The sequence below is a fragment of the Phoca vitulina genome, unplaced genomic scaffold (assembly GCF_004348235.1).
Source record: "Phoca vitulina isolate PV1807 unplaced genomic scaffold, GSC_HSeal_1.0 scaffold53, whole genome shotgun sequence".
Classification (NCBI taxonomy): domain Eukaryota; kingdom Metazoa; phylum Chordata; class Mammalia; order Carnivora; family Phocidae; genus Phoca; species Phoca vitulina.
The window spans coordinates 357,618-415,721 of NW_022589756.1; the positions used below are offsets into that span (position 1 = coordinate 357,618).

At 39.4% G+C, this 58,104-nt stretch overlaps 1 protein-coding gene across 2 annotated transcripts; it reads right to left on the minus strand.

Annotated features, from left to right (window-relative positions):
- Window positions 1-2,235: 2,235 nt before the first annotated feature.
- Window positions 2,236-31,908, minus strand: SLC18A1 (solute carrier family 18 member A1). 2 transcript variants are annotated; one of them, XM_032389227.1, is made up of 15 exons: window positions 31,785-31,908; window positions 30,753-31,116; window positions 30,076-30,134; window positions 27,173-27,256; window positions 26,164-26,256; window positions 23,580-23,669; window positions 23,295-23,338; window positions 21,252-21,312; window positions 21,074-21,169; window positions 6,534-6,612; window positions 5,538-5,589; window positions 3,958-4,021; window positions 3,575-3,694; window positions 3,232-3,365; window positions 2,236-2,403 (listed from the first exon to the last, which is right to left on the minus strand). In XM_032389227.1, the coding sequence occupies exons 1-15, from the start codon at window positions 31,906-31,908 to the stop codon at window positions 2,290-2,292; spliced, it is 1,578 nt and encodes a 525-aa protein (XP_032245118.1). In that variant the 3' UTR covers window positions 2,236-2,289. The 2 variants fall into 2 exon arrangements, with proteins under 2 accessions (XP_032245118.1, XP_032245119.1); XM_032389228.1 differs by lacking the exon at window positions 21,074-21,169.
- Window positions 31,909-58,104: the final 26,196 nt, after the last annotated feature.

The window sequence follows — 58,104 nt, forward strand, 5'->3', positions numbered from 1 at the left end:
AATGCATTTCTTTATCCTTTCCACAGGGGAGGTCATCTGACATTTTATGTTATTTAAAAAAAAAAAACTTATTGTGACTCATTTTTGCTGGACTGATATTTTCATGTTTAGAAGAACTTAGTGTCACCTGTGAATGTGGGAAGTTTATAATGTATTATTTTCTTCATATCATTTATTAAGCCACTGATAAAGACCAATCCCGGGGTGCCTGGGTGGCTCAGTCGGTTAAGCGGCTGCCTTCAGCTCAGGTCATGATCCTAGGGTCCTGGGATCGAGCCCTGTGTCGGGCTCCCTGCTCAGTGGAGAGTCTGCTTCTCCCTCTCCCTCTGCCTGCATCTCTGCCTGCTTGTGCTCTTTCTCTATCTCTCTGTCAAATAAATAAAAAATAAAATCTTTAAAAAAAAAAAAAGACCAATCCCATTGTCTACTTTTATGGGATTCTCCTTTTTATACTCTTCCATACATAGACTGTGTTTATGATCTATTTGTGATCTAAAATTAAAAAAAAATGTTCCTTGACTTACTTTGTAGTATGTGGTGTTGACTTTTCTACAATAAATTATAATTATAATTTATACCCATTGTTTTCCCCAAAATATATGTTTTATATTGCTTAAACAATGTTAACTGGCAGGTCAGGGATGAGTTCCCCTTTTAAAAATTCTTCCTATTTCATAAATGTGTTAACAGTTTTTGTAACAAGCCCAGTCTTTATTATAAATCCTCCTCCCCATGTAGGAGTAAGGAGTGTACCATTGTCAGTGCCCCTGACTCCTCCGCATCCTAACTTACCTCACTCCCTCTTTGTACAGGGGTCCAGTGGCCATTCACTCAGTCTACATTTAGTTACAGCTTACATATTTTGACAAAGGACTTTCTAATTTTACCTCGGGATTCTTCAAATTCTGAGACAAATAATGTCTTGACTAAATGACAACATAAGCACATATGGTTTTGAAAATCAGGTAAGTCTAGTTAATGCTAACCCTCTAAAAACATATCCATAAATCAGATATCCATTGTCCAAATGATAAGGATTCATTGAGGTTCAGCTTGAAAGTGTTCTGGTGATTTGAGGCTTGCACTGAGCCCACCAAACTCCTGCAAAGGAGTGCGATGATCAGAGCCAGATATCATTCCAGAGTAAAGTTTGAACATCTCAATCTGATATCCAGGTCTCCCCACAGCCTGCACTTGTGGGTCTTTCCATTCCTACCTCTGCCTCCATCTCCAACATTATTCCCCACCCAGACTATGAGCATCCCTACCTCTTTGTACTTGAACACAGAGTGTATACTAACTTGCAGTATCGATCAATTCTATACTGTGTATATCCTGTTTGCTCAAATAGATGGAAAGCTACTTAAAAGTGGGTGCCATGTCTCCCATCTCTTTGAAACCCCACATTTAATAAATGTTTAAAAAGGTAAAAAATGTCAAAATATTTATAGTATCTATGTATTTGCCCACACATTCTCTTTTGCTATAAGAGCATTTAGTCTACCATGTCTGAATTAGGTAATAACTTATTCATTAACAAGTGAGAAAAATTCCTCATTATAATCCTTGTATTAGGAAATCCACTGTGGGAAGGGATTTCAGGGTGGTTGCTTTTCACTTCCTCCAATAAAATCTTGGAGTTAATAATTTTTTTTTCTGTCCTTTCCTAGGAAAGGTGTAAACCCAGCCTTCTATTCGCTGAGGGCAAAATCACTTCAGCAGCTATAGGTTTAGCCACAGAAAAACTGCTCAGCTTCTAAAAACCAGGCAAACAATTTCTCAAATTGGCAATCTGGCAGCAGTATAACATTGAGGACACTTTCTCAACTCAGCTGAGAAAACTCAGGAAGGACCACATGGAGGAACAGAGGACAAAAGTTTTATGGTCTGTTGGGAATGTGCCAAAGAAAATCAGATAGCAAATGAAATGAGGTTTGTCAGTCACCCCACTGGTTTCAGGGGCACACTGTGCTCACTGCTATTCCCGTGGAATAAGTCACTCCTTGCAGCACCCACCAGCTCAAGTTTAATCAGCCTCACAGCAGCCTAGGAGAAAGCATCACTACGTCCTCTCATACAAGATGGGCACCTGAGGCAACAAAGCTTAGAGGAAGAACTACGGTTACACAGGTAAGGAGAGAACCAAGAAATGGCACTCGTGGGAGGGGAGGAAAGGAGATACCCAGGGGAAAGGGAAGTGAAGCCTATTGAGCAGCCCATGGTGATCTGGTGATCAGTCCAAAGCTGATGAATCCACATGTGACAAGGTTCAGAGACCACCTTCTCCTACTACTCTTCACTGCCAGGCTCCTCATCGCTGTCCTCCCCCAGAGGGAATTCCCTTGTGGGCTTCTGAGTTGCACACATCCGAGTCTCCATGGCGCAGTCCTGGCTCAAAATTGCCTGAAGCAAGACACAGGAAGAGAAATTACTGCATATCTTTTACCAGTCTCCTTGTTCCCTTCCCTCACTAGCTCATCCAAGTCTAGTGTTGCTCAGGAAAGATTCAAGAAACAAGCATAAGATTCTTTTTCTGCTTCATTTGCAGGCACAGACCTCCCAAGGCACCTAGGTGTACCAACCCTGGTCAAGACAAATATCTGGTATGTTTTTAATTGAATCATAACAGTAGTAGTGTAAGCTACAGCAGAGAGCCAGCTGAAACTGGTACTATCCCCTATCAGACCTCCCTGTCTTTTTTCGTCCCTGTGATCAGCCCCTACATCCACCATTAAGCCACCCAGACCCTTAGGGTCCTCATGCTGCAATAAAGTATCTTATTAACTAAAATCACAAGTTATGGTTCTCTTCCCTGGGGTTTTGTACTTTAAAGGATGACCTGCTAAGGATAATGGCAGACATGAATGAGCCCAGTGGAATTTTGCCCACCTTGAGGAGATAATGTGTTAACTCACATTTTGCTGGTAACTGAAGTATAGGATGCCTTTGATGGCCCCTGCCCCCAACTCTTTATAAGCTTCTCATTTTTGTTCTTTACTTAGGGCCCTTCTTAACCACCCAGTATAAGAGGAGAAGTGCTTAGTAAAGAAGGGAAAATAAGGAAGAGCACAAAGGAAAAATAAAGGTGAAAATGGGATCAGAAAATATGGCAAAGCAAAAAAGACTTCCAAAGAGGGAGGAAATAGCATACGATGAAAAGCAATGAGAGATGAAAAACAAACAAATAAACAGAAGATTATTATTCTTTTAGCAACAGTCAGAGCCCCTTACAAGATTTTCCTCCTTGGCTGGGGGGCTTCTCAGGTAGTAGCAGAGAGGAGCATAGATGATGTTGATGACCCCAATGATGACCATAAGCCAGGGGAAGCCAATGGCATGCACAATGGCACCCCCAGTGGATGGGCCTGTGAGGAATAAACCAAATTCACAAGTGTTTATTGACACTTGATCACAAAGAAAACATTATGCAAGGGGCAATGTGTGGCCCAGAAGATGTCCCAAAATCAAATATCTCCAGAACCCTAGGAGAATCAGCCTCTTGGGTTTACTTTCAGCTAGTAAACAGTAGATAAGCACCAAGTCCTGGGTGGTCCCCTCTCCCCTGCCAACATACCTATAGCAAAGCCCATACAAAAAGCCACATCAGCTATGGCATAGACACTCCCATACACTGATGTGTGACGCAGGTCCACCAAGTGTCCCATGATGGGCATCATAGAGGAATCAACCATGCCTGTGGCCAAAGGAAACAGGACACTGTCAGCTCTACCCACAGACCCTTCTCTTTTTTGTGGCACCCTTCCTTCTCCTTCCTTTAGTCTATTCCCTTTGCCTGCTATCCTCCCACTCAGCACTAACACCTATTCCTGGTAAGAGTTAGGAGCCCACACCTTTGCCAGCCACCCTCCTGCTCCTTCTGCCTTTCCATATACCTCCTCTGATCTGACCCAAAGCCAAAATTCAGGGGCTTTTTGTCTCCTTTAGAAGTACTCTTACCTATGGAAAAGCCAAGCCCTGCATTGGGGCCAATGAGACCAAAAATATTGTGAGCCAGAGGAACCTGCAGCAGGGAAGAAGGAAGAGTTTATCAGGAGTCCAATTAGTTACCACAAAACAAAGGGTTTTGACATGATAAGCATTTATTAACTATGTGCTATGTACCACATATATTATCTATCTGGATTATCACTTATCCTTATGAAGAAGAATCTTTACCTTTATTTTAAAATATGAAAGCTAGATTGGTGCCATTTGGGTTAAATGCCCTATCCAAAGTTAAAAAGCTAGTAAGTGGCAAGATTAAGTCTAAATCTCAGATTTGACTCCATTATACATAATAATGGACCTCTTCTATTGCATGAATTCTTCCTCCACTTCCTTTAACCCCCCTCCCAGACACACTTCTGTCCTCACTCTTCACTGAATGGAGTTTCCTCTCTTTTCTATTAGCAACATTCAAAGGTTTTAATTAAATCCTAATTTGGTAGCTACTGGGGCAAGAAGACAAAGAAAAGACACCAACAACCAATTACCTATAATCTAGAGGGGCAGGTGGCACGGTTTGGGGTGCTGCTTCAGCAAGCTTGTGAAACTCATTCTTTTGCCTTCCCAATCCTCCAATGAAAGACTTCCTTTCCTCTTTCACTGCTTCCTTAGGTCCCTCCCTGAGCACCTGTTACCTAAACCTGCTACCCCAACACATTTACCCCTCAGAGGTTTAACATACCATCTAGATGTTTGTGGCTAATAAAATTTTAGGGATTATTCCTCAAAAGATAATTATAGTTTATCAGTAGTTTGGGTTAAGGTTTACTGTGGGCCCACTGTGTGCTGTAGTTTATACGGACAGTCCTATGAGAGGCTATCAGAACCCTCTCTACACTGATGAGGATACTAAACAAAAAGAGGTGACATATCTAACTCAAAATCCCACAATCAGCAAGTGGCAAAGCTGGGAATGAATGTGGAACTCATGCTCCTGATCAAGACTTCCAGCCTTTCTTGAACACGGTACTCAGTGCTTTACAGCTCTAGTCTCATCTCCTTTAAGCCTAGGAGGCAAGTGTGCTTATGATCCCCATTATGGGGAGGAGAAAATAAAGGCTTAGAGAGCTTGAAGGGAACTCTTGAAAATAGGAAAGCTCTTCTTTTTTTCTTTTTCTACCAAACATTCTGGCACCAGAGACTTACACAAGCATTTTATGACTTAATTTACTTATCCCACCCTAACAGGACCTCATAAGGTGAATTAAGTCATTAAATGAACCACTTTGATGGCCCCATAAATAGATGACAACATGAATTGTTTCATGTGGCCATACATAGTGCCTCAGACCTCTGGCTACAGCTGCTCCATTGCCCTTCTTCTCTCCTTCCCCACCTCCTTTAATGGGATGCTTGGTGGCATCTCTCCCAGAGCTAAATTCTTACCCATGCAGAAAGAGTCTTTCCAACAGTCATTGCTAAGTTAAGCTCCTGTTCATTTTAAAGGAAAATGGTCTTTAAATGTCTGGGTCTCTCCCTCTCTCTCTCTCTCTCTCTCTCTCTCCCTCTCTCCTAGACCTTATTATACTTACACAAAGCAAGCTGGTGCCTACTACAATCATCCCAATCAGGGAGCACAGCCACCTGGAAGGAAAGAGCCATCAGCAAACTGTGCTAAAGGGAGAAATCCCTTCTACCTGCCACCCTATCTCCACAACACTAGCCAGTCCTACACCCCGAATTCCAGGAACCCCTTAGGATGTGAGAAGATGAAGACATCTCTACATGATCTGTTTATAACCAGGTGAGCCCTTTCCCTGCCCTCCTCCTTGCCTGGCTCCATATCTCTTTCCATAGTAGAAGCAGAGGAGGTGCAATGGGACATATTCTTTCTTCTCCTAGCAGAGGAATCAGCTTACTCAGAAGGTACTTGCCCCTTGGAAGTAAACTTCAAACTTAATTCATGCTGTTTCCCAATTCAGACTATCTCTCACCTATTCATAGTTTATCTGGTCTTCAAGGTCCATCTCAAAACCCACAAAAAATACCAAACTTCTTTCCTTTTCTGATTTCCTATAGTAGGGGTTTTTAAGCTTATCCTAAAAATCTGTATGCTGAGCTTCAAAGATATAATTGAAAATTGAAGCTGTTCTCACTGTAGTAGAACAAGATCCAGACTCATACTTTTTAGCTCTCAAACCCTTTCCACTTGGTGGCTTCTGACGTACCTCTTTAAAACTCTCTAGGGCTCCAGGGAACATAGCTTCACAACCACTGCCCCCAAAGTACTGAGCTTTTTCATAGTTGTTCTGTGGGGTTATTTTAGCTCTTCAACTAGACAACAAACATCTGGAAAGTAAAGGTTATGCCTCATATATTCACAACCAACTCAGGGTCTTCCTTTATCCATAGCCCCCTCACCACCTACCCATTCCTATCCTCCCTGTAGGCAACTTTTATCCATGTGTACTTGTCCTAAACTTTCAACCTCAGAGAAGCTGTTCCTTATACTAGGTGCAGGGACAACCTCAAAAAGGCTCTCCCATCTTACATTCCTATTACTCTCCACAGATTCCAAGACTACATACCGACCCATCTTGTTGGCCAACACACCAAAGAGGTTGATGCCAATAAGGTAGGACACACTGGCAGGCAAGAAAGCTAGACCTGTAGAAAGACACAGTTCTAAGATTAGCACATGCCCAGTTTACTATAAAATACTTTATTTACTATAAGACAGTGAAGTCTCTCTGTTACCTTCAAGGATTCCAAACCACATTGTTTTGTGTGTTGGAGATCCTTGTGCAAACCCAGAACAGTTAACATGAGGCTCTACACTTCCATTTTCCTCAGGATCTGGGCTTTGTTTAACTTTAATACAATGTACTCCCAGCTCCCCACTTAGATTTCCTAAAGGATCGCCCTAATGAGCCATTCTCCTGTGTAAAATCCTTCTGATTATCAGCATAAGAACATCATCAGCCTTACAGAAAGAAATACGTATTTCCTGGGAAATGAAATTCCTGCCTTGCTATTCACCTTTCTTTCCATTGCTCTGGTAGTGATCTTGGATAAGTTACTAAACCTTTCTGAGCTTTAACATCCACATCTGGCAAAAACAAAGCTATGATTCTATCATACCAATTTACACTGAGGAGCAAATTGGATAGCATATTTTAAAGTATTTTGTAAACTGAAGCACTGGTCACATTGCTTTCTCTGACAGTAGAGTCAAGTCTCTAGAGCATTCAAAGCTTTGAATACACACAGTTCTGGGTTGAAACTGTGGCTTGGCTACTTTTTAGCTCTGTGACTTTGGGCACCTTACCCTCCCTGAGTCTGATTCATTCATTCAGTACTTTTAATGAGCTTTTACTATGTGTCAGGTGTTCTAAGATTAGAGGGGTAAATAAGCTAGACAAAATCTTAGCTTTTAGGGAGTTTACATTCCAAGGGAGAGAGCCAGACAATAAACAAGTAAACAAATGAAGGAGAAAGATAATTTAGAAAAATATTAAGTTGTGTGAAAAACATTTAATGTTGTGGCATGGAAGTGTGATCAGGAATAGAGCTAACTTCAATTTGGTGTCTGGTAAGGCTTTTTTGAAGAGATGTCATTTAAACTGAGATCTGAATAACCAAAACAGAGCATTCCAAGCAGAAACAAACAAATAAACAAAGAAAAATATCTAATGCAAATACAAAGACATTAAAGAAGAAACTATTTGTCTGTTATAGGAATAGAAAAGAGGTCTGTGTGGCTGAAGCACAATGAGCAAAGTGAAGAGTAATAGAAAATGTAGGCCTAGAATTTGGAATTTATTCCAAGTGCAATGGGAAACTTTGGAGGGGAATGACATATTTTAATTTACATTTTTTCAAGCCCTCTGGTTGTGTTTAGAAGAATGGGTTCACAGGACAAGACTGACTATTTGAAGAACCCAGGAAGAAAGAGATAATGCCTCAGCTTAGATGTCATGATGGAAAGAAGTGACTAAAACAAGAGGTATTATTATGGTGGTAGAGTCAGTGGATTTTTCTGTTGGATTGAGTATGGGCATAGTGGGAGTGAGAGAAAGAGAAATCAAGGATCACTCATGTTGTCTTACTCAGTTGGGTAACTGGAGATGGAGGAAGAACTTAGGGAAACATGAAAGGTTTGAAATGCATATTAGAAATCCAACTGGAGATGTCAGGCAGTGGGTGTACAGGTCTAGACTTCCAAGAACAGATCCTAAGCACAGACATAAATGTTTGACTGATTGGTTTATCCATGGTTCTTAAAGCCATAGGAAGGGGGGGTGCAAGATGGTGGAGGAGTAGGAGACCTAAATTTCATCTGGTCCCAGGAATTCAGCTAGATAGGTATCAAACCATTCTGAACACCTACAAACTCAACAGAAGATTGAAGAAAAGAATAGCAGCAACTCTCTGAACAGAAAAGCAACCACTTTCTGGAAGGTAGGACGTGTGGAGAAGGGAATCCGAGGCGGTATTTGGGAAGAATGACCGAGGGGGAAGGTAACCGGCTACCGGCAAGTGATAGAGCAGCGGAGCGCAAAATCAGAACTTTTAGAAGTCTGCTCCGCTGAGGGACTCGCTCCAGTGACTAGCAGGGGGTGGAACCCTCCCTGGGACAGTGTGGTCTCAGGACCCTCAGGGTCACAGAAAGACCGGGGATGCCTGAGTGTGGCAGAGCTCCCAAGTATCAGAGCAGGGAAACCGGCTGCACAGATGGAGCCGAGGAGTGGGCTGTCAGCTCGGGGTTGCCATAAACCGTGATCCGTGGCACAGTCAGGACACTGCTCTTCCAGCAGGGACCCAACAAGCAGCAGATCCAGGGAGACTCCCCTTCCTCCCCCAGGAGGAGTGGCACAGGAGTGCACTGCAGGAATCTGCTGGGTTTGGAGACTCCAAACAAGGTCCTGTGCCAGAGATAGAAATGCTCAGTCACAGGCCAGGTGAGCACGGAGTGCGGCCGGAGACCGGGAAGACAAGAGTGATTGACGGCTTTTCTCTGGGGTGCACTGAGGAGTGGGGCCTTGAGCTCTTGGCTCCTCCAGGGCCAGAGATTGGGAGGCCGCCATTTTCATTCTCGTCCTCCAAAGCCGTATGGAAAGCTTGCAGGAAATAAAAGCTATGAAAGCAAACCCAAGCAGATTACTTAGCCCAGCCCCTGGCAAGGGTGGGGCAATTCTGCCTCAGGCAAAGACATTTGAGAATCAAGGCAACAAGCCCCTCCCCCAGAAGATCAGCAAAAACAGCCAGCCAAGACGAAGTTTACCGATCAATGAGAACGACAAAACCCCAGTGCTAGGGGAATACAGCACATAGAATTCATGGCTTTTTTCCTCCTGATTCTTTAGTCTTTCAAAGTTAATTTTTTAAATTTTCTTTATTTTTTTATTTTTCTATTTTTTTTATTTTTCTTTTTCCCTTTTGCAACCAACATCTTATCAATGCTTTTTTTAAAAATCTTTTTATTTTTCATTTCTATTTTTTTTTAAGATTTTATTTATTTATTTGACAGTGAGAGACACAGCGAGAGAGGGAACACAAGCAGGGGGAGTGGGAGAGGGAGAAGCAGGCTTCCCACCGAGCAGGGAGCCTGATGCAGGGCTTGATTCCAAGACCCTGGGATCATGACCTGAGCCGAGGGCAGATGCTCAACAACTGAGCCACCCAGGTGCCCGTTATTTTTCATTTTTAGAGTCATATTCTATCCCTTCATTGTAGTTAACCTTTTTTTTGTATATATATGTTATCTCTTTAAAATTTTGGGATACAGTTTCTTATAACAGACCAAAATATACCCTAAATCTCTAGTGTATGGCTTTGTTCTAGTCTCCTGCCTGATCACATTCTCTCCGTTTAGTTTTTTTTAATTGTTCTTTCTTTTTTCAACCAACTTCTTATCTTATCAATTCCTTTTATAAAATCTTTTTATAATTTTCACCTTTACAGTCATATTCCATCCCTTCATCGTATTTACCCTTATTTTTATACATATATAAGTTTTTCTTTCTTTAAAATTTTGGGAGGCACTTACTTCTAACAGACCAATATATGGCCAAAATCTAGTGTGCGGCACTAATCTATTCACCAGCCTGATCATATTTGATCATATTCTTTTTTTTTTTCTTTCTTTCCCTTTCTTTCCCCCCCAGTTTCGGGTCTCTTCTGATTTGTTTAGTGTATATTTTTCTGGGTTCGTTTGTACCCCATTAGCATTTTGTTCTCTTATTCATCTATTCCCCTCTGGACAAAATGACAAGATTTTCCATCTCACCTCAAAAAAAAGAACAAGAGGCAGTACCGACTGTCAAGGACCTAATCAATATGGACATTAGTAAGATGTTGGAATTAGAGTTCTGAATGACAATTATAAAAATACTAGCTGGGCTTGAAAAAAGCATGGAAGATACTGGAGAATCCCTTTCTGGAGAAATAAAAGAACTAAAATCTAACCAAGACAAAATAAAAAAGGTTATTAATGAGGTGCAATCAAAATTGGAGGCTCTAACTGCTAGGATAAATGAGGCAGAAGAAAGAATTAGTGACATAGAAGACCAAATGATGGAAAATCAAGAAGCTGAGAAAAAGAGAGATAAACAACTACTGGATCACGAGGGCAGAATTTGAAAGATAAGTGATACCATAAGACAAAACAATATTAGAATAATTGGGATCCCAGAAGAAGAACAAAGAGAGAGAGGGGCAGAAGGTATATTGGAGCAAATTATAGCAGAGAACTTCCCTAATTTGGGGAAGGAAACAGGAATCAAAATCCAGGAGGCACAGAGAACCCCTCTCAAAATCAATAAAAGTAGGTCAACACCACAACATCTAATAGTAAAACTTACAAGTCTCAGAGACAAAGAGAAAATCCTGAAAGCAGCTCGGGAGAAGAGATCTGTAACCTACAATGGTAGAAACATTAGATTGGCAACAGACCTATCCACAGAGACCTGGCAGGCCAGAAAGGACTGGCATGATATATTCAGAGCACTAAATGAGAAAAATATGCAGCCAAGAATACTATATCCAGCTAGGCTGTCATTGAAAATAGAAGGAGAGATAAAAACTTCCAGGACAAACAAAACCTAAAAGAATTTGCAGACACCAAACCAGCCCTACAAGAAATATTGAAAGGGGTCCTCTGAGCAAAGAGAGAGCCTAAAAGTAACATAGGCCAGAAAGGAATAGAGACAATATACAGTAACAGTCACCATACAGGCAATACAATGGCACTAAATTCCTATCTTTCAATAGTTACCCTGAATGTAAATGGGCTAAATGCCCCAATCAAAAGACACAGGCTATCAGATTGGATAAAAAAACAAGACCCATCGATATGCTGCCTGCAAGAGACTCATTTTAGAAGCAAAGACATCCCCAGATTGAAAGTGAGGGGGTGGAAAACCATTTACCATGCTAATGGACACCAAAAGAAAGCTGGGGTGGCAATCCTTATAGCAGACAAATTAGATTTTAAACCAAAGACTGTAGTAAGAGATGAGGAAGGACACTATATCATACTTAAAGGGTCTATGCAACAAGAAGATCTAACAATTGTAAATATCTATGCCCCTAATATGGGAGCAGCCAATTATATAAGCCAATTAATAACAAAAGCAAAGAAACACATTGAAAACAATACAATAATTGTGGGGGACTTTAACATCCCCCTCACTGAAATGGACAGATCGTCTAAGCAAAAGATCAACAAGGAAATAAAGACTTTAAATGACACACTGGACCAAATGGACTTCACAGACATATTCAGAACATTCCATCCCAAAGCCACAGAATACACATTCTTCTCCAGTGCCCATGGAACATTCTCCAGAACAGATCACATCCTAGGTCACAAATCAGGTCTCAGCTGGTACCAAAAGATTGGGATCATTCCCTGCATATTTTCAGACCACAATGCTTTGAAACTAGAACTCAATCACAAGAGGAAAGTCAGAAAGAACTCAAATACATGGAGGCTAAAGAGCATCCTACTAAAGAATGAATGGGTCAACCAGGAAATTAAAGAAGAATTTAAAAAAATCATGGAAACAAATGAAAATGAAAACACAACTGTTCAAAATCTTTGGGATGCAGCAAAGGCAGTCCTAAGAGGAAAGTATATAGCAATACAAGCCTTTCTCAAGAAACAAGAAAGGTCTCAAATACACAACCTAACGGTACATCTAAAGGAGACAGAGAAAGAACAGCAAATAAAGCCTAAACCCAGCAGGAGAAAAGAAATAATAAAGATCAGAGAAATCAATGAAATAGAAACCAAAAGAACAGTAGAACAGATCAACGAAACTAGGAGCTGCTTCTTTGAAAGAATTAAGAATTAATAAGATTAATAACCCCCTGGCCAGACTTACCAAAAAGAAAAGAGAAACGACCCAAATCAACAAAATCATGAATGAAAGAGGAGAGATCACAACCAACACCAAAGAAATACAAACAATTATAAGAACATATTATGAGCAACTATATGCCAGCAAATTAGATAATCTGGAAGAAATGGATGCATTCCTAGAGATGTATCAACTACCAAAACTGAACCAGGAAGAAATAGAAAACCTGAACAGACCCATAACCAGTAAGGAAATTGAAGCAGTAATCAAAAGTCTCCCAACAAAGAAGAGCCCAGGGCCAGATGGCTTCCCAGGGGAATTCTACCAAACATTTAAAGAAGAATTAATACCTATTCTTCTGAAACTGTTCCAAAAATAGAAATGGAAGGAAAACTTCCAAACTCATTTTATGAGGCCAGCACTACCTTGATCCCCAAACCATGAGAAAGAATTACAGACCAATATCCCTGATGAACATGGATGCAAAAATTCTCACCAAAATACTAGCCAGTAGGATCCAACAGTACATTAAAAGGATTATTCACCATGACCAAGTGGGAATTATCCCTGGGCTGCAAGGCTGGTTCAACATCCTCAACAATCAATGTGATACAATACATTAATAAAAGAAAGAACAAGAACCATATGATCCTCTCAATAGATGCAGAAAAAGCATTTGACAAACTACAGCATCCTTTCTTGATCAAAACTCTTCAGAGTATAGGCATAGAGAGTACATACCTCAGTATCATAAAGGCCATCTATGAAAAACCCACAGCGAATATCATTCTCAATGGGGCAAAACTAAGAGCTTTTCCCCTAAGGTCAGGAACATGGCAGGGATGTCCACTATCACCACTGCTATGCAACATAGTACTAGAAGTCCTAGCCACAGCATCAGACAACAAAAAGAAATAAAAGGCATCTGAATCAGCAAAGAAGTCAAACTCTTACTCTTTGCAGATCATACGATACTTCATGTGGAAAACCCAAAAGACTCCACCCCAAAACTGCTAGAACTCATACAGGAATTCAGTAAAGTGGCAGGATATAAAATCGATGCACAGAAATGAGTTGCATTTCTATATACCAACAACAAGACAAAAGAAAGAGAAATTAAGGAGTCGATCCCATTTACAATTGCACCCAAAACCATAAGATACCTAGGAATAAATCTAACCAAGGAAGCAAAGAATCTGTACTCAGAAAACTATAGAATACTCATGAAAGAAATTGAGGAAGACACAAAGAAATGGAAAAACATTCTATGCTCATGGATTGGAAGAACAAATATTGTGAAAATGTCAATGCCTACCTAGAGCAATCTACATTTAATGTATTCCCTATCAAAATACCTTTCTTCAAAGAAATGGAACAAATAATCCTAAAATTTGTATGGAACCAGAAAAGACCTCGAATAGCCAGAGGAATGTTGCAAAAGAAAAGCAAAGCTGGCGGCATCCACAATTCTGGACTTCCAGCTCTATTAGAAAGCTATCATCATCAAGACAGTATGGTACTAGCACAAAAACAGACACATAGATCAATGGAACAGAACAGAGAGCCCAGAAATGGACCCTCAACTCTATGGTCAACTCATCTTCAACAAAGCAGGAAAGAATGTCCAATGGAAAAAAGACAGTCTCTTCAACAAATGGTGTTGGGAAAATTGGACAGCCACATGCAGAAGAATGAAACTGGACCATTTCCTTACACCACACACAAAAATAGACTCCAAATGGTTGAAAGACCTCAATGTGAGACAGGAGTCCATCAAAATCCTAAAGGAGAACACAGGCAGCAACCTCTTCGACCTCAGCCACAGCAACTTCTTCCTAGAAACATCACCAAAGGCAAGGGAAGCAAGGGCAAAAATGAACTATTGGGACTTCATCAAGATAAAAAGCTTTTGCACAGCAAAAGAAACAGTCAACAAAACCAAAAGGCAACCGACAGAATGGGAGAAGATATTTGCAAATGACATATCAGATAAAGGGCTAATATCCAAAATCTATAAAGAACTTATTAAACTCAACACCCAAAGAACAAATTATCCAATCAAGAAATGGGCAGAAGACATTAACAGACATTTTTCCAAAGAAGACATCCAAATGGCCAACAGACCCATGAAAAAGTGCTCAACATTGCTCGGCACCAGGGAAATCCAAATCAATACCTCAATGAGATATCACCTCACACCAGTCAGAATGGCTAAAATAACAAGTCAGGAAATGACAGATGTTGGTGGGGATGCGGAGAAAGAGGAACCCTCCTACACTATTGGTGGGAATGCAAGCTGGTGCAGCCACTCTGGAAAACAGTATGGAGGCTCCTCAAAAAGTTGAAAATAGAGCTACCATATGATCCAGCAATTGCACTACTGTGTATTTACCCCAAAGATACAAATGTAGGGATCCGAAAGGGTACATGCACCCCGATATTTATAGCAGCAATGTCCACAATAACAAAACTGTGGAAAGAGCCAAGATGTCCATGAACAGATGAATGGATAAAGAAGAAGTGGTATATATATACAATGGAATATTATGCAGCCATCAAAAGGAATGAGTTCTTGCCATTTGCAACGACTTGGATGGAACTGAAGGGTGTTATGGGCTGAGTGAAATAAGTCAATCAGAGAAAGACGTGTATCATATGAACTCACCTGTATGAGGAATTCTTAATCTCAGGAAACAAACTGAGGGTTGCTGGAGTGGTGGAGGTAGGAGGGATGGGGTGGCTGGGTGATAGACATTGGGGAGGGTATATGCTATGGTGAGCGTTGTGAATTGTGCAAGACTGTTGAATCACAGATCTGTACCTTTGAAACAAATAATACAATATAAGTTAAAAAAAATTAGAAGATAGCAGGAGGGGAAGAATGAAGGGGGGGAAATTGGAGGGGAAGACGAATCATGAGAGACGATGGTCTCTGAAAAACAAACTGAGGGTTCTAGAGGCGAGGGGGTGGAAGGATGGGTTAGCCTGGTGATGGGTATTAAAGAGGGCACATTCTGCATGGAGCACTAGGAGTTATACACAAAGAAGGAATCATGGAACACTACATCAAAAACTAATGATGTAATGTATGGTGATTAACGTAACAATAAAAAATTAAAAAAAAAAAACAAGAAAACCTCAATGAGATACCACCTCACACCAGTCAGAATGGCTAAAATAACAAGGCAGGAAATGACAGATGTTGGCGAGGGTGCAGAGAAGGGGGAACCCTCCTACACTGTTGGTGGGAGTGCAAGCTGGTGCAGCCACTCTGGAAAACATTATGGAGGTTCCTCAAAAAGTTGAAAATAAAGCTACCCTATGACCCAGCAATTGCACTACTGGGTATTTACCCCAAAGATACAAATGTAGTGATCTGAAGGGGTATGTGCACCCCAATGTTTATAGCAGCAATGTCAATAGCCAAACTATGGAAAGAGCCAAGATGTTCATGGACAGATGAATGGATAAAGAAGAAGTGGTATATATATACAATGGAATATTATGCAGCCATCAAAAAAAAAAAAACAACCAATGAAATCTTGCTATTTGCAATGATGTGGATAGAGCTAGAGGGTATTATACTAAGCGAAATAAGTCAATCAGAGAAAGACAAGTATCATATGATCTCACTGATATGAGGAATTATTAATCTCAGGAAACAAACTGAGGGTTGCTGGAGTGGTGGGGGGTTGGAGGGATGGGGTGGCTGGATAATGGACACTGGGGCGGGTATGTGCTATGGTGAGTGCTGTGAATTGTATAAGACTGATGAATCACAGACCTGTATCTCTGAAACCAATAATACATTACATATTAAAAAAACAAAAAGAAGATAGTAGGAAAGGAAAAATGAAGGATGAGAAATCGGAGGGGGATACGAACCATGAGAGACTATGGACTCTGAGAAACAAACTGAGGATTTTAGAGGGGAGGGGGGTGGGGGGATGGGGTAACCCAATGATAGGTATTAAGGATGGCATGTATTGCATGAAGCACTGGGTGTTATAAGCAAACAATGAATCATGGAACACTACATCAAAAACTAATGATGTACTGTATGGTGACTAACATAACATAATAAAATAAAATTTTAAAAAAAAAAAGCCATAGGAAGGGCTGGGATCACCTCTGGAACATCAGATAGAGAAGAATAGAGATCCAAGGTCTGAGCGTTCATGGACTCCTACCTTTAAAAGTTATCAGGGAAGAGGAGATAATAAAGGTGATAAGAAGTAGCCAATGAAATAGTTGAGAAGGGATGGAATGAAAAAGAGGATGGAGGAGGAGGAGGAGGAGAACAACAACAGCAACAACAAGAGGAAGAAGTGGTGGAGGAGGAGGGTGAAGAGGAAGAGGGAGAGGAGGAGAAGGAGAAGTAATGGTGGTGGTGGTGGTAGTAGTAGTTTGGCCTCTGAAGGGGTTGGGATGCTTTAACTATAAAAAGAAGGCAGTGAATGTGGGTACAGATGCAAGAAAATGAGTATACTTAGTGAAGGGAATATATGAGTTCCCATCTCATTGCTTCTAATTTCTCAATGACTAGGAACTGAGAATGATGAAGGTAAAAGGATGAGGGTGTGGAAGAGGTTTGAATGGATAAGTATAAAATAGTCATTTCAGAAAGTGGGAAGGAGAACATAACTGGGGACTTAGAGAAAGATTGCTGGGCAATGTGAAAACCTACTTTAGATTTGTAGCCATAAATGTAGGGTGAGACCAATAGTCTCGCTGTGTGTTTTCCCACGGCCCCAAAGCGCTGCTCATGCATAGGCATGGAGTAGGCAACCAGATTGGCTTAACCAGAATCAATGCTGACAACCCCAGAGGGAGAGCAAGGCAAAGGAATTAACAATACTTTCAAAGGAGTAATATCATGATGGAATCCAAGCTGAGTAAATAAAAAAGTGAGGACATAAGAAGTGATGCAAATAGAAAAAGAATTGAGGCCAATGGATTGGTGACCTCCAAGTGACCAAAATTTGTTGATATGGGGATATTAGAATACCTGAGCAGGGAATATATGAGTTGATAATTGGACTGCTTAGAATTAAATTTCAGAGATGATAGAATTAATGCCAAGGTCAAAATTATATAAAGGTTAAGTTGGAAAGGAGAAAAAGATCATTGCAAAAGATTATTGCAAGAAAGTAGATTAAGGAAGAGGCCAAGATGTTGGTAGGGTTATCCACCTGGATATTGAAGCCACCAAAAGTGGTGACAGGAATAATGGAGAAAAGAATATGACCCAGGTGTTGACAATTTTAATGAATGAGAAGAAGTAACTAAGGGGTCAATAGGTGATTGCAATGAAGAGAGGTGGAGGGAGGGTATAATGTAATGACATAATCTTCAAGGGAGTTCGGGTCTTTGAAGGAGAATTAAGAAGAAATGATTCTGGGGTGCCTGGGTGGTTCAGTCGGTTAAGTGTCTGCCTTCGGCTTAGGTCATGATCCCAGCGTCCTTGGATCGAGCCCCAAGTCAGGGTCCCTGTGGGGAACCTGCTTCTCTCTCTCCCTCTACCCCTCCCCCTGCTCATGCTCACCCTCTCTCTCAAATAAATAAATAAAATCTTAAGAAGAAGAAGAAGAAAGAAGAAGAAGAAGAAGAAGAAGAAGAAGAAGAAGAAGAAGAAGAAGAAGGGGAAGGGGAAGGGGAAGGGGAAGGAGAAGAAGGAGAAGAAGAAGAAGAAATGATTCAGAAGCAGCAAAGGTGAGCAAAGTCTAGAGGAATGTGGATTTTCTCAAGACAGCTGGGAAACTGTTCTCAGGAAACGGCTCTCAGGGCAAGATGATGGAAGTATTTAGAGATGAGGCTGAGGACATGGGGACACTTGTCAATGACAGGAGGTTCTACAAGGCCCAGGACTTTTTGGAGGGGGAGATAGGAAATTGGGTTAGATTAAGAAATTTCTGAAATATGTGGATAATAATAATTCCTACCAGATAGGCTAGTTGTGAGCCTTAAATGAGATAATGTATGCCAACCATTTTGCACAGTGTCTGGCACAGAATAAGTGCCCTCTGAGCATCAGCCTTAACCGTTATTGTCATAACTGGTGAGTAACAGGGTCAGAACTTGAACCCAGGCCTTCTCCTTCAGATGGCTCTGGCATAAGGGACTGCACAGAATCAGCAGTGAGAGTTTCGTCAGGTCTCACTAGCCTCTCTATGCCTTTCTGTACCTACAGGAAATAGTGCTGCCTAATAGAAACTGTCATGATGATTACAATTAAACCTAAAGTCAACAATTCACCAGTTACTGGTTGATAGCTTGTTTGATTTTAATATTCTCTTCGATGGGGTGGAAGTGAAGCATATCTTAGTGTATTTGTCTATTTGTATAGGGCTGCAATAGGTTTCAAACTGTACCCATTTGTTTATGTTTAATTGCTTTTCAAAGTTCAGAACTATAACTACTCCACTGTTTACCTAACTACTCCACTGTTTACCACTGTTTACCTGATGAAAAGCACCTCTAGGAAGCTCACTATCCTCCTAGATACATCTCCTTACTATTGTTTTAAATGATGTGGAATTTCCTAAATGAGATTTTCCTCAACCAGTGTGACTTGTTCTTTAAAACCTGGGTATAGCTTGCATTTCAATAGCATTTTGTGCAAAATAGGTGTTCCAACCTATATGTCTATAGACAAACATGTATTTTTCACAGCATATCTTCCAAGGAACAGGGAATTACACATATCTGTGACTGTCAAAATAATTTCAACAAAAACAATGATGAAAATAGTAATTTTTATTTAAGTAGTATATCTATCCTGTATTCCATCCACTGTGCTAATCTCTTCATTTATTTATTTTTAAAGATTTTATTTATTTATTTGAGAGAGGGAGAGAGAGGTGGAAGGGAGGAGAAGAGGGAGAGGGACAAACAGACTTCAAGCTGAGCATGGAGCCCAACACAAGGCTTGATCTCAAGACCCTGACATCATGGCCTGAGCCGAAATCGAGGGTTGGATGCTCAACCAACTGAGCCACCCAGGTGCCCCTGTGTTAATCCCTTTAGAAAACATAGATGTATTTAATCCTGACAACAACCCTGAAAGCAACTCCATTTTTTCCAAATGAAAAAAAAAAAAGTGGTGTTTGAAGAGGTTAAATAATTCATCCAAGGTCACAAACAAGTAAGTGGTCAGGATTCAAACCCAGGTGGGCCTGTTTCCTACCCTAAGGAAGAGTACTGGGCACAAAATGGGTCACTTAGAGAGGACTCAGTCACAGACTACAAATCACTCTCAAACGTGCTGTCTCTTCTCCTCCAAATAATTTTGACAGGTTGTCTGCATTTAGTGCTATATTTTTCAGTGTGATCCCTGATACCATATCAACATCACCAGGAAACTTAAGAAAATGCAAGTTTGAGTCTATTGAATTTCTGGGTGGGGCCCAGCACTCTTAATTTTAAAAAGCTCACCAGGTGATGTGAGAGCTTTTGAAGCTAGACTTAGAGATGCAGATAGCATTGAGGAAACTTATAAAGGATGGTGGGAGACAAAGCCTTCTCAGTGTTCTTTATCTCCTGAGGGCTTTCTACTGCAGCCTTACCTGCATAAGGGACTGCATAGAGTCAGCCCAGTGAGTTTCTCTGGGTCTCACTAGCCTCTTGATGCCTTTCTGTACCTAAAGGATACAGTGCTGCCTAATAGAAATTGTCATGACAATTATAATTAAACCCAAAGTCAACAATTCACGTTACTGAAGGCTGGTTTGCTTTTAATATTCTCTCCTGTGTGCTGAAGAAGAGCTGGGGAGGAGCTGTTCTGAGCTGTGTTTGCCCACCTGCACCAAGAGCCTGAGCTGTCATAGCCTTGGGGCAGAGGATGCTTTTCTGCACAAAGCACCAACTAACTCAATTAATTGTCATGGTCAGAGGCATTTGCAGCCCAGAAAAATTCAATTTGAGGCTAGGAGTGCAGCTTGGAGCCTTGCTTGGAATTGTCCCCTTAAAAAATTAGATTTAGTGCTTTTCATTGTATGCTGAGCTGTATCAGGTCCTTATCAACTTCCCCTCTGGCCCTATAAGCCTCTCCTCCCTACAGGGACTGAATGGCACATAGCCTTCTCTGTTCCCTTTCCTCAGGCTTCCTGGGAAGGGCCAGAACCTCCTCTCTAAACTCAGATGAGTCACAAGGACATCTCTCCATGAAGCAGAGGAAGCTTCATGGCACCTTCATAAGCACCTTGTTTTGTTAGAGGTAAAAGGATAGATAAAGAGAAATCTAGGGGAAGGGGAGTTGAAGAGAGAAAAGTGTGGGTGGTAATGATGGTGCATATTAATATTCTATAGGTGCAAAGCATTTCCACATATTATGCCATTTATTTCTCAAATTATCCTTTGAACTAAACAGTATTCCAATGCCCATTTCAGAGATGAGTAAGTTGGTGCTCAGAAAATTGATGTGGTTTGCACAAGTTTAAATAGCCAATCAATGGAGCTGAAATGAAACCCTTGATCTTTTGACTAAAAATCATCAATCATTCTACCACATTGCTAGGTATGTTGTCACTCCATTGACCCTCTCAACCCCTCCCACCCTGCCCTTCTTGGGCTGCTTCTTGGAGGTGTTGCCTGCCCACTCAGTTTTGATTTACAGGTGTGGACAGAGAAGATAATTCTACAAAGGAAGCCCATTGTGTCTCTGTGACCCTGAAGACCTGGGCCTGATAGTGCATCTCAATTACCTGGGAAAGGGCCCATTGCATACACCTCTGCCCAAGCCCAAGTTGGGGAGCAAGGTCACTTACCTAACTGCCACTCAGGCGAGCGCATGGTCTGCATCATCCAGATGGGCAGTGTGGGCTCCAGCATGGCCACTCCCATGTTAGCAAAGCAGAGGGAGCCTGGAGAGAGAGTTCTGTGAGTCGCCAGGGCTACACAGAAGCCCAGACTCTCCCAGCCCAAAGAAAGGCATTTTCAGCTTACCTGCAGCCACCAGGATATAAGGGTCTTTGAGAAGTATAAGGAGAGGTGTCCCCCTGGCACTCTGAGAACATGGACAACAAAAAACTTCCATTTGTACAGTGTACATCTCTCCTATTGTCATAGAATCTGAAAATATGCAGACAGGACCTTAGAGATCATCTATGTCAGCTCCTTTACTGAAGAGACCAAACAACCGAATCAAAGGAGATAAAGTGACTTGCCCAATGTCACAGTCATCTGGCGGTGCACCTCCTGTGTGCAAGGCAAACACTGTGGTAGTCACAAAGAGTAGGACAACATATTCCAGACATGATTCCTGCTTTCAAATGATTATCTCAACTAGATGAGAGTGGGTAGTCAGCAAGGCCAGCAATGGACAATGGGTGTCTGGACTCTCGGTCTTGGGCCTCACCACTAGATCTTGCTGGCACTAATTGTTTGCCTTGGGAGAACCACGGGTAGAGTGCTGAATCCCAAAGGTGAGCACAAAGGTGATAACTCAGAAAGCTCCTCAAGCATTCTGGAGGCTTTATTCTGACCATTTTGAGCCATACTGGCAAGTCTAGCTGAAGGTGTCTGAACATCTAGATTAAAATGCAAGCCTAAGTGTTCAGTTCTGATTTCCCCCTCCCCTCAGAAAATATTTATTCCAATTAAACTCAATCACTCCGCCTTCCTCCCATGCATTCCAGCAGGTTATTTTTGCCTAAACTATGTTCATGGTTGGTTATTTTTGCCTAAACTACCTTCCTTCTCTCTACAGGTCCAACTCCTACCCATTCTTCAAAGTCAGTCTTAAATGGCTCCTTCTTTTCCACTGTATTCCCTGACTCAGTAGCTGAAACTTCTTCCTCTAACAAACTTCCTAATCTGTGGTGCTAACTACATTCTATCTGGTAATAGATTTAATAGTTTTGATATAATAACCCTCTCTGCATACTTACAGGGGTGGATTAAAATATTCAGAGATACTAAAGCTAAATATATAATTCAAAATACAGAGACAGATCTAAATCACAAAATACACATAAAGAAGTCCAATACGCCCTTTAGGCTAACAATTCCACTTCTAGGAATTTATTCTATAGATTACCTCCAATGTTATAAAAATGCATATACCTAAGGTTATTAATTGTAGCACTCTTTATAACTGCAAAATACTGGAAGGCAGAAAAATAAAAATTAAATTTTTTGAATATGTAGAACATATTCAATGTAGAACATTACCATCTAAGTCAAAACTATTCAGAAAGATATTAAAGGAAAATAATTTCTCCTTTCACAACAATTTTGGTACCAAATGTGGGGGCTTTCCCACCAAACAATTCTTCAGTTCTCTATGGGCACCAACTCAGTGTCTTATAATGTAATTCAATTCTGACACTGACTACTTGGAGTTAGCACAGACCCCACAGGTGAAGGGCTCAGTCCCACAAGACTGCCCCCTTTCAGATCCCAATTGCAAATAGTGGGTTCCCAGGTTACCCACACTTCTGTCTGACTTGGCTATAAAATCAAGGTTTTTAGATCAAACTTTCCCATATTTTCTGTACTTCCTTATCTTTCATTCTTTGTTGTTTGGTATGGATTTCCCAGAGCCATCTTTGGCTTGGAGTCAGACAAATACCAACTCTGATATTTAACCATGATAGAATGATAGTCTGTAAAGGTGCTCTTGGGGGGGAGAGATTATCTAAACAGCCTCTAAGGTCTTCTCTAGCTCTGAGGTGTTGTAACTACGAACATACAGGTCCCAATGTCATTGTCTCCTGGTTCTGAGTTTATATATATAATTTTTGTAATGTTTCTTTGATACTTCATAAGGCCCTTCCTCCATCTTTGTCCAACATCAGTCCAGACTCCCGCACCATCCCCAGTGCTATCCTAAATATGATACCATCTGGGAATCCAAGGATAGTTCTTACTTTCCTTGACTCCACTCCTCTTCACATTTCTTCTTATGGTTTGACAGGGATGATCTAGGGGTCTTAGCACATAGCCATTCTATATATCCCTTGGCAATGGAGCTTAGTGTCTACTTACTTCAGGAGAGACTTTGGAAGGCTGTAGGATACACAGCTGGAGTGCTAAGAAAGAAAGTGGGAGAGAAAGAGTTTATTTTGTCCACTGATTAGTTGGAGGCTCCAATAATAGCCACATTGATATTACCCTATCATGTACAGATCTAACTCCCTGAGTTTCTTCCTTCTTTCCTAAAATGGGGCAGTCCTTGATCTTTTAAGCATGTCAAGACTAACACCACAGCATAGTGCATTCCCAACCTGACTTAAGCTATCATCTGTCTGGTGACCTCTTATGGTGACTTACCTCCATCCAGTAGTGCCAGGAAGGCCAATATAAGGAAGGGTGAAGACTGCCCAACAAATACATACATCACACTTCCAAAAGGAGCTCCCACTGGAAAGGCAAAGCAGGCATGGATTTCAGAAGAAAGGACCAATTCCTAGTTGGTGTGACTTGTCCACATTTACCAATGAACCTCCATGTAAGGTTCTGGGGATTCAGGAATGAAGAAGTCCTGGTTCTCAGGAGCTCACTTTCTAGTAGAGAAAATGCGTGTGGTGGGGTTGGGGTAAGGGGACCCATATAATTAGAACATGGTGAAGAGTAGAGTTCAACAGTAAAGGTTCAATCTACAAGGTGCTGTGCAAACACAGTGCAACGAACTCAGGTGGCCACAAGGGCTTTGTCACGTGGGTAATATAGGTGGGGAAGAAGCATAAGTGAAGATCATTGATGTGCCATAAAAGAGAGTATGGTTGCAGTATGGAGGTTCCTCAAAAAGTTAAAAATACAGCTACCCTACAACCCAGCAATTGCACTACTAGGTATATATCCAAGGATATAAATGTAGTGATTCAAAGGGGCACATGCACCTCAATGTTTACAGCAGAAATGTCCACAATAGCCAAAATACGGAGAGAGCCGAGATGTCCAATGACAGATGAATGGATAAAGAAAATGGTGTATATATATATATATATATATATATATATATATATGTATATACACACACACACACAATGGAATATTAGCCATCAAAAAATGAAATCTTGCCATTTCCAATGACATGGATGGAACTAGAGGGTATTATGCTAAGTGAAATAAGTCATCCAGAGAAAGACAAATGCCATATGATTTCACTCATATGTGGAATTTAAGAAACAAAACAGATGAACATAGGTGAAGGGAAGGAAAAATAAAATAAGAGGAAAACAGAGAGGGAGGCAAACCATAAGAGACTCTTAACTATAGGGAACGAACTGAGGGTTGCTGGAGGGGAGGTGGGTGGGGGGATGGGGAAACTGGGTGATGGACATTAAGGAGGGCACTTGAAGTAAGGAGCACTGGGTGCTGTATGCAACTGATGAATCACTGAATTCTACCTCTGAAACTAATACTACACTATATGTTAATTAAACTGATTTTAAATAAAAAAAAATTTAAAAAGAGTGTGGTTGGATAACAAATAGAAGAAAATCAGTATTCAGTGTTCAGTCACTAAAATATGAGTATTTGGGAGAGGAAGAGTAGAGGTAGGGAATGTTGAGGCCAAATAGTCAAAGGCCCTGTATATCCAGATAAAGCATCTACTTGGTCTTGTGGGCAATGGAGAAACATGTTTTTTAGCAGGAGAGAAATACCACCAGCTCTGGGCATAGGAAGCTTCTTCTGGTGGCACCTTGGGGGAAGGAGGGAAGGCACAAGAGATTAGGCAGTAGGCTGGTTCCAACTGGGGTGTGATGAGGAACCGACCTTGAGGAAGTAGCTGTAGAGAATATTAATGGGCTTATCCATTTGGAAGTGAGAAGTGATAAAGGAGACCAGGATGTACCAAAGTTTTAGCGTGGGTGTTTGGGAAAATGGATATTAACAAAGAGCAGGATTTTTGTTCCCTCTTCTCCCTGGGTTGTGGTGGTGGGGGGTGAGTATGGACCAGGAAGAGACCTTTGGTGTTTTCTCCTCAACTAGCTTGTGAGCTCCTAGAGGGAAGAAACCATGTGTGAGGCTTCTTACCTATATCCCCTGTGTGCTAGCATTGTCCTTGGCATATAGTAAGTGTTCCATAAAATATGTGACTTGTTGGAATAGTCAATCAATCTATACGAGGGATGAACCTCAAAGAAAGTATGTTATTTTTTAGAGTTTGGGGTTTGAGTCTAGAAAATCTGAGTCTATATCCTGGCTCTGGCATTTTCTAGCTATGTAATCTTGGATGGTTACTTAACTTTTTTGGTCCTCATCTCTATAATGGAGACAATCATTCCTCCTTCATAGTGGTGTGAGGATTAAAAGAGATTTTGTCTGTGATGTATTTAGTACAAAATCTGACAAAGAGCTTCTCTCATTTTGAAAGCACTGGCCATGTGTGGAAGCAGAGGTGAGGCAGTGGCGGCTAACATGGGGATATTTGATCACTGGAAGAGACTAGGTTTCTTCCATTCCCAGGACCTCATGGGCTATTAAGCTTCTTTTTTTTTTTTTTTTTTTTAAAGATTTATTTTATTTATTTATTTGAGAGAGAGAATGAGATAGAGACAGAGAGAGCATGAGAGGGGGGAGCATCAGAGGGAGAAGCAGACTTCCTGCTGAGCAGGGAGCCCGATGTGGGACTCGATCCCGGGACTCCAGGATCATGACCTGAGCTGAAGGCAGTCGCTTAACCAACTGAGCCACCCAGGCGCCCCGGGCTATTAAGCTTCTTAACGGGAAAGAGATTTTGCCTTTCCTGGGAAAAATTTCAGAAGGACTCAAAACATGATTGGACAGAAAAGGAAAAGAAAATCCTCTCTTCCATGACCCTTAGGAACACTTGCCTCCTGGAGCCATCTTCGAAGAGTATGCAGTATCTTACCCTCTGAACCTAGATTTGGGACCAGGTGCCACTTACCCAGCACTCCCAAAGCCAGGCCCCCCAAGGCGATTCCCATGGCACGCCCTCTCTCATAGTCATCAGTGTAGACACTTGCCAGCATCCCAAGACCTGAAAGGAGAGTGACATATGGAGTTAGCATACAGGAGCCCTCTGTCTGCGTCTCTCACTGAATCCTTGGTCTATTAGTTCTTAGTCCTCTATCCTTATTATATCTTCAGGGATCATCTTACCTATGGTTGCAGTTTGAGGGGTTTTGTAAAACTTAGTCCATAGTATTTTACAAATACTGTCCCCACTGGTCCCCCAAACCCCCACATTGTTCACTCCTTCTGTTCACAATATTGTTGGAAGTGTGAAAGTCTCTGGGAAGGGTAATACAGAATACCACTGTCCATTGATAGAGCATTTCATTGCATTTTATCATTTCCTAACACATTTCCCTGAATGAATGGATGGATATGGAGTAGGTCAAAGGAAAATCTAACAGACACAATTCTATTCAATGGAGGTGCCCAAAGAAGAGGAAATTACAGAAGATGTGAAAGACAGCATGGGCTGGGCTCTCCTAGCATTTACTCATGTGTAAAATGGCATAAAATAGCTACTTCCTAGGATTATATTAAATATTGTATTTATTTGATGATACTTTGCAAAGTGATAGTGTTACTGGTAGTATTAGCATTACTTTTCTTATAAAATGTTAAGAGGGGGCAGAGAAAAGACCATAGGGGGCATTAAATAAAAAACTGGCTTACTTCATGGTTTTACCTTGGGCTTGCTTCGACCTGAACTGGCTGTATCTAAATATTATCAGAGGAAGTTACGTCAGGCTTAGGGATTTATAACACTGACAATAACTCTACAGTTATCTTGTTTTTGAATCATAATTTCTGCTCACTAGGATACTTTCCTATCTATTCATATAAATCTTATAGGGTCTGAGGGTAGTAAGAGATGGTAAGAGATGTATGTGTGTGTATGCGTGTGTGTGTGTGTGTGTGTGTGTGTAAGATGTCAGCATTACCTGCAACAGATGAAAATGAAGATCCAATGCCTTGAAGGGTTCGGGCCACAAACAGTAGGGTATAGGTACCAGAAAAAGCAAACACTGTGTATAGAGAATAGCAAGAATGTTCCAGTTAACAAATTGTCTTTGTTCCCTCACCACCAGAAAATGTGCCCATGATATTGTAGATATGAGCCACTATGTATATGTTTTAATAAAGGATGATCATTGCCCCCTATTTTTGGAGTTGTCTTTCTAATCTCCCACACCTTAATCAGGATTGCATTTTAATTGACATGAAGCTGAGAAACCACAGAAACACAAACCAATTCACCACACAGTGGATAGAAGCCTGCATTTTCATATTTCTGGCCCAAAGCTCAATATCCTGTCCACTGGAATCATGGCTGTCCAAAAAGTATAATGCCATTAGATCCTACTTCTCAATCCTTCATATTCAACACCCAGATTTAACTTTTGCCATTGTTGGGCTCCACTGGGTCATCTACAGTGAGGGAATAAAAGCTATGTGTAATTGAAGGACCATAGGTATTGGGTAGAAAATAGTATCTTGTGATCCAATCAGATATTATTTCCTCTTACCTTATGCTGGAAAATATTTTAACCAAAATCAAATCAGTGAATGTGTATTAAGTAATATCAAACATACAACTATTCTAGAAATGTGAAATAAAGAGAACATCCAGTTCATGCCCTTTAAGAGGTTCCATCTACTCAAGACTAGCATACACAAAACTGAGTACCAAACAGGAATATGTTATCAAAAACCAAATTACAGGGTGTTGGTGGTAAGCTTGGTAATTCCAGACATGTCTCACCTCCATTTCAAGACAATGCCATTAAAAGAAAGATTCCTCCCAAAGTATCTGAATCAGCAGAATTTGAATCCCTTTGCCCTTTCATTACAGATATATTTGGTTGTTTGATGTCTTACAATCTTTTTCCATTATTTCCTGATGTGATCACACTGTCTCCCAAACATGCATGTGCTTGGTCTCTCTTTGCTGAGTTTCCAATGCCTTCTCCTAGGCCTTCTGATTCCTAATCTGTTCAAGGTTAGCTATTCTTATGTCCTTTTTTTTTTTAAGTTTTTAAAAAAAGATTTTATTTATTTATTTATTTGACACAGAGAGAGAGCACAAGCAGGGGGAGCGGCAGGCAGAGGGAGAAGCAGGCTCCCGGATGAGCAGGGAGCCCAACACAGGACTCAATCCCAGGACCCTGGGATCATGACCTGAGCTGAAGGCAGATGCTTAACTGACTGAGCCACCCAGGCGCCCCATTCCTATCCTTTGCGAATGGAGTGACCAACTTGTCTCAGTTTGCCAAGGACTTTACATTCTGGGAGGACCCTGAATCCCAAAGGATAGTTGGTCATCCTATTTAGGAAAACCAAAACAATTTCTTTCTCACTTTACCCCCTAACGTGGGTTACCATTTCGCTCCTAATTACATTAAGCATGGGTCTCAGCTAGGGGCCCTTAATGGTGGTAAAGGGCATCAGCAACCTCTTTTTAGTATTTAAAAAACCCTAAAAAGATGCCCCATAAGATTCCCTAAAGACCAAACATTTGCTAGAATTAGGCCAATTCAGTACAGCAACACTGGTTATGGCATGGAAACAATAATTATTATTTAATTGCAGAGAATCAAGCAAGGCCCTTATGCTAGAGTTTGCGATACTCTAGCATTATCCTATTTTGCAGGGTGTTTGTTACATCTCCCCAGGCATGTATCATAAACTCCTAGGCTGGAACCATGTCATTTCATTCTTTATCTTCCCCCAGTGACTTTTGCCATCAAGACATAATATGTGCGCTCCATAAAGTTTTTTAGAGAAAATCATGAGTCTCATTTGGTGAAACAGAGAATCCTATTAGTTTTTAATTTATTATTTGGCATAGGCTGAGATTTTAGAAGTTCAATAAACATTTCTAACTTGAATTTCCTCATTTTCTTTGATTTCGCTAGAATTTTCACAAGTAAGCTCCAGTTCTCAGAACTTTACACATCAAGCTTCTGCTCTTTGCAACCTTCCAGCCTTGACTGCAACAAATTCCTGTTAAGCATTGGTTGATAAGAGCCAAGCTATATGCTGATAGGGAAGAAAACTTGAGGAGGAGCAATAGAAAAAGCAGAAAAGCAATAAAAAGTTGAAAAGAAAAACAGGAGGTTGGAGATATGTTATTGGGAGCAGAGTCAGCAGAAGCATCAGGGAGCCAACAATGGCTCCAGAAGCTGCCCTCTCCTTCAATTAACCTCCCACCCCACCCCACCCCCCATCATTCCTTCTTATTTTAATTCTCAGGGTCAATTTCCAGACATAATTTGTTTACTTACTGCTCTTATTCCATCTCTATTTTATTAGAACATTTATCTGATACTGGATAGACTGTCTTTCTCTTTCTTGTTTTTTTTTAGCAAATTTATTTCTCTAAGCTATAACCTTTAATGTCCTTACTTGAAGGCAGTAGACTTTTTGGTATTATCTAGTTACTATTGTTCAGTTTAGATTCTTTGCTGGTGGCTTTTTACCTTTGTGTATCAAATAATACAACCTCTTCCCAAAGATGGGATATTTGGACTAACCTCATTCAAGGGACTACTGATACACACACACAACAGCATATCTATCAAAACAAATGTTAACAATTTTCCCCAGCTGAAGGAAGCTAAAGTATCTGTTCTTCTATAGCAGAATATACAAATTCCAACTAGACTGATTTGCCACTACTGCTCTAATGCCCATATCTAAAACTGCAAAGGATTTCAATCAGTGTCATAGGCCATTTAGTCAGATGCCTAATTAGCTAACTTGACCCTACTCTCTGCATTGTAGCGCATGTGATAAAATCAAAGGTAATCAGTGAAAAAAATAAAAGAGGAAGCAAATTACTTACTAACTGTGGAGACAAACAGGATAACAAAGCCAGCAAACATGGGGATGTGATATCCAATTCTAAAAGAGAATTACAAAGAAAAAAGATACAGTCTCAATAGGCATCTATATACTTGGACCATATTTTTTCATGTAATTGGGAACAGAAATGCAGTTATTTGAGTACGTGGAAAAGCATGTCTCTGAATGCAAGTGTACAGATAGGATATGCCATATTGATGTGTACAAGTAAATGAACAAACATGCAAATTTACCCGTAGACCAGGGCCAAAATCCTCTTTTCCAGAAAGGATGGCCTAGTCAGAGTGTGTATCCCTTTGAAACATCAGGATAATCCCAAACACTGCTAATAAGCCAGTGCTCTAGACTGCAGTAGCTCTGCCTTGGAGCCATGTTCCAAGGCACCGAAATAACATCAGCAGTATACTTCTGATCACTGGTTCTTTTTTTGGTGTTCAATAGTCATTACATCACTAAGAAAATTTGAAACCTATGGCATTTCATCAATATCATGTTATCCTTTGGGTAACCAGCTTTCCAAACAGTTGATTGCCTGGAGACTGACAAGGGAGTTTTCCTACTTTTTCCCTTCTAACTACCTTTATGATACCTCAGCCTATCACCCTCTTACTCCTGAGCCAGTGAGTACTATGTAGAGAACTGCACCCATTGAGATACCTGTTGGTGAGAGGTCCCACAAAAGGGTTGACCAGAAGTTGCATCAAAGCCTTTGAAGCAAACAGAACCCCAACCCTCAAGTTCTCTTCCTCCAGAAACTCTGTGCCTTGCAAGCAGTTGTTTTGTTGTGCTGGGATGGCTCCAGTGACTGGAGGGGGAATGGTGCCAGCATTGTCATCTGTCCATGCTGTGCCACTGGGTGCACTTTCTTCAATAGCCATGGTGTTGTTATCAAAGAAGGAGAAGATGGTGGAAAAGGCAGGAGAAGTAAGGACATGCTGAGAAATTGTGGTGAGGCCAAGGTATAGAGGAGCGTTGATTTCTTTGAACTCTGTGGCATATAGGAAGTTGGGTATAATGGGCACTGAAAATCAAGAAGGACAAGTGATGAGAGCTAAGCACACTTTTTAACACTAACTGGTTCAGGGGCATTACTATGAGCTTTATATTCATGTTGAGGAAGGTGTCTAAGTGACATGATTTGAAGCCTACTAAAAGACTGTACCTGCCCAAATTATCCTATTAGATTAAGTACCTAAATTCCAACCCACATAGAGTTGGTCCTCATTACTCCTGAATTCTGTATTGGCCAATCACCTACTTGCTAACATTTAGTTGTAATCACAAAATCAACGCCCATGGAGTTTTCACAATTTTTCTTGGACATGCATGCAGAGAGTGGGGAAGATTTCAAGTTACCAGATGCTTACTTTCACAGCTGAGGTCGAAGAATGTAGGCTCTGTCTTATTGTTTCAGCTCTCATATAGGGATGGCAGAGCATGAAAATGGTAGGGGCAGGGAAGTATAGTGCAAGAAGCTCCAGCTCTGGGGTCAGTTGGACACAGGCTGAACCCCGACTTGGCACCTAAGGCAAGTTACATAACACTTCTGAACCTCATTTTCTATTTTGTGTTTTCTAAGCATAAAAAGAAAAATTTTCAAGTCCACTCACTGCTGAACTTTAGCAGGTGTATGCTACCTGCTGGGGCCCAGAGCAAACTAACCCCCAGCCTAAAGACACCCGAACATACCCACTACAGTAAGCAGCATGTTGTCCAGAAGCAGAGCAACAAACACCACCACCAGTACCAGCTTCCGTGACTCTCTCCCCTCCTTGAGCAACCGCTGAGGAGTGTCCAAAAACACCCTGGGCATGGTGATGGCTGGGCTGGGAGCGTCCTCTCCAGTTTCTTATGAAAGGTCCCGTTACAGCTATAGGTCTTCTGCAGCCTTTATAGAAGAGGGGAGAAATTCTGCCCAGACAAGTGAAACTCACTATTAAAATGAAAAGTGCAAGTCGTTGCAAATACTAGGATGGTATTTGAACCATTTCCTTGCCTGTGTCTCTGCTCACTTCCTATACATCTCAATAATTCTACCTGGTTCTCAGATTGCCTTCTAAGAAAGCATTGCTTACCAGCTTTTTATATCTGGAATTCTACCTAGCACATTAAGCAGATTCTAGCTCTGTTCACTTAGCTGTGTGTCTCAAATGCCTATCACTTCAATGGTTTATGTCAATATCTGAGGCCTACTTGTATTATTACTTGTTCAATCTTTTCCTCTAAATCCACTCTTTTTAAAAACCAAAATACTATTGTTTTTTAAAAAAATAAATGTGCCATACAAAACAAATTATGGTTCATGTGTATGCACCAATCCAAAATTATAGCTTATGGTCTGTACTACCCCCAAATATGTCATGTGCTACAAGTGTTACTTGTGCTGCCCACAGAGAAACACTGACCTAGACCAACACTGTCAGTTCACAGATAAGTGTGAAGACTCAGGAGGCTAGGAGATCTGTTTCATACAATTAGTATCAAACTGGACTGAAACTCCAAGCTTTTTAACTTGCAGGATTATAGTCCACCATCTTCCCTTGTTCTGTGGTACTTGAAGCACTTCTATGTTGTTTGAGCTATAAATCCCTGCCCAGTAAGGTGTGTTACTGTGTATAAATAAAATACTGTCATAATTAGTTCTCTACTTAGGATTTCATGTCATTAGTCAGCATTAAGTCACAGTATTTTGTTAAACTTCAGGTAATAGCAATTTCAGGGAAGAATTTTTTTGTGTGTGTGTATGGCTTCTGTTGTGATATCAACAATACCAATCATACACGTTTTAATATATATTGCTGTCATGAAATGCATCAGGCTCTAAAATTTATGTAACCTTTTATTCAGTAACTCTACTTCTAAGAACATATCTTAAGGAAAAGATCAGAAGTGTGGCCAAAGATTTATGTTTAAAATTACTAATTGCTGAATTATTTATATTAGTGAAAAAATCAAATATTTTAATGGTGGAATATAAACAGCTCTTAAATATCATTTTTTCAAATAATTTCAATGACTTAGAAATACCCAATATAATGTTAAGTTAAAAAGGATATTAAACTGTATTTGCAGCTTGACCTCAATTATATAAAAAATTATGTGTCTATTTTAAAAGATTAGAAAGATACACACTCAAGTGTCAGCTATTACAATCACTGATTTAAATTATTTTTTTTACTTTTCTGTAATTTCTAAATATTTTTTTAATTAACTACTTTCATAATTAACATACTTTACAAGAAGTAAATAATTTTAAATGATTATCACTGGAGTTCAATAGTGAGTCTTAAATGTTGGGAGTATCCCAAGCACTGAGCTACTCTGTTCTATTCTAAGACCAGAGCTGGGAGAAGAACATCATCCATACTATAGTTCTAAGTGACCAAGAGGTCCACACTGAACCAAATTCCCAGATAAGTTTTAACCAGAAAATGCATGCAATCATTTAAGATCTTTCATTTCTCTATGTAAATAAGGTGTTTCTAAATACAAATTTACCTAAGATACATAAGGAAAAAAAAAGAGACTAAAAAAAAAAAGGGGGATAGAAAACTGAAGATGTAAAATGGAATAAGTACTGTAAAGACAGATTGAAAAAACACAGCCAAACCAAACAAAACCAAACCAAGAATTTGCCAACCAGTCAGTAGTAAACTTTACCTTAGAGTCAAAATTCTCTGTTGAGAGACAAATTATAAGGAAGGATTAAATTGTGTCCAGGGAAAGAAACATCTTACCTTAGAGCCCATCTTATGTGAGGTACTCAGTGAGGTATTGGCAGCTGTTAGCAGTTCAGAAGGGACTCTGTTCTCTGAGTGGATGTTCTGATGGATTTATTGCCACCTGTTATCTGAGGATGTCATGTGTGCCCTTTGTCCACAAAGATTTAATTGGAACTTCCAACAGGTTTCATTCAGAGCCTTAGTTCCCTGCGTCAGAGGCAGGAAAGCAGGACTGGAGAGGATAAAGAGAGGGGGAAATTATCCTAAGCAAAGATAGACTGGGCTGTGCTGTTTTTCATCTGTGCTTATCTATCACTGAATTCATTAACTCTTGCCTAGGTCTGAATATAAATTGGCAGATAGAATGAAGCCAAAGTACAGTTCCTGTCCCTTGTTACTTAGTGAAAGAGACTCCATGTACCCCAATTGCTTTCCGGAAAGAAACAAATCTTAGAACATCCACCAGACCAAAACAAAAAATAAAAAAAATATATGCATGTTGTTCTCAAATCATAAAAATCCAACCTCTATTTCCTCTCTAAGGCATAGACTGTGCTGTGATATTTGCATCTCAATGCTAGCTGATTGCCTGGCATATAGTGGCCTCCTATAAGTACTTCTTGTATGGATGACTGAATTAATGGCTACAGGAGAGAGTGTGGCTCATTGCGGGGTCTTGGAGTACGGCTAGAGATCTGTATTTTTCTGACATTAAGAGTCATCAGTGGGGCAAAGAACATAAAAACAAGAGCAGCAGCAGAGGTTTCCAATTTATGGTCCCTCCTAACTGTTTTAAATAACTTGGGGACTTTCAATTTAGGGTCAGAAAAGAAGGAAAGAGTTTTAAAGGAAACCTGGAAAGAGAAATAAGGGGAAGAGGCAAGGACATTAAGGGAGCATATGAGTTCCCTGTTGCTGCTGGCTTTAATGGCTTAAATTTAATGGCTTAAAACAACACAAATTTATTATCTTAGAGATTTGGAGGTCAGAACTCCAAAATAGGTTGTATTGAGCTAAAAATCAAGGTGTTTGCAGAACTGCAATTCTTCTAGAGGTTCTAGGAAATAATCTGTTTCCTTGCCTTTTTTAGCTTCTAGAAGCAGCCTGTGTTTCTTGGCTTAATGCAGCTCCCTTCCACCTTCAAGTCAGCAGCAAAGCACTAACTCATTTAACACACACACACACACACACACTCTCTATCTCCCTAATTCTTAGCTTCCTATCTACTCCCTTTACTTATAAGAATTCATGTAATTGCATTAAGCCCATCCGGATGATCCAAAATAATCTCCTCCATCTCAAAATCCTGAACTTAATCACATCCACAAAGGCTCTTTACCATGTAAGGTAACATATTCACAGGTTCTGGGATTTGAATGTGGACATCTCTGGGGCCATTGTTCTGCCTACTGTAGGGAGCATCGCATACTGTCCCTGTGGCCTGAGCCTTTATGAAGAGAGGTGGTTGTGGCCAAAAGATGGAGGAGCCATATTAATAAAGACATTTACAAGACTCTAGGCATAATGTGGTGTCCTATGTGAAGCCCACGTGACACTTCTGCCACCGTGCTATCCACCCTAAGTGCAGTTCTGGAACCCTGAGGGCTTAGGAAAGCTACCAGCAAAGCAAAGCTATGATTAAGAGTGAACACCAGCAGCAGAGGGCTTGGGTGGAGCACCTCCACAGTGAAGAAAAAACTGTTCTGAGATACCACCAAACTGGGGATGCCTCACATAACTGGAAAGCCATGGTTTATGGGAGCTGAGGGCCTGAGAGAGCAGGTACAGGCTAAAAATAATCATACTTTATGCATTAATAGAAATAGTGGCAACAGTAATAATAGCTATAATTTATTGAGCACCCACTATGTAAGGTATGTTTCTAATACATATATATAATTATACTCACAGGCTAGCTAAGCCTGGGGTGTTCTCACAAATGCTCATCACTGTTAATAATCAGAGTGTTGTCTATTAAGTAGGAATGAGTTTTTATCTTCCTCCTGTTTAATTTTTAAAATTTTAATTCCAGTGTAGATAACATACAGTTTCAGGTGTACAGTATAGTGATTCAACAGTTTCATATATTACTCAGTGTTCATCAAGATAAGTATACTCTTGGGTGCCTGGGTGGCTCAGTCCATTAAGTGTCTGCCTTCAGCTTAGGTCATAATCCCAGGGTCCTGGGATCAAGGCCGGCATCAGGCTCCCTGCTCAGTGGGGAGTCTGCTTCTTCCTCTCCCTCTGCCTTTCCCCCTGCTAGTGTTCTCTCTTTCTCTCTCTCACTTGCTCACTCTCTCAAATAAATAAGTGTAAAAAAAAAAAAAGGTAAGTATACTCTTAATCCCCTTCATCAATTTCACCCATTTCCTTACCCATCTCCCCTTTGGTAGCCATCCGTTTGTTCTCTGTAGTTAAGAGTCTATTTCTCTGGGGTGCCTGGGTGGCTCAGATGGTTAAGCATCTGCCTTCGGCTCAGGTCATGATCTCAGGGTCCTGGGATCGAGTCCCGCATCGGGTTCCCTGCTCAGTGCAGAGCCTGCTTCTCCCTCTCCCTCTGCCACTCCCTCTGCTTGTGCTCTTCTGTCTATCTCTCTGTCAAATAAATAAATAAAATCTTAAAAAAAAAAAAAAAAGAGTCTATTTCTTTGTCTCTTTCTTTCCCTTTGTTCATTTGTTTTGCTTCTTAAATTCCACATATGAGTAAAATCATATGGCATTTGTCTTTCTCCAACTGGTGTATTTCTCTTAGCATTATACTTTTTAGATCCATCCATATTGTTGCAAATGGCAAGATTTCATTTTTCATGACTGAATAATATTCAATTCTATTGTATATATATGCCACATTTTCTTTATCTGTTCATCTGTCAGTGGACACTTGGGCTGCTTCCATGGTTTGGCTATTGTAAATAATGCTGCAATAAACATAGGGATGTATATATCCTTTTAAATTAGTGTTTTCATATTCTTTGGGTAAATACCCAGTAGTGCAATTACTGAATAGTAGGGTAGTTCTATTTTTAACTTTTTGAGGAAACTCCATACTGTTTTCCACAGAGGCTGCACCAGTTTGCATTCCCTCCAACAGTGCACAAAAGTTCATTTTTCTCTACATCCACACCCATACTTGTTGTTTCTTGAGTTTTTGATTTTAGCCATTCTGACAGGTGTAAGGTGATATCTTTGTGGTTTTGATTTGCATTTCCCTGATAATCAATGATGTTGAGCATCTTTTTATATGTCTGTTGGCCATACCTGATGTCTTCTTTGGAAAAATGTCTGTTCATGTCTTCTGTCCATTTTTTAATTGAATTATTTGGTTTTTGTATAAGTTCTTTCTGTAGTTTGAATATTGGTCCTCTATTGGATATGTCATTTGCAATTATCTTCTCTCATTCAGTATGTTGTCTTCTCTCATTCAGTATGTAGTCTTATTGGTTGTTTTCTTTTACTGTGCAGAAGCTTTTTATTTTGATGTAATCCCAACAGTGTATTTTTGCTTTTGTTTCCCTTGCCTCAAGAGACATATCTAGCAGGATGTTGCTATGAACAATGCCAGAGAATTTACTGTCTGGGCTCTCTTTTAGGATGGTTTCAGGTCTCACATTTACATCCTTAACGCATTTTGAGTTTATTTTTGTGTATGGTATAAGAACGTGGTCCAGTTTCTTTCTTTTACATGTAGCTGTCCAGTTTTCCCATCACCATTTGTTGACAAGACTATCTTTTTCTCATTTCATATTCTTGCCTCCTTTGTCAGAGATTAATTGACCATATAATTGTGGGCTTATTTCTGGGCTCTCTGATCTTTTGATCTATGTGTTTACTTTTGTGCCAGTACCATATTGTTTTGATTACTACAGCTTTGTAATATAACTTGGAAGTCTGGAATTGTGATACTTCCAGTTTTGCTTTTCTGTTTCAAGGTTACTTTGGCTATTCGGGATCTTTTGTGGTTTCATACAAATTTTAGGATTGTTTGTTCTAGTACTGTGAAAAATGTTGTTGGTATTTTGATAGGGATTGCATTAAATGTGTAGATTGCTTTGTGTAGTATAGACATTTCAACAATATTTGTTTTTCCAATCCATGAGCATGGAATGGCTTTCCATTTTTTTGTGTTGTCTTCAATTTCTTTCATCAGTATTTTATAGTTTTCAAAATAAAAGTCTTTCACATTTTTGTAAGTTTATTCCTAGACATATTATTATTTTTGGTGCAATTGTAAATGGAATTGTTTTCTTAATTTCTCTTTCTGCTGCTTCATTATTAGCATATAGAAATGCAATGGATTTCTGTACATTGATTTTGTATCCTCAACTTTACTGAATTCATTTATCAGTTTTTTCATCCTCTTGTTTAATTTCTTAATGTAAAAAAAATGAAGCTGATATGTATATAATGAAAGCAAATTTATGTACTATTAATACGCTATTAGTAGCTATGCAAACAGATACAATTCTTTTATTTTTATTTTTAAAAAATTTTTTAAAGATTTTATTTATGTGACAGAGAGAGACACAGAACGGGGAGTGGGAGAGGGAGAAGCAGGCTTCCCGCTGAGTAGGGAGCCTGATGCAGGGCTCGATCCCAGGACCCTGGGATCATGACCTGAGCCAAAGGCAGACGCTTAACCAACTGAGCCACCCAGGTGCCCTACAATTCTTTTAGAAAGCAATTTGGGTTTCTATCTTTTGTCTTTTAAGTCATAAAATGTTCATACCTTTTGACCTAGTAACTTCACTTCTTAGGAATCTATTCTAAGAAAATAAGCTAAAATATGTGGGGAATATGATAAGTACAAGATTTTTATCATAGCATTTAGGAAAATTGAAAATATCAAACATCAAATATCCAACTATAAAAAAAAGTGTAAGTACATGGGCTTAAGAACTATCATGTTGTTGTTAAAACAGAGAAGAAAAGATTATTATGAAGACTACATATCAACCTGGAAAAAATTTATCTAGGCATATACATAGTTATTATAATGGGAAAGAAAGGTAGGACATAGCACTTTATGTATATTCATGGCAGAATTATGTATAATTGCCAAAAGGTAGAGGTCGCCCCAAATATTCATTGATGTATGAATGGATAAACAAAATGTGGTATATCCATACAGTGGGCTATTAAAAGTGGGGTATACCCATAGAGTGCTTCCTTTAAAAGGAAGGCAATTCTGGGGCACCTGGGTGGTGCAGTTGGTTGAGTCTTGGTTTCATCTCGGATCAAGATCTCCAGCCGGTGGGGAGATTGAGCCCCGTGTCAGGTTCTGCCCTTCGTGATGAGTCTGCTTGAGACTTTCCAGGGCAGAGTCTGCTTGAGACTTTTTCTCCCTCTCCCTCTGCCCGCCCCCCCCAAATAAATAATCTTTTTTTAAAAAAAAAGAAGGCAATTCTGACGCATGCTAATCTTGAAGATGAATCTTGAGGACATTATGCTAAGTAAAATAAGCCAATCACAAAAATACAAATACTGTGTGATTCCACTTATAGGAGGTATCTAGAGCAGTGAAATTCATAGAAACAGAAAGTAGAATGGTGGTTTCCAGGGCCTGGGGGGAGAGAAGGAAATGAAGAATTGCTTAACTAACAGACTAAACTAATAGAGTTTCAGTTTTGCAAAATGAAAAACTGGAGATTGGTTGGTTGCACAACAATGTGAATATACTTAATACTACTGAACGGTATACCTAAAAAATTTTAAGATAATAAATTTTATGTATATTTGACTACAACTAAAAAATGTTTACGACTTTATGTATATTGTAATTATATGCCTATGAAAACTCCATATAAATAGGATAAATACACTAAAATTATATTAGTGGTTATGCTAAATGCCAAATTATGGAAGATTATTTATTATCTAAATTATAGTGGAAAATGTAAAAATAAAGAGTCACCAGTAAAAAGTAATAGCTCAGTCTATATGTTTTTGGACTAGTGAACTCTGAGTCCTTGATATAAACTAGTGATTTCTAGCCAGAGCAGCTTATTGAGAGAAATTTGGGACTGAAATGGAAGTTTGAGGCTCTTTGATAGTGGTTCTGTTATCACTCCAGTTAAAGTGGTTGGCATACAGCATCATCAGACAGATAGATTTTTCTCCAGACCAAATAACATGCATAACCTAATTATACTTACCTTTGCCTGTGACTGACATGGCCTGCCAGAGCAGATGGTCCTGTAGCTCAGACCTAGAGGGTGCTTTTGTTTCTCATTGTTTCCTGTTTTTCTTGCTGTTGAAATATTGAACAATCAGTTCAGACTTCCTCTTATATCAGGTGTATATGTCAGTGTTCCAGCCTCAGAGTAGAGGGGTTTGGTTCCTGTCACAGGCTTCTGAAAAGAAGGCCAGGAAGATGTTACTTATGGCTACGATTTATATGGCATTGTAGACCCTGTAAGGGGTTTTTATGTCCAAAAAGCACGGAATTGCTATGCCTGGTAAAGTGAGGAAAGAGCTCATTTCAGATCAAGGGAAATGAGGTGGTTTAAAACCAAACTCAAAATAAGCTGGAATTTCATAGAATAATTGTATTGTAGAGACCCTGGAGACAAACTGGATAATAAATGAATAAGTAGACTGGAGATTAGGGAAATTCAGCACTCTGCCGTTTCCAACCAACATCTCCTGATCCCCAGTGCTCTTGAGGATATAGCCCTGCCTATGGAGATAGCAGACTCAGGAATGTTTAAAACCAAAGAAGATAAAAAATTTGGCCCTGTCATACCAGATACCAGAGAGAGGTACCTTCAAATTCAGTCTGGATTTCCTTTAGCCAGGCCTACCAGGGGGAGCCTGCAACTCTCCCATGACAGTAGAATTAGGGGGCTTTTCTAGCTGTTGCTTCTTACCAGCCATCTCAGTCATTTCCTTTGTTTCCTCAGTATAGACCTAAGATTCTTATCCACACGCCTATCTTGTACTTTCTACCTGCTTTTAACCTAACTTGATAAAGTCCCTCCCTTCTTTCTAGTTTCTTATTGCCTCTCAGTATGTCATTTCAAAAATCCTCCCTTGCTATCAAGTTTCTGCCTCCTGTCTTTCCCTGATTATCAGGGTGCCTAGTGTGACTCAAGCCCGCCATGCTTAGGAAATGCAGCCCCATCTACATTTACCAGTCAGTGCTTCCATCTCCTTTCTTTCGTGCCCGCCTTGGAGCTATGGAGGAGTTGGTTAAGAACAAAACTGGCCAAAAGCCAGAAGCAGAGATATGATACTTTATTACACTTGTGGCATTTTTCTTTGAATTGCAGTTATCTGCTTCTAGACTGTACACTACTTAAGGGCAGGGTTTTATCTTCCTCAGCTTTGTATTCCACATAGCACCTGGCATCTTGCCCAGTAGAAGTACTTGATAACTGGTTGTTGTTTTTGTTTTTGTTGTTGGTAATGTTGATGACAATGATGATGAACTTTCTTGCCTCTTTGAGCATCACATAAGACTGGTGAAGTATTAGTTGCCTTGAAGGAGACTTGTAATTTCCAGACCCTCATTGCTTAAGAATGGGAATAAGGAAATTCCACCTTCCATATGGAATTCAGCTCCCACTCCCACCCACTTTGACTCTGTGAGCAGAATTCCATAAGCAGAGTTGAGAGTTTTGAAATTCAGCACTGGCCCTTGGGATCTTAGCCTCAGCCATGGCTCCTTACTAACCTTAATTCACAGACAAGGGATGAAAAATCTACCATCTCATGCACTACTGCACTGGATCAGAGAATGTATAGAAATATCCATGACTTCAGTAGGCTATGAGAGGCCACTGGTATTGTTTCTTAAAAACAAGGGCCATGTTTTCTATGAATATATTTCTATAAACATGAGGAAACAGAAAAGAAGCATCTGAATTAGCAGAGTTTGGGTCTTGGTTCCTCTATTCACTAGCTATGAAAATTTGGATAAACTACCTGATTTCTTTGTGCCTCAGTTTGCTAACTTCTAGAGTTCATGTGGAGTAGATTAATCTACTACAATGAGTAGGTTAACAATGAGTACCTGTAAGAGTGTCTGGCACATAGTAGACATATAATATTAGATTCTATGAACTTATTTATCAGAAAAACAGTAAAACATTGACTCTGCTCCAACTGAACTCTATTTTGGAGCGGAATTTACAAACACTAAGTTCCCTAAAATAAATTCCTCTTCTAAATGAAGCATCCACCATGAACTGCTTCAGAGCGTTTACTTCTTGTTTACCATGAGAATTTACATGCCTTGCTCGCGACTCCCATCGGACACCCAATTAATGTTCCTCTCATCCAAATTCTCTCCAGATTCTGTTTAACTGAAAAGATCTGCCTTTCCATGGATACCAACCTAACCTAAGTAAATCTTAGCTGACTTTTCCCTTACTAGTTAGACAATCAACATGTTATTTCATGCTGTTTTGCATGTTCTTTTTATCAAATCAAGTGTGTTAATCTTGTCACCACAATTTAACCTTTAGCTTCTTAGAAATAACATTTTACAGATATGTCACCTTTACTTTAAAGATGTGACACAGGCCCAAAGAAACTGTGTGCCTGAAAGCACAAAGCTCAGTCCAATGTAGTCCAATCTGCTTACCACTGAGGAGCAGAAACATGTACTTTAGTTCTTCTGAGGCTTTCTAGTGCCTAGCACCATGTTGAATTCATTATCAGTACTCATTCAATATGTACTTGTTGATAGAAAATGTCATTCAAGCTTTAACTGTACTTCTTTAATGAGTACATTGTAAGTAAGCCAAGACATAAGGCCTTCCCTACTGATGGTCAGATTCAGACATTGAGATTGTACAGGCATGTTGCCATGACAACTAGTGGAAAAAATAGAGATGATCCAGATCAGAATAAATCCCTAGGTTTTTTCCTGAGAATCCCAGATGTTCTAAGTCTAGCTTGTCCCCAGGTCATCTTTGCAACCAAACTAGGAGCTTCAGGCAGACACCAGGTCAGTGCCTGCGTCTTAGATTCTCATTTCAGAGAATCAGAATCCTCCACCTCTCTGAGAATTAATTTGGTCTTCCAAAGGACCCCTAAATAGGGATAGAATAGACCATCTATAATTACCCTGCATCAGAGGGAATCTCCCAGACTTAAAGAAATGTATACATAGGTGACAAAGCAAGAACTGGGCAGCTGTGGACCAAAAAAAAAGCATGGTCTAAGGTCTAGGAAGGTTAGATTGTCTTCTTAGCACTGCTACTATCTTGCTTCTGGAATTTGGGAAAATCACTTTACTTCCCTGAGCTTCAGTTTCCTCACCTGTAAATTGTCAAGTTAAGTCTAGTTGATTCTTAAGGTCTATTCCAAGTCAAATAATCATAAACTAGTCTTAGAGTTAAAACAATGAGTTCTCATCAAATGCGGACTCTGTGTCATCTGTCACTACTTTCTTTGACCCAGATTCCTTCTAGGTATCTGTAATACAGAACTTTTCATTTACCTGATTATATACCTATTTTACCACTCGTCAAACCCTCTACCTATTAAAATGAAAACTGTACCATTTTAAACAGAAGCATCTTAACATTCTCAATTTTATTGCTGATTAAAAAGTGTAATGGAGGCTCAAGCAAAAAAATATTGATAGAATACAAAACCTCCCATAACTCAGAGACCACCACTGATAACATATATTCCTTTCCAATATTTTCTCTGAGGGTATGTGTACACATATAGATGATAGAGATTATACTGTGTATGTTATTTCATATAGAATTTCAACTTAATACTGTATTGTGAAAGATATTTCTTTCTGTCTGTCTTAATGTTTGAATAATATTCCATCAAATAGACACATCGGTATTTTTCCAACTGATTTCCTTTTGTTTGGAATATTTAGGAGGAGAAAAGCCTATTTAGATCTGGGGGGAAAAAAGAAAGGCTTTGACAAAGGACACCTGGAGTTTCAGACTTTTTCCCACTTCATTCTACTAGGCATGATACAGTTAGCATTTGGTAAAAGAACTTCCAACCATTGTCTTTTTCTTGGATTTACATGTTTAAACATTTGTACCATTTGCTCAGTAGCCATTGCTTTGATTATAGGGGGCCCTCTATTGTTCCCTCTCTTTCCACAACACATGAGTGACCCTAGTGACAATGAAAATAATATAGAATAAAACCAAAGATCTGTTTTCAGGAGGTCAATACAGTTTTCAGCCTATAAAGCACACTTTCCATCTGATGGTCAGAAATACAAGATAACCAACATAACAACAACAAAGAGAGAGTACACACACACACACACACACACCCATACCCATATGCAGGAATTAATTAGCTTCCTTTCCCATCTGATGCCAAAAATTTTATATCGATGATTTCATACTTGTTTTTGCCTTGTTACATGGAAATGTACAGCTCTGTTTATTTAATCTGCTGTGGTTTGTCTTCATAATGCTTTCCTCGATCAAAATTTTCCAGCAAGTGAAGAGAGATACACTGTGTATGGGGAAAATTAGATCACTGGCATGAGCTTTTCTTTCACTTCCCTTCTCTGATTTTCTTCCCCAATAATCATTTGTAATAAAAGAATAAGCTTTTTCATTTCTTTCTGAGATGTTGATTTCTAGAAGCCTTCTTTTAAATCCTTGAGGACTATCACATAAAATCTTCCTGACATATGGATGCTCAGAGACAGAAGGAATTGAGAATTAGCCCAAAGTCATACTGTGCATTAGGACATAGTCCACACTGAGACGGGAGCTGCTGACTCTGAGTCTCATGTTCTGATCACATTCCCTACTGTGCCAGCTGGTCTTGCATTCCTTGGGGGTAAAGTAAGGACAGGATTTCAACAAATAATAAAAGGACAATAACCAGCATACAGGATGAGTACTCCTTGGGGCAAAAAAACCCAAAAAACAAAAAAACCCTCCATATGGAAGTATAAGTTTGGTGAAGAGCTGCTCATGTTTAGGAAAGGAGCAACACATTTTGATTCATCTAATAGTATGTATTAAATATTATGTGTAAGTTGCCTTGCTAGGTACTACAGATATAAAACACAAGAAAATTACAACATGTAGTGTCTGCTTACTACGAACTAGTTAGGGAGACATGCCATTTATAAAAGCTACAGAAAAGAACCTGACACATAGCAATTAATATGTAAATGTTTGATCAATCAATCAAAGTATATAATAATAACACTAGCTGAAACATATTTAGCTTTTGCTATTTGCCAAATTAATCTCTTTTAAGGCTTACAAGTTTATGAAGAAGATAGTATTATGTTTCTCAGTTTGCAAATGAGACCTAGAAAAAAATAAATAAACAAATAAAAATTTGTTCAAGGTCAAAGAACTAATAAAATCAGGACTTAAATTAAATCTGTCTGGCTCCAGAGCCACCTTGACCTCAATACTGTATTCCACCCCTTTCCTCAGATTACACTGTCTGTGAGTGTATGTGAGTTTGGATAGTTAATGTCTACTTAAAAAGAAAAAAAAATGAAACCCCTAAAAACACTGCAATATCAATTATTTATATCACTGCACAATGTCTCCTCATTTTTATCAGTACAAAAGTGTTTTATGCTATTGCAATTGGTCTATATCTGTGTTTAGCTCTTTTTACTATTATTTTGTACAAGTAGTTCCATATACTTAAAATCTACTAGTTATATATTATATGTATACCAGTATCCATTAAATATAGAATCCTTTTACTAAAAATCTACTAGAAGTAATAAATGAATTCATTAAAGTTAAAGGACACAGAATTAAGATACAGAAATCTGTTGCATTTCTATACACTAATAATGAAGTAGCAGTAAAAGAAATTAAGAAAACAATTCCACTTACAATTGCACCCAGGAATAAACTTAATCACAGAGGTCAAAGACCTATACTGTAAAAACTATAAGACACTAATGGAAGAAATTGAAAATAACACAAACAAATGAAAGGATAGCCCATGCTCATGGATTAGAAGAAGTAATATTGTTAAAATGTCCATACCACCGAAAGCAATGTACAGATTCAATGCAATTCCTACTAAAATACCAATAGTACTTTTCACAGAACTAGAACAAATAATACTAAAATTTGTAGGGAACCACAAAGACCCATATAGCCAAAGCAATTGTGAGAAAGAAGAACAAAGATGGCAACATCACAATCCCAGATTTTGAGATATCTTACTAAGCTATAATAATCAAAATAATATGGTGTTGGCACAAAAATAGGCACAACAAGGGAAGAAAGAATATACATCGGGAAAAAGACAGTCTCTTTAATAAATAGTCCTGGGAAAACTGGACAGTTACATGCAAAAGAATGAAACCGGATTATTTTCTTTCACCAATCAAAAAAATAAACTCAAAATAGATTAAAGACATAAATGTGAGGGGTGGAGCAAGATGGCGGAGGCGTAGGAGACCTGGATTTCCTCTGGTCCCAGGAATTCAACTGGATAGGGATCAAACCATTCTGAACACCTACGAACTCAACAGGAGATGGAAGAAAAGAATAGCAACAACTCTCTGAACAGAAAAGCAACCACTTTCTGGAAGGTAGGACATGTGGAGAAGTGAATCTGAGGCAACATTTGGGAGGATAGGCGGTGGGGGAGGGGGCCTCCGTCCGCCACTTCTGGCAAGTGATAGAGCAGTGGAGCACAAAATTGGAACTTTTAGAAGTTGGCTCCGCTGAGGGACGTTGCTCCAGTGGCTAAGCGGGGAGTGGAACCCTCGTGGGACAGTGTGGTCTCAGGACCCTCGGGGTCACAGAAAGACCGGGGGTGACTGAGTGCGGCAGAGCTCCCAGGTATCGGAGCGGGGAAGCCAACTGCAGAGACGGAGCAGAGGAGTGGGCTCTCAGCTCGGGGTTGCCATAAACTGTGAACTGCGGCACAGTCGGGCCACTGCTCCTCCAGCGGGGACCCAACAAGCAGCAGATCCGGGGAGACTCCCCTTCCTCCCCTGGAGGAGCAGCACAGGAGTGCACCGCAGGGATCTGCTGGGTTTGGAGACTCCACACGGGATCGGGTGCCAGAGATAGAAACGCTCAGTCACAGGCTGGGTGAGCACGGAGTGCAGCCGGAGACCGGGGAGACGGGAGTGATTGACTGCTTTTCTCTGGGGGCGCACTGAGGAGTGGGGACCCAACTTCTCGGCTCCTCTGGGGTGGAGATTGGGAGGCCATCATTTTCACTCTTGTCCTCCAAAGCCAAACAGAAAGCTTGCAGGGAACAGAAGCTCCCAAGAGCAAACCCGAGCAGATTACTTAGCCCGGACGAGCAAGGGCGGGGCAATTCCACCTCAGGCAAAGACATTTAGGAACCACGGCAACAGGCCCCTCCCCCAGAAGATCAGCAAGAAGCACCAGCCAAGACCAAGTTTACCAATCAATGAGAACGGCAGAACTCCAGAGCTAGGGGAATACTGCATATAGAATACATGGCTTTTTTACCATGATTCTTTAGTCTTTCAAAGTTAATTTTTTTTAACTTTTTTTTTTGAATTTTTCTTTTTCCCTTTTTCAACCAACATCCTATCAATCCCTTTTTTAAAAAACATTTTTATTTTTCATTTTTAGAGTCATATTCTTTTTTTTTTTTTAAAGATTTTATTTATTTATTTGAGACAGAGAGAATGAGAGAGAGAGAGAGAGCACATGAGATGGGGGAGGGTCAGAGGGAGAAGCAGGCTCCCTGCCGAGCGGGGAGCCCGATGCGGGACTCGATCCAGGGACTCCAGGATCATGACCTGAGCCGAAGGCAGTCGCTTAACCAACTGAGCCACCCAGGTGCCCTAGAGTCATATTCTATCCCTTCATAGTAGTTACCCTTATTTGTGGCATATATATATAAGATGTTCTCTCTTTAAAATTTTGAGGTACAGTTTCTTCTAACAGATCAAAATATACCCTAAATCTCTAGTGTATGGCTTTGTTCTAGTCTCCTGCCTGATCACATTCTCTCCCTTTTTTTTTCTTTTTTCTTATTTAAATCCTCTTCTTTCTTTTTTCAATCAACTTCTTATATTATCAATTCCTTTTATAAAATTTTTTATAATTTTCATCTTTACAGTCATATTCCATCCCTTCATTGTATTACCCCTTATTTTTATACATATATAAGTTTTTCTTTCTTTAAAATTTTGGGAGGCACTTTCTTCTAACAGACCAAAATACACCCAAAATCTAGTGTGTGGCACTGATCTATAAACCAGCCTGATCATATTTGATCATATTCTGGGTTTTTTTGTTTTGTTCTGTTTTTGTTTGTTTTTATCTTTTTCATTTTCTTTTTTTTTCTTTTTCTTTTTTCTTTTTTTCCCTTTCTTTTTCCCTGGTTTCAGGTCTTTTTTGATTTATTTAGAGTATATTTTCTGGGGACGTTTTTACCCTGTTAGCATTTTGTTCTCTCATTCATCTATTCTCTTATGGACAAAATGACAAGACGGAAAAAATCACCAAAACAAAAAGAACAAGAGGCAGTACCAACTGCCAGGGACCTACTCAATACGGACATTAGTATGATGTTGGACCTTGAGTTCAGAATCATGATTTTAAAGATACTAGCTGGGCTTGAAAAAAGCATGGAAGTTATTAGAGAAACTCTTTCTGGAGAAATAAAAGAACTAAAATCTAACCAAGTCGAAATCAAAAAGGCTATTAATGAGGTGCAATAAAAAATGGGGGTGTTAACCGCTAGGATAAATGAGGCAGAAGAGAGAATCAGTGATATAGAAGACCAAATGATGGAAAATAAAGAAGCTGAGAAAAAGAGAGATAAACAACTACTGGATCACAAGGGCAGAATTCGAGAGATAAGTGATACCATACGATGAAACAACATTAGAATAACTGGGATCCCAGAAGAAGAAGAAAGAGAGCGAGGGGCAGAAGGTCTATTGGAGCAAATTATAGCAGAGAACTTCCTTAATTTGGGGAAGGAAACAGGCATCAAAATCCAGGAGGCACAGAGAACCCCTCTCAAAATCAATAAAAATAGGTCAACACCCCGACATCTAAGAGTAAAACTTACAAGTCTCAGAGAAAAAGAGAAAACCCTGGAAACAGCTCGGAAGAAGAGATATGTAACCTACAATGGTAGAAATATTAGATTGGCAACAGACCTATCCACAGAGACCTGGCAGGCCAGAAAGGACTGGCATGATATCTTCAGAGCACTAAATGAGAAAAATATGCAGCCAAGAATACTATATCCAGCTAGGCTGTCATTAAAAATAGAAGGAGAGATAAAAAGCTTCCAGGACAAACAAAAACAAAGGAATTTGCAAACACGAAACCAGCCCTACAAGAAATATTGAAAGGGATTCTTTAAGCAAAGAGAGAGCCTAAAAGCAACATAGACCAGAAAGGAACACAGACAATATACAGTAACAGTCACCTTACAGGCAATACAATGGCACTAAGTTCATGTCTTTCAGTAGTTATCCTGAATGTAAATGGGCTAAATGCTCCAATCAAAAGACACAGGCCATCATATTGGATAAAAAAACAAGACCCATTGATATGCTGTCTGTAAGAGACTCATTTTAGACCCAAAGACACCCCCAGATTGAAAGTGAAAGGGTGGAAAACCATTTACCATGCTAATGGACACCAAAAGAAAGCTGGGGTGGCAATCCTTATAGCAGACAAATTAGATTTTAAACCAAAGACTGTAGTAAGAGATGAGGAAGGACACTATATCATACTTAAAGGGTCTATGCAACAAGAAGATCTAACAATTGTAAATATCTATGCCCCTAACATGGGAGCAGCCAATTATATAAGCCAATTAATAACAAAAGCAAAGAAACACATTGAAAACAATACAATAATTGTGGGGGACTTTAACATCCCCCTCACTGAAATGGACAGATCATCTAAGCAAAAGATCAACAGGAAATAAAGACTTTAAATGACACACTGGACCAAATGGACTTCACAGACATATTCAGAACATTCCATCCCAAAGCCACAGAATACACATTCTTCTCTAGTGCCCATGGAACATTCTCCAGAACAGATCACATCCTAGGTCACAAATCAGGTCTCAGCTGGTACCAAAAGATTGGGATCATTCCCTGCATATTTTCAGACCACAGTGCTTTGAAACTAGAACTCAATCACAAGAGGAAAGTTGGAAGAACTCAAATACAAGGAGGCTAAAGAGCATCCTACTAAAGAATGAATAGGTCAAACAGGCAATTAAAGAAGAATTAAAAAAAATCATGGAAACAAATGAAAATGAAAACACAACTGTTCAAAATATTTGGGATGCAGCAAAGGCAGTCCTAAGAGGAAAGTATATAGCAATACAAGCCTTTCTCAAGAAACAAGAAAGGTCTCAAATACACAACCTAACCCTACACCTAAAGGAGCTGGAGAAAGAACAGCAAATAAAGCCTAAACCCAGCAGGAGAAGAGAAATAATAAAGATCAGAGCAGAAATCAATGAAATAGAAACTAAAAGAACAGTAGAACAGATCAATGAAACTAGGAGCCGGTTCTTTGAAAGAATTAACAAGATTGATAAACCCCTGGCCAGACTTATCAAAAAGAAAAGAAAAATGACCCAAATCAACAAAATCATGAATGAAAGAGGAGAGATCACAACCAACACCAAAGAAATACAAACAATTATAAGAACATATTATGAGCAACTCTATGCCAGCAAATCAGATAATCTGGAAGAAATGGATGCATTCCTAGAGATGTATCAACTACCAAAACTGAACCAGGAAGAAATAGAAAACCTGAACAGACCTATAACCACGGAAATTGAAGCAGTAATCAAAAGTCTCCCAACAAACACAGGCCCAGGGTGAGATGGCTTCCCGGGGGAATTCTACCATACATTTAAAGAAGAATTAATACCTATTCTTCTGAAACTGTTCCAAAAAATAGAAATGGAAGGAAAACTTCCAAACTCATTTTATGAGGCCACCATTACCTTGATCCCCAAACCAGACAAAGACCCCATCCAAAAAGAGAATTACAGACCAATAACCTTGATGAACATGGATGCAAAAATTCTCACCAAAATACTAGCCAATAAGATCCAACAGTACATTAAAAGGATTATTCACCACGACCAAGTGGGATTTAGCCCCGGGCTGCAAGTTTGGTTCAACATCCACAAATCAATCAACGTGATACAATACATTAACAAAAGAAAGAACAAGAACCATATGATCCTCTCAATAGATGCAGAAAATGCATTTGACAAAGTACAGCATCCTTTCTTGATCAAAACTCTTCAGAGTTAGGGAGAGAGGGTACATACCTCAATATCATAAAAGCCATCTTGGAAAATCCCACAGCGAATATCATTCGCAACAGGGAAAAACTGAGAGCTTTCCCCCTAAGGTCAGGAACACGGCAGGGATGTCCACTATCACCACTGCTATTCAACATAGTACTAGAAGTCCTAGCCACAGCAATCAGACAACAAAAAGAAATCAAAGGCATCCAAATCAGCAAATAAGAAGTCAAACTCTCACTCTTTGCAGATGATATGATACTTTATGTGGAAAACCCAAAAGACTCCACTGCAAAACTGCTAGAACTCATACAGGAATTCAGTAAAGTGGCAGTATATAAAATCAATGCACAGAAATGAGTTGCGTTTCAATACACCAACAACAAGACAGAAGAAAGAGAAATTAAGGAGTCGATCCCATTTACAATTGCACCCAAAATCATAAGATACCTAGGAATAAATCTAACCAAGGAAGCAAAGAATCTGTACTCAGAAAACTATAAAATACTACCTAGAGCAATCTACACATTCAATTCAATCCCCATCAAAATACCATCCACTTTTTTCAAAGAAATTGAACAAATAATACTAAAATTTGTATGCTACCAGAAAAGACCTCAAATAGCCAGAGGAATGTTGAAAAAGAAAAGCAAAGCTGGCGGCACCACAATTCCAGACTTCAAGCTCTATTACAAAGTTGTCATCATCAAGACAGTATGGTACTGGCACAAAAACAGACACATAGATCAATGGAACAGAATAGAGAGCCCAGAAATGGACCCTCAACTTTATGGTCAACTCATCTTCGACAAAGCAGGAAAGAATGTCCAATGGAAAAAAGACAGTCTCTTCAACAAATGGTGTTGGGAAAATTGGACAGCCACATGCAGAAGAATGAAACTGGACCATTTCCTTACACCACACACAAAAATAGACTCAAAATGGTTGAAAGACCTAAATGTGAGACAGTAGTTCATCAACATCCTAAAGGAGAACACAGGCAGCAACCTCTTCGACCTCAGCCACAGCAACTTCTTCCTAGAAACATCACCAGAGGCAAGGGAAGCAAGGGCAAAAATGAACTATTGGGACCTCATCAAGATAAAAAGCTTTTGCACAACAAAAGAAACAGTCAACAAAACCAAAAGGCAACCGACAGAATGGGAGAAGATATTTGCAAATGACATATCAGATAAAGGGCTAGTATCCAAAATCTATAAAGATCTTATCAAACTCAACACCCAAAGAACAAAAGATCCAATCAAGAAATGGGCAGAAGACATGAACAGACATTTTTCCAAAGAAGACATCCAAATGGCCAACAGACACATGAAAAAGTGCTCAACATCGCTCGGCACCAGGGAAATCCAAATCAAAACCTCAATGAGATACCACCTCACACTAGTCAGAATGGCTAAAATTAAAGTCAGGAATTGACAGATGTTGGCGGGGATGCAGAGAAAGGGGAACCCTCCTACACTGTTGGTGGGAATGCAAGCTGGTGCAGCCACTCTGGAAAACAGTATGGAGGTTCTTCAAAAAGTTGAAAATAGAGCTACCATATGATCCAGCAATTGCACTACTGGGTGTTTACCCCAAAGATACAAATGTAGGGATCCGAAGGGGTACGTGCACCCCGATGTTTATAGCAGCAATGTACACAATAGCCAAACTGTGGAAAGAGCCAGGATTTCCATCGACAGATGAATGGATAAAGAAGAGGTGGTATATATATACGATGGAATATTATGCAGCCATCAAAAGGAATGAAATCTTGCCATTTGCAATGACGTGGATGGAACTGGAGGGTATTTTGCTGAGCGAAATAAGTCAATCAGAGAAAGACATGTATCATATGACCTCACTGATATGAGGAATTCTTAATCTCAGAAACAAACTGAGGGTTGCTGGAGTGGTGGAGGCTGGAAGGGATGGGGTGGCTGGGTGATAGACATTGGGGAGGGTATGTGTTATGGTGAGCACTGTGAAGTGTGCAAGACTGTTGAATCACAGATCTATACCTCTGAAGCAAATAATACATTATATGTTAAAAAAAAAAGAAAAAGAAGAAGATAGCAGGAGAGGAAGAATGAAGGGGGGGAAATCGGAGGGGGAGATGAACCATGAGAGACTATGGACTCTGAAAAACAAACTGAGGGTTCTAGAGGGGAGGGTGGTGGGAGGATGGGTTAGCCTGGTGATGCGTATTAAAGAGGACACGTTCTGCATGGAGCACTGTGGGTTATGCACAAACAATGAATCATGGAACACTACATCAAAAATTAATGATGTAATGTATGGTGATTAGCATAACATAAAAAAAAAAAAAAGACATAAATGTGAGACCTGAAACCATTAAACTCTTAGCAGAAGACATAGGAGGTCATCTCTCTGACATCACCCTTAGCAACATATTCATGGATTTTTCTCAAGGAAAGGGAAATAAAAGCATAAATAAACTATTGGGATTACACCAAAATAAAAAAGCTTTTGCATAGCAAAGGAAGCCATTAACAAAATAAAAAGATGACCAACTAAATTGGGAGAAGTATTTGCAAATGATATAACCAATAAAGTGTTACTATCCAAAATATATAAAGAACTTACAACTCAATACCAAAAAAAACAAATAATCCAATTAAAAATGGCAGAGGACCTGAATAGATATTTTTCCAAAGAATACATGCAGATGGCCAAAAGACACACGAAAAGATACTTAACATCACTAATCGTCAGGGAAATGCAAATCAAAACCATAATGAGGTATCAGCTCACAGCAGGCTAAGTGTCCATCAGTAATTGAATGGATAAAGAAGACATGATGTGTGTGTGTGTGTGTGTGTGTGTGTGTGTGTGTGTGTGTGTGATGGAATATTACTCAACCATAAAAAAGAATGAGATCCTGCCATTTGCAAAAACATGGATGGACCTAAGGGGTATTATGCTAAGTGAACTAAGTTAGACTGAGAAACAAATACCAAAGATTTTACTTAAATGTGGAATCTAAAACAAAACAAGACAAAACAAACAAACAAACAAAACAGAAACAGACCCATAAATGCGGAGAACAAACTGGTGGTTGCCAGAGGGGAGGGGGGTTCAGGGATGATCAAAATGGGTGAAAAGGAGTTAGAGATACAGGCTTCCAGTTATGGAAAGAATAAGTCATGGGGATGAAAGGTATAGCATAGGGAACATAGTCAACGGTATTGTAATAGCAGTGTATGGTGACAGATGGTAGCTACACTTGTGGCTAAAATAGCATAATGTATAAAGTTGTTGAATCTCTATGTTGTACACCTGAAACTAATGTAACATTGTGTGTCAACTATACTTCAATTTTAAAAATTACTTAAAAAATAAAATTATTAGTAGTCCTATATAGATATAGATACAAATTCTTTGTCTAGTTCACTATTGTTAGACATTTTAGGTTATTACTTCATTTTTGCTACAGTGAATAATAGTATTGCTATAATAAGCTATAAACATGGTTGTATTTACTTTGGTTAATAATCCCATTCTTGAGGTTACCAAAACAAATTATTGGATCAAGCACTATGAACAGTTTTGTGATCCCTAACCCATACCAGGTTGCTCTGTAGAAGGACTGGCCAATTTACAAAGGAAGGAGAAACGTGTTGGCACACCTCTTAGTCCCTAATACTGCCAACACTTAAAAAAAATCACTTGGTTAGTTTTGATAAAACTGTTAAAAACAGATGCAGTGGAACCTCATGGTTGTTTCAGTTTGAATTCTTTCATTATTAGAGAAACTAAAATTTTTCCATATTTTCCTATCTGTATTTTTCTATGTGTAAAATATTTGTTTTGGCCTTTGTCTTTTTTTATATTAAGAAAATATTTTTTTAAACATGAGGAAACGTGTTTAAATATGTTCAATTTCAATTGACTATTATTTTTTAGTTATCTGTTGATATCATCATAAAATAAAAATAATTATAATCATCCAGGAAGTTGGAGATGGTGCCAAGTAATACCAACTATCTGACACTATCATATAGAAATTTGATTTAACACCTGTGAATCTATAAATGGATATGCCACTTATCCAATTACTCAGGGATCCTTAGTTATTTTGTTTTCTTTAAGAGTTCCATGTTCCTTTGAGAATCTGATAAAAATCTATGGGTCATCTCCATGAAAAATGCTCATATGAATAATGTTCATTTTTTATAAGGATTCACAGATTGCCATGTGTTCCCAGATAATGACATCTGTTTTACAGCAATCTTAGACTTACCTCTATCCTTTTTCCTTTCATAATGTTTCTCCTAACTGTACTCTTCTCTACAACCCATTGCCAATACCCTTGCTCTGTATCTAAGATTACAGAAAGGAACAGCAGAGGAGAAAAATATAAATGGACACTTATCAGTGCTGTCATTAGAGCACTGAGTTCTGTGACAGAGATAAGGCCAGAGTGCTGTGGAGGTGCTTGAGGAGAGCCATCAGTCTAGTTTGAGTCATCCCTGCTCACCAGTTACATGCATCCTAACTGATCTCTCAGTTTCTCTCTTGTCTTCTGTCTCAGTTGTTTGCCCAGGAGAACAAGACGTCTTTGTAAAGCCTAATCAGATAACATTATTCCTTCAAAAACTCTCTACTCTCACTAATAAAATTCAAACCCCCTATCCATATCTTCCAAGGCTCTATCTGACCTGCCCCAGCTCTCTCTCCTACTGCTCTTTGCTTAGCTTAATTCATTCTAGCTCCACTTTAATTCTGCCTCAGGACTTTCCACTTACTATTGTCTCTACCCGGATCACACATCTTCTGGAGCTCCCATGACATTCTTTCTCTTTTCATTCAGGTCTACATAAGACCCTGGCTACACCACTTAAAATCTTCTGTCCTTCACCCTGCTTTATTATTTTTCATCACACAAACTCTTAAAGGCACTTTATTAATGTATTGTTTGTTTTCTGACCTTCCCACTCTTATAAGAGCCATGAGGACAGAGACTTTGTTTATTTATTGGTATATCTCTAGAACTTAGAACAGTACCCAGTACACATGATAAGTTGCTCAAATATTTGTTAAATAAATGCTGAGGTTATATTTTTCACAGAGCTGGAACAAACAATCCTAAAATTTGTATGGAACCAGAAAAGACCCTGAATAGCCAAAGGAATGTTGAAAAAGAAAACCAAAGCCTAGGGCATTGCAATTCCAGACTCCAAGCTATATTACAAAGCCATAATCATCAAGACAATATGGCACTGGCACAAAAACAGACACATAGATCAATAGAACAGAATAGAGAAACCAGAAATGGACCCTCAGCTCTATGGTTAACTAATCTTCAACACAGCAGGAAAGAATATCCAATGGAAAAAGACAGTCTCTTCAACAAATGATGTTGGGAAAACTGGACAGCAACATGCAAAAGAATGAAACTTGACCACTTTCTTACACCATACGCTAAAATAAATTCAAAGTGGATGAAAGACCTAAATGTGAGACAGGAACCCGTCAAAATCCTAGAGGAGAACACAGGCAGCAACCTCTTTGACCTAGGCCACAGGAACTTCTTGCTAGATACATCTCCAAAAGCAAGAGAAACAAAAACAAAAATGAACTATTGAGACTCCATCAGTATAAAAAGCTTTTGCACAGCAAAGGAAACAGTCAACAAAATTAAAAGACAACCTATGGGATGGGAGAAGATATTTGCAAACGACTTACCAGATAAAGGGCTAGTATCCAAAATCCATAAAGAACTTATCAAACTCAACAACCAAACAACAGCAAAATCCAGTCAAGAAATGGGCAGAAGACAAGAACATACTTTTCTCCAAAGAAGACATACAAAGGGTCAACAGACACATGAAAAAATGCTCAATATCACTCAGCATCAGTTAGATCCAAATTAAAACCATAATGAGATACCACCTCACACCAGTCAGAATGGCTAAAATTAACAACTCAGGAAACAACAGATGTTGGCAAGGATGTAGGGAAAGGGGAACTCTCTTACACCGTTGGTGGGAATGCAAACTGGTGCAGCCCCTCTGGAAAACAGTATGGAAGTTCCTCAATATGTTAAAAACAGAGCTACTCTATGACCCAGCAATTGCACTACTAGGTATTTATCCCAAAGATACAGATGTAGTGAAAAGAAGGGGCACCTGCACTCCAATGTTTCTAGCAGCAATGTCCACAATAGCCAAAATATGGAAAGAGCCCAGATGTCCATCAACAGATGAATGGATAAAGAGGAAGTGGTATATATATACACAATGGAATATTACTCAGTCATCAAAAAGAATGAAATCTTGCCATTTCCAATGACATGGATGGAACTAGAGGGTATTATGCTAAGTGAAATAAGTCAGCTAGAGAAAGACAAACACCATATGATTTCATTGTGAAATTTAAAAAACAAAACAGATGAACATAGGGGAAGGGAAGGAAAAATAAAATAAGAGGAAAACAGAGAGGAAGGCAAAGCATAAGAGACTCTTAGCTATAGGGAGCAAACTGAGGGTTGCTGGAGTGGAGGTGATGGGGTAACTGGGTGATAGGCATTAAGGAGAGCACTTGACGTAATGAGCACTGGGTGTTGTAAGCAACTGATGAATCACTGAAACTAATAATACAATATATGTTAATGAAATTGAATTTAAATTAAAAATTTAAAAAATAAATTTTGAGGTTAATACTTTGCTTATGCACTGTAGACCACAACTGATTCCTGCTCGCAGAATAGAAATTACACAAAACTTCTTAAAAATAAGAATTTTGAACTACTCCTAAGACAAAAAGATAAAAGTTGTAATTATATTAATTCACTTTTTTTGTTATTCAAAATGTAGAGCCAATCTAAATGTCCATAAAAAGGAGATGATACATCAACTACAGTTGGAATATTGTATAAAGTTTCAAAACAATGAAGTAAATTTTTATGTATTGATATGGAATGATGCCCAGGATTTATTTTCATTTATTATTAAATAAAAAGAGCAAGTTATAGAACACAGAATGGTATGTACAACATCATCCTATTTATATTAAATACCTACACACACTTCAAATCTATA

Bases quoted from the DNA above. Each gene is read 5' to 3' on its own strand.
- SLC18A1 (XM_032389227.1), bottom strand. From the start codon at position 31,908: ATGCCCAGGGTGTTTTTGGACACTCCTCAGCGGTTGCTCAAGGAGGGG. The intron at 26,257-27,172 runs GTAATGCTGACA...CTCTCCTTTCAG, and splicing joins TTCATTTTCATCTGTTGCAG to GTCTTGGGATGCTGGCAAGT. The intron at 3,366-3,574 runs GTATGTTGGCAG...TATTCCTCACAG, and splicing joins TTGTATGGGCTTTGCTATAG to GCCCATCCACTGGGGGTGCC.